This window comes from Nicotiana tomentosiformis, chromosome 3 (assembly GCF_000390325.3).
Source record: "Nicotiana tomentosiformis chromosome 3, ASM39032v3, whole genome shotgun sequence".
NCBI lineage: Eukaryota > Viridiplantae > Streptophyta > Magnoliopsida > Solanales > Solanaceae > Nicotiana > Nicotiana tomentosiformis.
Genome location: NC_090814.1, coordinates 42,198,434 through 42,270,522, shown reverse-complemented (window position 1 = coordinate 42,270,522; position 72,089 = coordinate 42,198,434). Strand labels below are relative to the sequence as shown.

The 72,089-nt window shown below is 40.1% G+C and overlaps 3 protein-coding genes and 1 long non-coding RNA gene across 4 annotated transcripts; 3 read left to right on the top strand and 1 right to left on the bottom strand.

The window, feature by feature from the left end:
- Nucleotides 1-2,771: 2,771 nt before the first annotated feature.
- Nucleotides 2,772-9,790, top strand: LOC138907701 (uncharacterized). Its single transcript, XM_070198306.1, has 7 exons — nt 2,772-2,822; nt 5,289-5,969; nt 6,515-7,156; nt 7,798-7,914; nt 8,332-8,445; nt 8,678-9,073; nt 9,668-9,790. The coding sequence occupies exons 1-7, from the start codon at nt 2,772-2,774 to the stop codon at nt 9,788-9,790; spliced, it is 2,124 nt and encodes a 707-aa protein (XP_070054407.1).
- A 16,167-nt stretch (nt 9,791-25,957) lies between these two features.
- LOC138907700 (uncharacterized) lies at nt 25,958-26,485 on the top strand. Its single transcript, XM_070198305.1, has 2 exons — nt 25,958-26,193; nt 26,296-26,485. Exons 1-2 carry the CDS (start codon nt 25,958-25,960, stop codon nt 26,483-26,485), a joined length of 426 nt encoding a protein of 141 aa, XP_070054406.1.
- Nucleotides 26,486-34,527: 8,042 nt separating this feature from the next.
- On the bottom strand, nt 34,528-37,014 carry LOC104085056 (uncharacterized). Its single transcript, XR_683756.3, has 2 exons — nt 36,291-37,014; nt 34,528-35,092 (listed from the first exon to the last, which is right to left on the bottom strand). It is a non-coding gene; the product is annotated as an uncharacterized lncRNA (long non-coding RNA).
- A 14,331-nt stretch (nt 37,015-51,345) lies between these two features.
- LOC104085057 (NAC domain-containing protein 87-like) lies at nt 51,346-53,666 on the top strand. The gene is made up of 3 exons (XM_009589012.4): nt 51,346-51,740; nt 51,940-52,220; nt 52,869-53,666. The coding sequence occupies exons 1-3, from the start codon at nt 51,533-51,535 to the stop codon at nt 53,460-53,462; spliced, it is 1,083 nt and encodes a 360-aa protein (XP_009587307.1). The 5' UTR covers nt 51,346-51,532; the 3' UTR covers nt 53,463-53,666.
- Nucleotides 53,667-72,089: the final 18,423 nt, after the last annotated feature.

Here is a 72,089-nt window from a genome sequence, read left to right as displayed (position 1 = left end):
TCCAAACTCTGTGATAGCTTTTTCCTGCTTCCAAGTGTGTTTGATAACCTAAAAGAGGCATTTTTGGCTTATATAATGCGTACATGGGTCGTGGGTTGAAGTTTTCCTTTTTCTAACCCGATTCAGCTTCAGGGATTGATGCTGGAGTGGATGCTTCGCATCCACCTCAGCTTAAATTTCTCAGCATCGCATGCTGGGGTAGATGCTTCGCATCCACCCTTTGTTCCTTCATTTCTGTTGTGCCCAGGTTCGGATGCTAAGGCAAATGCCTTGGCACGACTTCACTGCTAAGGGTACAACAAATACAACTTTTCCTAGGTTGGATGCGACGCATCCAACCTCTTCTCCTATAGCTGGAACACCCTTTTCTTCATATTTTTGCACTCCAAACACCCTACTTCATCACACACAACTCAATTAATCATAAAACCAATAATTAACACATGTTGGGCATTTTTAACACCAAATAGCACCAAAAAGCATTTAAGACACGGGTAAACTAATATTAAAACATATAGAAATATGCCCAATATCACAACCCCACACTTAAACCTTTGTTCGTCTTCGAGCAAAGTAAAATCAACCCATAATGGATCGAACACAATTAAGTTTATCGCTATCATGCCACACATTTCAATTAAGCTCAAGCACCCATGACGTTGGTTGATACCAACAATTAGCTCTTTGCACATGTATTATTGGACTTTTCTCCCCATATTAAAATCATGCCTAGCACGCTATTGAATAGTTCAAACCAATCAAATAGCAAATTCGGGACATCTCAACCTCAGAAACTGACCCCCTAGAATAACTACTTTCAGGCCAACTTACTCACTATGACTGAAGAGCTTAATAAAGTCACCTATCCATCATGAAACATGTGCGCTCACCACAAATTAAAGAGATATAGTCCACACACTCAAATAAAATTCGAACATATTTTAAGGACTTCAAACAATAGAGAAAATCACTCACTCTCTCAGAGAAGTTCACATGCGCACAAAAGGTACCATAGGCTTGCCCGTTATGTAAATCTCTACTAATGTAGGCCTGCTCAGTCTAAAATCAATTAGGACTTTATCTTGGTTATAACGTGGGCTAAGGGACGGGTAGGATATATTTAAGAATAGTGGTTCATCCTCCTAAGCACTTTAACACATCATATAATAAACTCTAAGCGCACTTCTTCAATCCACTTCAATTTCACAAACAAGACCACTCCTAAAAATTATTCCCTCTTTCATTCTTTAAGCACTACTTTAATTTATACCACACTAGCAAATTGAAGTGGTGGTATATTATTTTACAAAACAAGTGCACCTTTCTCCCTTTCATTGGTTCCACTCGAAAGCAACACAAATCCCCTTCTTACTTCTTTTAGCGCCAATTTCACAATTAAAGTGCTTTAAGAGGTACAAGGATCAAAAGTTTCAATTAAAAACAAAAGGGTATAGGCTCGTAATGTGGGTTCCAAATAAAAGGTTTACATGCTCAAAATGGTTAACTAAGGATGATTTTATTCGTGGCATTATAATTCAATAAAGGATCAAAGAAGGCCTAAAATCATATTTCAAACCTAGCAAAACCCAGAATTTTGCTTCAACTCATATGCATGACAAGTTCTAGACACAAATGTACTACATGGAACTATACAAAAATCTCACCACACAATGGCACATGATTCAATTAGGATGGCTACATTCCAACTTTCAATCAAAGCAAGTACAGAGTTAATCCACAATTTTAATGCATAAGGCACATCAGTTAGCATCAGAGTCAAGAGAATGAGCCTAAGTGTTACAAAACAAGATATTTCATTTTTCAAGGCACAAATAGTTCTCAAAAACTTATGGAGAAAGCTATAATTCACATACACAGGTCTAACTCTGCTGGTATCAGACAAGTCATTATGTATGCCGAATTCAATCTGAGTCTCTATATCCTACACTACTCTAAAAAATAAAAAGTACCCAGTTCAACAATTAATCCCTTGGAAAAGAACTGATGGCCAAAGAAACACCAAGGAGGATTATTGCAAAACAAGTTAAACTTACTAACTACTCAGGGCAACTAAAATTGTTTCTTGTGCTTTTCTTTATTTTTCTATCAATTTCCTAATACAAACATTAATTCCTAGAATCAAAAGAAAATCTTGTAGTTTTTTTTTATATATATATATATATATATATATATATATATATATATATATATATATATATATATATATATATATATATATATATATATATATATATATATATATACCAATAGTCACACCAAAAGACTGGAAGTTATTACTTATAGACGAATTTACTAACTAATACATGCTATTAATTCAGTGGATAATCTATTCAGTGGATAATCTATCCCCAAAAGTATCAAAAACAACAAACATTATAATATTTAAGTACATTCATCCACATCATCAAAAATAAAGCTGAATAACCACACCACACACTTAGAACTATGCGTTGTCCCCAATGCATATAATTTAAATAGAATAGGGTGTTAAGAAACTCCCTCAAGTTTAGGTGGAAGGCTCCTCCGTGGTATGTGGATTAGCATCAGAGACAGTGGCGATGACCGATTGAGTAGTCGAAGCATCCACAACATCTATCATTGCCCCCTCTGGCATAGCAACAACATCCTCATGACTAGGGGGCTCGGTCATAGTCTTATCATCACCAGATGGGGTTGAGTCTGCAGCAGGGGGTAGCGCAGTCTCAGTGGGCATGGTGGATGGAGACCCCAGGACGATAAGAGGAGCAAACATGGATGGTCTAGCAGCAGATGATGCAAGCAACTATGAGATATCTATATCTGTACGTTGGACAAAAGCACGTAGGAGTAATGATACCTCCCGCATCATCGTAGCCTGCTCAGCCTAGACTCAGCTTAGATCCGCCCGAGTCTGAATCAACTCACCTCTAGTGGCACTCAACTCTGCACGAGTCTCTATCAACTCAGCCATGTTCTCTTGCATATCAGCTCTCATCTGCTCAAACAACTATTGAATAGTGGACTTAGAGGCCCTCCCCCTGTTTGGCTCTGGTACATGAGTAACATCATATGGTCCTGGAGCTTTTGCCTCGATGTCATAAATTCGCCTTGTCCCATAGCACTCCCATCTTTGTCAAGTACGCCGATAGGGTATTCGTGAAGAACAACCTCCACTTGTAGTTCATTCTAGTGTACTGCATCTGATCGTGTATAATGACACCCAAGTTGATCGGGATCCCCTCCAATAAATCATACAACACTAGTGCTCGGTATCGAGGGACATTAGTTTTGTGTTGGGTGTGGGGGTTGTTGTCTTGCATGCATGCATCCTTGAAGTATGTGGGAAGGTTGTGAGATAAATGTGGTAGAGAGTGGGTTGGGAAATGATGTAATTTTCCACAAAAGAACCTTAGATCCTTAATGCACACCTAGTGTTTGATAAAATGCTTAAATGAGCTAAACCCATGACCATCTTCCTAATATTTGGTTCAACTTGTTATATTTCTAAAATAGATTGAAGTTGCTAAGAATTCTGGATCATTTTAGAGTTTGAGAAGCTCAATTGAGGTATATTGGCTAAACCCCCTTCTTCTTAGAATCGAATCCCATGGTGTTCAAGTAATTGGAGTAAGTCCTTGATCATTATTGAATTGGCTTTTCCTAGTGTGGTTGTGTTGAAGGATGTTTGTTCAATGTTTATTCTAAATGCTTCATCATGTCATCTTGCCATTTGAGAATATGTTCAAAAATGTGGAATATGTGTTAGGAATGTTAAAATTTCATGTCAAGACCGAAATAAAGGTTGTTATGCAAAATTGTGTGAAAGGCCTCTATGTGTCTAAGATTTCCTAAATTGCTCATATGTGAATTAATGTCTTGAATGGGAAGCCCTATTGATGTTGATAGTAATAATGATATTTAAACGTGGAAAAGGGAATTGGAATTATGAAATATGGCCAAGTGCCAAGAATGACTTTGTAATTGTTAAGAAGTACGATGTGAAATGATTGACTGAAGAAGGTAATATCTCAAATGAGATGGCCTAGCCAATCGGGCCGAGATCGGACTCCGTGTAAGAACACGGTGGTATTGTGAATGAAATTGTGGTAATGTCTCAAATGAGATGGCCTAGCCGATCGGGTCGAGATCGGACTTCGTGTAAGAACACGGTGGTATTGTGAATGAAATTATAGTAATATCTCAAATGAGATGGCCTAGCCGATCGGGCCGTGATCGGACACCATGCTGCACACATGGTAGTACTGTGCTGGAAATTATAATGAAATTGTGGTAACGTCTCAAATGAGATGGCCTAGCCGATCGGGCCGAGATCGAACTTCGTGTAAGAATACGGAGGTATTGTGAATTGTGGAATATTGGTGCTAAAGATCACCCAACCTAATAATATGGAAATTGACTTTAAAACGTATATGATCCTTAACTTGTTGTCTTAATATTATTTGAAGCCTTATTGAATTCTCGACTATTCCTCTTGTATTATTATTCATCCTATTGAGTTGGTGTTTAGCTTTACATACTAGTGCTATTCGACGGTACTAACATCCCTTTTGTCGGGGGCGCTGCATCTTTAAATTGATGCAGGTGGTTACATAACAGACAATGTTGATCACAGGTAGTGCTGCATCCTCTTCTCAGCGGACTCGGTGAGCCCCATTTCATTTCGGGGTCATGCATTGTGCCTCTTGTTTATATTGTGGTCACTTTTGAGGTATAGATGGGGCCTTGTTGCCGGGACCATCTTTACTCTCTTTTGTATCTTTAGAGGCTCCGTAGACACTATGTGGGTTGTATATGGGTGTTGGGAATGCTAAGTAAGTTATGTTGTGTTTGATCACTTATTCCATTCGAACTATAAGAAATGTGTGTTTTGAGACCTAAAAGCGCAATAGTTAATGAAATGGTTTAATGTTGTATGTATGAAATTCCTTCCATCTAATTAATGAAATCACGTCTTATCTTGATCATGGGTGAATTCGGTAGAAAGTATCTAACAGTCTTGCTCGGCCGGGTTCACTCGGTTGAACGCCGGTCGCGCTTCCTGAGGTTGGGGCATGACGAACTTGGTATCAGAGCCTAAGGTTTTAAAGTGTCCTAGGATATCTCGGAGCCGTGTCTAGTAGAGTCCTTCTTATCGGTGTGTTTTTGACCACATCTATAAGTTGGAGGCTACTCGGACATTTAGGAACAATACCCTTCTTTTATATTCTGGATCGTGCGATGAAACTAATTGTGCAACTGTTCCTCTTCTACATTCCTTTAACTTTCAGTATATGGCACTTAAGAAGAGAGCAAGAACTGGCCAAGGAGCCAATGCCGCCTTGGGAGTGGCAGTCGACCCTTTACTTGGTGAGGCGGGTGAATACCCGAGGGGTGAGGATAATTCCCCGAGTGCTACACTACCTGATTCCACTACACCTGTTCAGGCCACACCAGTTCCTACACCTACTGAGGGTGCATCGGTTCCTCCAACAGATATTCCGATTCCACCTCCAGCCCCAGCTTCTGGCTATGGTATTTCTGATGGGGATCTTAGGGGAGCTATTCAGATGCTAACACAGATAGTGGATTCTCAAGCCCAGAGATCAAATGTTGCACCCACTTCGTTTAGCCAACAAGGGGATTCTAGTGGTTCCAGGGTGAACAGGTTTCTTAAGTTGGATCCTCCGGTGTTCACGGGTTCTAATCCTGAGGAGGACCCACATGACTTCATTTATGAGATGCATAAGACTCTCCGGGTTATGCACGCTACTGAGACGAAGGGATTGGAGTTGGCCGCCTACCGCCTGAAAGGGGTGGCATATTCTTGGTTTGAGCTGTGGGAGGACTCTCGGGAGGAGGGGAGCCCTCCAGCGAGATGGAGTGAGTTTGCTGATGCCTTTATAGACCATTTCTTGCCTGTCGAGACTAGGCAGCCCGTGCCACAGAGTTTGAGAATCTTAAGCAAGGGGGTAGGAGTGTGTGGGAGTATCACATGGAGTTTGCGCGCCTATCAAAATATGCTATTCATATGTTGCCTACTATGGAGGCTAGAGTGCGTCGGTTTGTGCAGGGCCTTAGTCCCTTGGTTATCAATGAGGCCACTACATCTGCCTTGAATTCAGATATGAACTATGGAAAAATGGTAGCATTTGCTCAAGCTACAGAGGACCGTAAGTTGAAGAACATAAGGGAGCGAGAGGGTACCAGAAAGGCCCGGTCCATGGGCAACTTTGGGGAGTCATTTGGTGGGGGAAGATCAGGTTTCAGGAGAGGGTCATCATGGCCAACCCAATCTCATGCTCAGTCTTCAGCCAGTGCACCACCAACCAGTGGCGGACCCGGGATTTTGTGCAAGTGGGTTCAATCTTAGAAGTACATAACTTTAGTCGTAAAATAGTAGTTGTCAAGTGGGTTCAAATAAAATATTTATACAAAATTTACACAGCTTTAATCCTAATTTATACATGTACACGATATTATTTTTTGGTGAAGCGGGTTCAGTTTAACCTGCTAGCCACCACGTGGGTCCGCCACTGCCGCCAGCGGGGCACAGTCAATAGCAGGGGAGGTCCCCCACCATCAGGCTCGATCAGGGCAGCAGGGGACCCCACCATCAGGGCCGATCAGGAGGGAGATTCCCGCAGCAGCGGAGGTCCCCATGCCCCAGGTATGGGCAGATGCACTCGGGGATCTGCTATATGGACTTACCTATATGTTACGGTGTGGATTGAGGGGTCACATTCAGAGGGAGTGTCGCTCATCCCGCCAGGGTGCGGGCAGGGGCACAACACAGCCATCCATTTCTACAGCTGCTACATCTTCAGCACCCCCTCCAAATCGAGGCCTTCCAGCACCAGCAGGGCGTGGTGCAGCTAGGGGTGGTGCGCAGAGTTCAGGAGGACCCAGTCGATTCTATACTATGAGTGGTCACCAGAATGCAGAGGCTTCTCTAGATGTTGTCACAGGTATATTGACTGTCCAAACTCATGATGTATATGCTCTTATTGACCTCGGTTCCACTTTATCCTATGTTACCCCTTGTGTTGCTATGGAATTTGGGATAGAACCAGAACAGCTTCCTGAGCCTTTCTTTGTATCTACTCCGGTTGGCGAGTCTATTGTGGTCGTACTGGTTTATAGGGGTTGTGCTGTCACGGTGCATGGTCGGGACACCGTGGCCGATCTCATTGAATTGGGGATGATTTATTTTGATGTAATTATGGGAATGGATTGGCTTTATTCATGTTTTGCTAAGCTCGACTGCCGAACTAGAACTGTGAGGTTTGAATTTCCTAATGAGCCAGTCGTTGAGTGGAAGGGGGATAATGTGGTGCCGAAGGTTAGGTTTATTTCTTACCTTAAGGCCACGAAGATGATTACCAAGGGGTGTATCTATCATTTGGTCCGAGTTACGGACACCGCTGCTGAGGCACCTACACTCGAATCTGTGCCAGTTGTGAATGAATTTTTAGAGATCTTTCCTGATGAACTCACTGGGATTCTGCCAGATAGGGAGATTGATTTTGGGGTTGATGTGATGTCAGGCACGTAGCCTATATCTATTCCGCCATACAGGATGGCACCAGTAGAAGTAAAGGAGCTAAATGAGCAATTGAAGGATTCGTTAGAGAAGGATTTCATCCAACCGAGTGTGTCACCATGGGGCGCACCGGTTCTCTTTGTAAGGAAGAAAGATGGATCGCTGAGGATGTGTATTGACTACCGGCAGCTCAAAAAGGTCACAATAAAAAACAAATACCAGTACCAAGAATTGATGATTTGTTTGATCTGTTACAGGGTGCTAGATACTTCTCCAAAATTGATTTACGATCCGGATACCACCAACATAAGATCAAGGAGCAGGATATTCCAAAAACAGCTTTCAGAACCCGGTATGGGCACTTTGAATTTTTGGTAATGTCCTTTGGGCTAACAAATACCCCAGCAGCCTTCATGAACCTTATGAATCGGGTTTTCAAGCCTTTCCTCGGCTCCTTTGTGATAGTGTTCATTGACGATATTCTTGTGTATTCATGAGGTCGGGAGGACCATGCTGATCATCTCAGGGCATTTTTGCAGACTCTTCATCAGCACCAATTCTATGCGAAGTTTTCAAAGTGTGAATTTTGGCTCGAAACTGTCACATTCTTGGGCCATGTTGTCTCTAGAGAAGTAATTAAGGTTGATCCTCAAAATATTTCAGCAGTAAAGAATTGGCCTAGACCTACAACGACCATCGAGATTCGTAGTTTCTTGGACTTAGCAGGGTTTTACAGGAAGTTTGTGGAGGGGTTCTCTACTCTTGCCTCTCCGTTTTCTAAATTGACTCAGAAAGCGGTTAAGTTCCAATGGTCCGATGCTTGTGAAAGGAGCTTCCTGGAGTCGAAATCAAGATTAACTACAGTGCCGGTGTTGACCCTGCCAGAAGGTACATATGGATTTGTGGTATATTGTGATGCTTCAAGAATTGGGCTTCGGTGTGTATTAATGCAACACGGCAAGGTTATAGCCTATGCTTCTAGGCAACTCAAAAATCATGAAAAGAATTATCCAACTCATGACTTAGAACTTGCGGCGGTGGTTTTTGCATTGAAAATTTGGCATCACTATTTGTATGGGGGTCCTTGTGGAGGAATTCACGGACCAAAAGAGTCTTCAATATATTTTCAAACAAAAGGAGCTGAATCTGAGGCAAAGAAGATGGCTTGAGTTACTCAAGGATTACGACATCGATATTCTATATCACCCGGGGAAAGCCAATGTTGTGGCGGATGTGCTTAGCCGGAAATATATGGGTAGTTTATCACACTTGGAGTCATATCAAAGGCCATTGGCCAAGGAATTCCATCAATTGGCTAGTTTGGGAGTTCGTCTTACGGACTCTAATGAAGGAGGGGAAATTGTGCAAAATAGAGCCGAATCATCGCTGGTTGTGGAGGTCAAAGAGAAGCAATACAACGATCCATTGTTGGTACAACTGAAGGAGGAGATTCATAAACATAAGAATATGGCTTTTACTCTTGGCATGGATGATGGTACACTAAGGTACCAAGGGCGACTATGTGTTCCGAATGTAAATGGTTTTCGAGAAAGAATCACGACCGAGGCTCACGCTTTTAGGTATTTCGTGCATCCAGGTTATACAAAGATGTATCACGACCTCAAGGAAGTCTATTGGTGGAATGACATGAAAAGGAATGTGGAGGACTTTGTGGCAAGGTGTCCGAATTGTCAGCAAGTGAAGGCCGAACATCAACGGCCTGGTGGGTTGGCACAGAACATAGAAATTCCAATGTGGAAGTGGGAGATGATTAACATGGATTTCGTGGTAGGATTACCATGCACCCAGCGCAAGTTTGACTCAATTTGGGTGATCGTGGACTGACTCATGAAATCAACTCATTTCTTGCCAGTTAAATCTACCGATACAGCGGAACAGTACGCTCAGTTGTATATCAAGGAAATAGTCAGGCTTCAAGGGTCTTCAGTTTCTATCATTTCCGATCGAGGGGCTCAATTCATGGCTAATTTTTGGAAGAATTTTCAGCAAGGTTTGGGTACTCAGGTAAATATTAGTACAACCTTTCATCCACAGACCGACGGGCAAGCGGAGCGGACTATTCAGATGCTTGAGGACATGTTGCGTGCTTGTGTTCTTGATTTCAAGCTTAGCTGGGATGATCATTTGCCACTCATAGAGTTTGCTTATAATAACAGCTTTCATGCTAGTATTCAAATGGCACTATTTGGGGAATTATATGGTAGGAGATGTAGATCTCCCATTGGGTAGTGCGAGATTGGGGAAGCAGAGTTGATAGGGCCAGACCTTATACATCAGGCTATGGAAAAAGATAAGATCATAAAGGAGCGGTTGAAAACTGCCCAGAGTCATCAAAAATCCTATTCGGATGTCCATCGCAGAGACTTAGAGTTCAAAGAAGATGATTGGGTATTCTTGAAGGTTTCCCCCATGAAGGGTATTCTGTGGTTTGGGAAAAGGGGGAAATTGAGTCCAAGGTATGTCGGGCCATACAAAATCATCCAAAGGATCAGTGTGGTGGCGTACAAGCTTGAGCTACCACCCGAGATGTCATTAGTGCACCCAGTATTCCATGTGTTTTTGTTGAAGAAGGTAGTTGGAGATCCGTCAGCTATTATGCCAGTTGAGACCATTGAGGTTAATGAAGAATTGTCATATGAAGAAATTCTAGTTGCCATTCTTGATAGGCAAGCCCGAAAGTTGAGAAATAAAGAAATTGCCTCCGTGAAAGTGTTATGGCGAAACCAGCAGGTTGAAGAGGCCATTTGGGAAGCCGAGGAAGAGATGAAGAAGAAGTATCCTTACTTATTTGAATAGCTGTGTAATCCTTTTTATGAACTTGTCGCCTATGAATTCGGTATCCCTTATTCAGTTAATGTAAAGGTGTTCCTTTTAATTATATGTTGTTTACATGAGGTCACGGTTGGTGTTGTTATGAGTTATGTTACATCGTTGGTTTCTGTGCATGTCGTTAGGATGTGATTCTGGGGCTCTCTGACAGGTGGATAGGCCTAGATACAAAGGAAACTCTGGTGAAATATTTGGAAATTTAGGGAGTTAGTTAAATTTAGGGTTGCTGGTGTAGGGTATGAAAAAAAAAAAACTGAGTTGCATAAGGTGCTAATAGCAGACCCTGATCCTCATTCAAGTATGAATGATCTTAAGTGGGGGAGGATGTAAGGCCCTGTAAAAGTTTTCCTAAAAACCCGGCTTCCGTGAAGCCAAAGTAGGCGTAGAGGTTAATAATAATAGAAATTCTTCGCGGCAAGCTTGCTCGCCACAGTTCAGACTTTTTGAATTGAATAGTGTGTTGGAGAGTTGGAGGAAAACGTTGGGCAGAAGTACGCATTTATGCGGCCCAATCTGCGACCGCAGAACCACTCTGCGGACCGCAAACTGGTCGCAAAGTGTGGCAGATTTATGGGGCATTTTTGATGCCCAATTTCGCGGCCATTATACGACCGCATAACCTTTTCGCGGGCCGCATTCTTGTCGCATATCCCGCCTTGGGATTTTTCGGAGGGAGGTTCTGCGGTGCACTATGCGACCGCAGAACCGTTCTGCGGTGCATTATGCGACCGCAGAACAGGTCTGCGGGCCGCATAGTGACCGCAGACCAGGTCAGTTTCTTTCCAGTTCTGTCACCCATTTTCGCGGTCATTTTGCGGACCGCATAACCACTATGCGGTCGCATATGCGACCACAGAACCCATTCCGGAGCTTTAATTTTGGGATTTTTAAACCCGACCATAGCACATTTCTTATATTTTAGAGTATAAGGGAGAGTTCTTAAAGTGGGGGAGCAATCTTTAACCATTATCCATCAACTCTTCCTCAATCATTGAGGATTAACAAAGGGAGTCTTCACCCTAAAGGTAAGAATCTATGTCCTAGCTCTCAATTTTGAAATTTTACAAAAAATGGGATAATTAGAGAAGCAATTATTTTGTGTGTGTGGGGGGGGGGGGGGGGGGTTGTTGTCTTGCATGCATGCATCCTTGAAGTATGTGGGAAGGTTGTGAGCTAAAAATGGTAGAGAGTGGTTTGGGAAATGATGTAATCTTCCACAAAAGAGCCTTAGAACCTTAATGCACACCTAGTGTTTGATAAAATGCTCAAATGAGCTAAAACCATGATCATCTTCCTAATTTTTGGTTCAACTTGTTATATTTCTAAAATAGATTGAAGTTGCTTAGAATTTCGAATCATTTTAGAGTTTGAGAAGCTCAATCGAGTTATGTTGACTAAACCCCCTTCTTCTTAGAATCGAATCCCACGATGTTCATATAATTGGAGTAAGTCCTTGATCATTTTTGAATTGGCTTTTCCTAGTGTGGTTGTGTTGAAGGATGTTTGTTCAATGTTTATTCTAAATGCTTTATCATGCCATCTTGCCATTTGTGAATATGTTCAAAAATGTGGAATATGTGTTAGGAATGTTAAAACTTCATGTCAAGACCGAAATAAAGGTTGTTATGTCAAATTGTGTGAAAGGCCTCTTTGTGCCTAAGATTTACTAAATTGCCCATATGTGAATTAATGTATTGAATGGTAAGCCCTATTGATGTTTATAATGATAATGATATTTAAACGTGGAAAAGGGAACTAGAATTATGAAATACGGCCAAGTGCCAAGAATGACTTTGTAATTGTTAAGAAGTACAATATGAAATGATTAACTGAAGAAGGTAATGTCTCAAATGAGATGGCCTAGCTGATCGGACCGAGAAAGGACTCCGTGTAAGAACACAGTGGTATTATGAATGAAATTGTGGTAATGTCTCAAATGAGATGGCCTAGCCGATCGTGCCGAAATCGGACTCCGTCTAGGAACACAGTGGTATAGTGAATGAAATTATGATAATGTCTCAAATGAGATGGCCTAGCCGATCGGGCCGTGATCGGACGCCATACCGCACACATGGTGGTGCTGTGCTGGAAATTATAATGAAATTGTGGTAACGTTCAAATGAGATGGCGTAAGCAATCGGGCCGAGATCGGACTCCGTGTAAGAATACGGAGGTATTGTGAATTGTGGAATATTAGTGCTAAAGATCACCCAAGCTAATAATATGGAAATTGACTTTAAAACGTATATGATCCTTAACATGTTGTCTTAAAAGTTTTTGAATCCTTATTGAATTCTTGACTATTCCTCCTGTATTATTATTCATCCTATTGAGTTGGTGTTTAGCTTTACACACTAGTGCTATTCGACGGTAATAACGTTCCTTTTGCCGGGGGCGTTGCATCTTTAAATAGATGATGTTGGTTACATAGAAGACAGTGTTGATCACAGGTAGTGTTACATCCTCTTCTCAGCGGACTCGGTGAGCCCCATTTCATTTAAGGGTCATGTATTGTGCCTCTTGTTTATATTGTGATCACTTTTGAGGTATAACCGGGGCCTTGTTGCCGGCACCATCTTTACTCTCTTTTGTATCTTTTGAGGCTCCTAGACACTATGTGGGTTGTATATGGGAGTTGGGAATTCTAAGTAAGTTATGTTGTGATTGATCACTTGTTCCATTCGAATTATAAGAAATGTGTATTTTGAGACCTAAAGGCGCAATAGCTAATGAAACAGTTTAATGTTGTATGTATGAACTTCTTTTTGTCTAATTAATGAAATCACGTCTTGTCTTGATCATGGATGAATTGGGTAGAAAGTATCTAACAGGCTTGCTCGGTCGGGTTTACTAGATTGAGCGTCGGTCGCGCTTCTCGAGGTTGGGGTGTGAGACTTTATCTTTTGGATCAACATGCGTTTTGGATTTGGTCTGGTGCGGCACCGGTTCTCTAAACTCTATCCCCTTGCTTGGCGGATTTGTTGATGTTTTTGTGGCACCCCTTTTTACGGTCCTCCTCATTAATGGCACCTCTTCTTCTTGCTTAGACTCATCAATTAATTGCCTAGGTGGCAGTGCCTTTGCTTTCTCAGTCCGTTTCCTTTTGTTCTGTGGGTTTTGAGAACCTGTTGCTTTTTCGGTAGGCTTTTTGGGAGGTTGATTGTCATTATCTCTGTCTTGTTGCTTGGAAGTTTTGCTCGTTGCTTCCATTAGGAACCTATGTACCTGCAAAGTAGAGTCCACAATTAGTTGCAGAATCAGTGAAGTTTCCAGATGTGAATCAGTTGTGCAAGAGTGTGCACTTCCAAACGTCCGCACACTTATGCCATTTAGTACTTCCTACAAACATAGCCTATGGCTTTTGGCACAAATCAACTAACTGGGAGTATATGAGTGAACAATTCACGTGTAGACATCATTGTGCACAATGATAGATAGCTGCAAGTATTGCTCAGAGCATGTTCCATTGCCTACTATAACTCACTTTGAATTTACTCCACTATGTCATCATATACTTCTTGCAACCCCACACTAAATCTTTAAGACATACCAACATGCAGAGAGACCATAGAATTCAGTTCAAGAAATGTGTCGTATGGTCATCTTATTAGGATAGTTTATCACAGACTCAAAACATTCCCTACTTTACCAATTTTTCAGCAGCTTAAGTTTATTTAATTCAGCCACAAACGTTGTCACTCCGACGTTTAACTACCATCAGATGCCTCAAAACTAGAGGTGAAATAGCGGTAAGCATCCGTAGTTTCTACGCTCTAATACAGTTGTATAAAGTCACTCAAATGACCCCACACTTATTCACTAGCATGTACTAATGTCGCTCGGTTACTCAGACTTCGCCGGCACCTAAATTTACCTCACAAGCATTTAGTCGAACATGTGCCATGCAACATTTTTGCCTAGTATTTTCTAACAGCTGGGCAATTTGAATGCCCTCCCAAAATTAACGAGATGAAGGGAATTGTAGTTTATCATCTCACAAACATCACAACCGACAGAAATGACATCCATAAGCCTCAAATGTTTGTCAGTTTCCCTTTTAGTTTCATGGGGAAAGATCAATCTAAATAAACCTAATTTTGTGGACTGGGGATAGGGGTGCTGCTGCTACCAGTGAGAGAGGGCAAAGATGAGAATTGAGAGAGAGAGTAGAAGATTAAGTACTTACCTGCGCGTCTTGATCGAATTGAGCAGTAGCAGGGAGTGGAAGTGTTCTTGGAAGTGTGTTTGGAGTTGAGAAGAAATGAGTAAGTGAGGGAATTTGGGGTTTTAGGAATTGTGAAGTGTAATAACAAAATAATACTTACCTGTTGCGTGAGAGCTTGGACGCGACACATCCCAACTAATTTCTTTGAAATTTTATGGATGCGGCAGTGGATGCTATGGGCAGACTTCACTGCCTTGAGCAGTTGGCCCGTTATTTTTGGGCGCTAAGGGGGATGTGATGCATCCGCCCTATTTTTCCTTACCTGTTCCTTTTTTTTAAAATTACATACATGAATTAATTCATAAATACATACATGAATTAATTCCCACAAAAGAAAAATAAAAGAAAATCAAAATACAAAACAAAAGGAAAAAAATGAACAACCTACGAAAAACAAAAGAAAATGCTTGTGTTGCCTCCCATAAGCTTCTGATTTAACGTCGCAGTACGACGTAATACGTTTTTCGTGCATCGGCCAAGTCTATCAAGGTCTTGTGACGTGCAATATCACCACCCCAATAGTGCTTGATTCTTTGACCATTGACCAAGAACCTTTTCTCGAAATTTGGCGCTCTTAACTCTATTGCCCCGTATTGTGTCACACACACTATTTCAAAAGGTCCAGACCAACTCGACTTTAATTTTCCAGGAAACAACTTCAACCTGGAATTGAATAGTAATATCAACTGTCCCAGCTCGAAATGGCGATGCTTGATGTGCTTATCATGCCACCTTTTGGTCTTTTCTTTATATAGCTTGGCGTTCTCATATGCATTCAGTCTGAATTCATCTAGCTCATTGAGTTGGAGAAATCTTTTCTCACTCGCCAACTCCATATCCATATTATGCTTTTTGACGGCCCAAAAAGCTTTGTGTTCTAGCTCAACTGGAAGGTGACATGCTTTGCCATAGATCAACTTGTACGGCAACGTACCAATAGGTGTCTTATATGCGATTCTGTGCGCCCATAGAGTGTCATCCAACCTTGCAACCCAGTCCTTCCTATTTGCACTGACCATTTTCTCCAAAATTTGCTTTATATCTCTATTCGATACCTCTGCTTATCCACTCTTTTGAGGGTGATATGCGTGGCAACTTTGTGCTTGACTCCATATTTTGCTAGAAGGTTGTTCAAAAGCTTGTTGCAAAAATGTGTACCTTCATCACTTATCAGAGCTCAAGGAGTCCCAAAATGTGTAAAAATGTTCTTCTTGACAAATTATAGCTTACCAAGTTTATTCAGGGAATTAGCCTCTTCGTAATCTCAAACATGGCTCAAATAGTTCACCACAATGATAAAAATATAGAAACATTATAGCTTAATGCTTAACAATCAACTCTAGGCATATCATAGCCTAAGCACTACCCCAAGCATGGATAAATACCCCAGTGCTCGCACATGGGCTCAACCCCACATATATGTGCACCCATAACACGTAGATATCACAAATAATTCAGGCTACTAGTGCCTCAATCAAGTTTAGATAAGATACTTACCTTAAACAAGCCAAACCAATTACTGAGCAAGCCAAACAACTCTCTAGAAATGCCATCCCACGTGTATTATCCTCTGAACAGCTCGAAACTAATCAAAAGCAACTCAAAAATATCAAATAATGCCAAGGAAACAATCCCAAATGATAAATGTCGAATCTTTACTCATATACTCAAAGTCAACCAAAAAGTCAAACCCGGCCCCGCACCTTGGAACTCGATAAATCTCACAAATTTCGACAACCCATTAAAATACGAGTTCAAGCATAATATAACATGATTATATTGTGGCTGATTTTGTTTAAATTATCCAGGTATCAATTATGTGAAATGAATAAACAATATGTAAAAACTATGAATTGGAAGTAAATGTGGAAGTGTAAGCAAGTGGACTGTTTTGGAAGGGTTTTGAGCTATGTTTCGGTTGGTTCTTGATTTAGTATTTTGGTTGTGTTATTGTTGATGTTGTTCTTATCGTTTTGATTCTGGTTTGAGTTGGATGGAAGTCAAATTTTATAGAGAAAATGTTGTCTGAGTTTCTATAAGTGACCCACTAGCTAAAAAACATGTTTGTAAGTCCTTCTATGGCATTAACTACAAGTTTTACTGTCTTAATGTAGATTGAAGTCTTCGGGAAGATATACTTTGAGTCGTAAAGTAAATGACAAAGGTATGTTAAGGCTCACTCTTTCTTTCTTTTTGCATGATCTACAAAGAATGTAACTGTAACGTTGTTGCTTCAAAAAGAATTCTATTCTCAAGATTACAACTTGTGAACCTTATTGTTTCATATTGTTATAGTTCATGACTCTTATTGTTCTTTGTCGGGATCACTTTCCGCCTTTATAGCCTTTGAATCTTATGTCTTCTTATGATTCTTGTTGATTCTCGGACATTCGATACAATAACAGTTATATATAAATAACGGACGATAACAACATTGAGTCACTACGATCAGATCCATATGGCCCTTTAGAGTCATTGCTTGCATTGCACTTATATATATGCATATATTTTCTTATCGAGTCATGCTATAGTCGGCCTGGTATGACACTTATTTGTGCACACCGCTGAAGCTGGTTTTGACATTACCGAGTCCTATTAAGGTCGGGTACAACCGAGTTCTCTTTGAGGCCGAGTACGTTATGATATAACATGATTTTCCCTAAAGAGTGGCTTGATACTATATTATATTGCCCAATTGAGTAGCTAGATTTTTATAGACATGCATATATATACTATATTATATATATATATATATATACTATATTATATATATATATATACATATATATATATATATATATATATATATATATACTATATATATATATATATATATATATATATATATATATATATATATATATATATATATATATATATATATATATATATATCCATGATTATGATAGTGTATGCCCTCAGAGGCTTGTTTATTAGTTTTAGGTTGACTTCTGTACTCTTCCTTCACATTCCATATTTTATTTATGTGCATTACCTGCCTTACATATCCAGTAAACCTTTCATAATGACGACCCCCTTTGTGGGGCGCTGTGTTTCATGCCCGCAGGTACAGATAGAGATTCAGGCGATACCTCGCAGTAGGTGACTTGACTCAGCTGAAGGTTGTCATGCTCCCTTCTTTTGGAGTTGTTTAGTGAGCTGATAGGCATGTTGGTTGTATGTATATACCTAGTTGGGTATGTCGGGTTCCTGTCCCGACCAGATATTGTTGATGTACTCTCTAGAGGCTTGTAGATAGTCATCTTGTATATAGTAGTCTTATGTGGCTTTGTCGACCTTTTTAGTCGACTCGTTGTGTTTATATTGGCCTTATCGGCCTTGTTGTATATATACGTATGTTGGGACTTTTCTGCATGCAGGTGGTTGTATCTTTTGATCAGGTAATCACTCGTCAGAGTCCTTGTCGGTGATGATACCCAATTTTGCCTTCATATTTTTATAAATGTCATGTATACTTTCAAAATATTATTTCTTGCATTAGAACCTAATTTACTAGATTCATATAAGAATTTGCTATAATTTTTAAAGCTTAAAATTGATTTTCTCGCATTTAATTATTTAAATATTTATTAAATATCCCTTCAAATTTTTTTGGGATGGGTTAATCATCCAAATTTATTATTTATACCCACATGCATGTTTTATAACATTTTACGTCATTTCATATAATTACATTTTTCCATTTTTGAGCTATTTACACATGTTTTGCAAAAATAGCCTATACTTTACAATTAATTGCTTTTTGTCATTTTATTCAAGGTCAAAATAATTTTTTATATTTTTATAACCTTTATCTATTATTTTAACATATTAAGTTGCATAAATAATATTTTTATATTTATTTAGCTATTTTATTAATTATCTTTAAAATTTATTGTATTTAAAATCCAGCCCAATACAAGGCTAATTTCAGACCAAAGTTTAGCCCAATTCCCCCTGGCCCAAAACCAAACGACTCTTTAATAAACCCGATCGGTACCCGCTTTAAAAGTCCCGCCCCATTCATCTTTTAAATTGTGGATGTTGATCTCTCAAGATCAACGACCCTCGCTCACCCAAGCCCTATTAATTAACCAAACCCGGAAACCCTACCTCATCTCCCACCTAACAGCCGCCCCAAATCCCCTCAACTTTCATCTTCTCTCTTCTGAAGAACCCTCGCCGCCTCTCCCTTAATCCCCTCTCCTAATCCCGTTGATAATGGGATTCCACCATTATTTTGCTTACTATATCTATGTTTCTCCGATACTGGTCACACGTTTATGGTATTACTTTGGTATTTGCCCAATTTTAGCAAATACCATCTTTATATCGGACTGGAATCAACCTCAATCTCCATATACATGAAGAAAGGCTTGATTCTTCATACCAATTGGCTGATTTTTGAGCATTAAACCCTAACTAGGTTTTGGAGTTTGATTTCTTTCCTTTTCGGTTATTTTACTAATTGCATGCGATATTTTACTCTTTTTATTCTTGTTTACTTGATGTTTTTCCTTGTTTACTTGCTTGATTCAACACTATATAAACCCCCTTCACAATTTCCCCTAGACACAGACTTTGAATCACTGAGAAACATTACTACTACTCTCTTATTCTTATTCATCTTATACTACTCTGCGGCTCAATTTCTTGGCCGGCTGAAAGCCAAGGCCACCGGAATTCAATTATTGAACTTTTCTCAGTGTGAGCACTGCCCGAGTTTCATTCGAAACCCTTGGAAACTCTGACGCGCTGAGATTACTATGTTCTACTATTCATTTCGCTATTTAACATTGGAGTATTCCTGAAATTATTCTTCATATTTACTTGTTCCTTAATATGTAACTGGTAAGTACCTATGGCCTTTGCAATTCCGTTCCTTTTCGTTTGAGTTCATGTTCTGCATATCTATGTCTCTGAGAGTTTTTGAATCAACACGCTATTGTATACTCTGAAGTTCTTCTTGAGGCTCTATGCTTTCTAGTAATCAAATTTACCCATTTGTTGTCCTGATTCTGTTTTTCTTTAGTCTGTTTGCTCAAATGTGTAATGCCTATTATTGTTGCTTACTTTGAGTTTAGCTTCTTACTTTGTTCTGTACTCTTGTGATGAGATGAGTCATGTTCTAATTCTTGTTGAGTCATTCATGTATAACTTAATGTTTCACTAGAGTCAACTCCTGATCATGTTACTAGCCTAAACCTGCTTTCCCTACTACTTGTAAACTAATGCATGTTCCTTGCTCTGTCATATATCTTTGTAATAATCAATACATATGTGCCAAACCTTGTTAAGTCATTCCTGCCCAACCTGCTGAGTTCCTGATGTTGTACTGGTTAGCTAAGGCCTGTTTTCATACTATTTAAGTTCTAATGTATGCTTGGACTTATGCAATCCTGTGCTCTTCAACACTATTTGAGACCTTACGAAACCTCATAACTAGTCTCTCCTCTCATATTGGCCGACAAGTATCAGGTTCAATACTAGCCTATCTTGCCTCTAAGAATCAACATGTTTCTTATATTATGATTAATGTTCAGCATGCTAGGGTCTTTCCCATGTTCCATTAAGCAATTGCTTGAACGTGAGCTGGTTCTATTACTTTGTTCCTTGGGGTTTTCATGATGAACATTTTCATGTGTTGATTGTGCTTTATTTGCCTCTGGCTTGAATATGTTAGACCTTCATCTAAGGTTCCCTAGGTTGACTCTGAATCATGTTTCATTATTGAAACTCTTTGGAATGGTTTACTATCATACGTAGTCAATTAGGTCACTCTTAAACTTTGTCGCTAGAACTACGAGCACAAACTTGCCTTGTTTGCTTCCCAATCTAGCCCGATCATGTTTATATGTCTTGGCTAGAGTTGTTGTCAGCCACAACTCTAAGAACTAAGTGTTTAAGCTGTTTATTTAATTTTATGAATATTTTGTCACATGTATGGCAGATTTGAGTAAGTAAGGTTATTCGTTAGGCCTATTGTTGGGCCATACATGTTGGGTTTGAGTATGAAACTCAGGTTGTTATGGTAAGCATTGTATGGGATTGCTGTTGTGTGAAGATTAAGACCATTGAAGGTCTGGGGACTTCTCTGGGTTGTTCTACATTGGGCCTGTGTTTGTTCTATTGGGTTTTTGGTTGTTTCATTCGGTAACCAGTCATATTTAGGTTTATACTATGTCATTTGGGCCTGTAATAATTTGCAATAATGAATAATGGGGAGATTAATGATAGGGGGCTGGGGTATTCTAATATTCGCATGAAAGGGAAGAAAACATGTCTATATGGTTTACATGCTTTATCTGCTACTTTGTTTAAACATGATTTATTTATGCATATGAGTAGAAATCATGGCTATAGGAATCACGCACATCTCACTTGCACACTGTCCAAACACGTTAGTTCAAGTATTTACATACTCGATTCTATGTTACTATTGTGCATTCAGACATCATGCCTATATGATGTATGCCATATGCTTTTTGTCAACCTAGATACCATGCATATAGGACTTCAAATAATCAATTGGTCGATTGCTTCTATTACTTTTAGTGTACTGCCCATCTAGATGCCATGACTATAGGACACCAATCTTTTAATCAACTACTCCTGTTTGTTTTCATTACAGTGTCTCGCCTAGATGACATGCCTATAAGATTACAGCGTTATAAAATCAAGTCTGATTATCAGTGGTTAGAAATCCTGCCTATAGGATGTTGTCACTCGCTTAAAAAATTGTTTATGAGATCAACATTGTTAATACTAGACTTTCGAGGCTGTTTCATTGCCTAAGTTATCAACTATTAGAAATCCTGCTTATAGGATATTGTCACCTTCTTGAGACACACGTCTGTAAAATCAGCACTGGTAATTCATAATTCTGGGATCGTTTCATTGTAAAAACAATTAGAAATTATGCCTATAGGATTTACAATGCCTGTACTCTGCCTAAGCATTAGTCTAAAAATTGCATTACTGCCTGCATGATACCAGAAATCAGAATCATATAGAAATCATGCCCATAGGAGTTAATGACTCAAATACGTCTTAAGCTTTAAATTGTCTACTGTGTAGCCTGGAACTTGGTTGTGTGCTTTGTTGTTACATGTGGAGGCTAACATGAGCTACTCTTTGCTATTATGTGCAGTCCTACTTGTTTTGAATGCGCGAATAGTTTTATCATTTTGAGCAACCTAAGTAAAGTCTAGAACCACCCAAATAGAGGTCCAAAGTCTCCTGAACCGCAGGTATGGGACGGGTAGTGCACGCATAGGGTACAGTTTAGAATTGAATTAGAGCGCCTTTAAGTAACAACTTCAACATAGTAATTGGGTAGCAGGAGATGATAGTCTGTGCCCATTGAATAATACGAGCAACCCCTTACCTTAAGGAAGTTGTGATGTATTATTTATGCTGCACGGGGTAATCCTTTAGGCTAAAAAACTTAGGACCCCTTTCTTTATATACTTGTTATTTACACTTAGTAACCTGACATAGACCAATGTAGTTGTATCCTTGTAATCATTAAAGATTTGTACCGATTCTCACGTGTTATGATAAGACTCTCCGGCTTCTATATTTCCCTTTATTTATTCGATCACCTAGCCTAATCACATAATCCACATGTTTAAAATTTGGCTGGGACCCATAATTGTGGACCTCGAAGAGTGCCTAACACCTTCTCTTTGAGGTAATTTGATCCCTTACCCGATCTTTGGTGACACGGACTAGTCAAACAGAGTTATTTGTAAATATGTTCCCTAACGCACCTTAAAAATTGTTAGGTGGCGACTTTTCTCTTTTAATACCTCCCTTTAAAAGAGTTGTCACATGTCGAAGACCGCTTTCGCGAGAAAACGGGGGGCGATAACATGGCGACTCTGCTGGGGATATACTTAGGCTTTTACCATAATGAATTTGACTTATGTGGATTATTTCCCTTATTTTCCTATATTTGATTAAATTGCTATGACATGTACATCCCTCCCCTTATTCTCCTTTATTTGTTTAAATTGCTATGACATGCACATCCCCCCCTTATTCTCTTTTATATGCTATGACATGTATGACGTCTCTCCATTTCCTCCATCGTGTCTAAGATTACTGTATCACGATTCTCCTGTCCCTATTTCCCTACTTGCTTCATTACGTCATCGCACATTTTCATGAGCTAAACTGATTTCTCTTTTTGTCTTTCTTTTCTTTTCTATTCTTTTCATGTTCACCTTTACTATGTTATTTACTGCTTTTATGTATTCTTATCATGAAAATACATGGCAACGGGTTACTATTTGTGCATAAAGCATGCTCCACATCATACTACACTCGTGTCTATTATCAACATAGCGGCGCTTGATGAGTGTCACCCTTTTAAATCGTAAAGGTTTATTTGCGGTAGACTAGTAGATCAGCGGTGCAGTCGACGGTCCCGTGCCTTTACCTCTCTAGTTGTCCACTTGAGAGTACCAGTCTATACCCTTCTAGAAACCACACTCCGATTTGAAATCTACATGCATCATGCTAAACCTAGTATGGATTGAGACATCATTGATGTAACAACCCACTTAGATAAAACCTTGTCCAAAGTCCGACGGGATTTTCACAATCCCAATGGACACTATCATATTATGTGTATCACTTGGAGAAAATATGCCAACATGTTGATCATTACTGCGTAAGTAGTCGAATATGGAGGGGGAAAGGGCTAACTTTTGTTTGTTTGCAGAAAATGAAGCATGAAATCCCCAGGTTCGGTATGGTCCAGAACATCCCACCTTTACTACTTGACTGTAGGAAAGATCTTACACCTTGCGATAAAAATCATGTGAGGAGAGTACTTAGTGACATGCCATCTTTGATGAACATTCGACCAAATAGGGAACTGATCGAGGCCTTTACTATGTTCTAGGATGAGAAAAGAGCTATTTTCTGATTCAAAAATATAGAAATGACTCCTCTCCTAGAAGAAATAGGGGGTTCCGCCAAGTTTCCATGGGATAGTCCAGGATTACTGGTGCCAGAAAATTGCACTCCCCGCAGTTTTATGAAAATGTTGGGTTTGAAGAAGAATGATGAACTGATCTGTCCAAAGAAGTCATACATCCCTTTTGAGTTTCTCTACAAGCGTTATGGGCATAGAAAATCATATCGCCTTCATCATGACGAACTAGCCATTACTTCCTTAGGACGGGTGCATCGCCGGGTTTATGTGTTCATTGTCTGCTTCTTGGGGTTGTTGATATTTCCGATGTAAGGAGGAAGGATTCATACTCGCTTAGCCATGGTCGCTAAGACCTTAATGGATAGCATCGAAGGACAAACTTACACTATTATCCCCATGATCATAGCTGAGATGTACCGTGCTCTGGATCAGTGCAAGCAGGGATTCAGGCACTTTGAGGGTTGTAATATATTGCTACAAGTTTGGCTGCTAGGACACTTTCAGAGGGGAGAGTACCGTCAAGAGCTTTTGCGGAGGCCACTGAATGACTACATAGCATAACCCAAAGAAAATAACGTTTATTCCAGACAGGTTTGCAAAGCCTGGAAATATTGTAGGTTGGGTGCGTTTCTTCAGCAATCTGTCAGACGAGCAGGTGCATTGGATGTTTGAATGGTTTCCTAGTAGTGAGTTCATCATTAGATCAAAAGGGACTACTCACTTGGTCCTGATCGGGCTGTGAGGCATCTGCCCTTACGCTTCTATAAGGGTAATGAGGCAAGCGGGAAGAAAACAAGTCATACCTCAGGTTTCCAACATGGTCCAGTACACGGCAAATTTCAAGGGAGATGTCATCCCATTTAAGTTCGAAGCATAACACATGTGGAACCAAAAGATCATCGTGGAAGGAGAAACCATTGAGCCAGACAGGTATCACACCGGCCATATGTACTACTATCTATCATTGTTAGAAGACAACTTAGCTAGGGATGTCAAACAAGGAGTCAATCTAAAGGATAGGATGATAGATGAAGTGGCTGAGGCACAGGTGAAGTACAAGAGGCTACGCAAAAGGGTGTTCGAATCTTAAGCTAAGCATCTGGAGCGACATAAGGCAAACATGGAGGCGATAAGGGAATGGAAAGAGATTGCCACTAAGTCGATGGAGAGATTAGAATACTTGGAGCAAGGACTGATGGAGCTAGAAGGGAAGATGAGGAATAGACTTTGGGATTGTTAGGGCATGGACTACGATGAAGGAGGAAAGCTGGCAAAAGCTTACTTATTGCTGGACATGCGCGATCTGGGGAACATGATTGATGGGGTCAAGAGAGCCAAGCATGGAGAAGGTCCTTTAGGGACTAAGTATATTAGGAGATGATGTTCTTTACTACTTTCTAGCTTAGATTAGATTTTGATGTAATAAGGCCTAATACCATTAGTGACTTCATTACTATTGTTGATTTAGTGAAAGTTTATTTTGGCTTATTTTCGCATTAATGAAATGAAGCAAAGTTGGCATCAATTTTCTCCAAGTCTATGTGTCGCTTAGTCTTACCTCAAGCACAATGAGGTCCCCCAAATTAGGACTCGAATTATTGCATGACTTTGTAAAACATGTATAAATATTGCGAACACTCTTTTATTTAACCTTACTGACTTGGTTACCTTTTGCTTTTTTCTTTCTTTTTGATTATTCCCATTCCCAAAGGTTGGTTCGTGCATACTGGCATCATCAACATACCACATTAGATCTAGAGGTCCTCCACCACCTCCTCCACCTAGCGACCCGAAAAGCAAAAGAAAGGGCAAAGGGAAAATGGATGATTTAAGTGGTATCCAAAAAGATAATGCTGTTGTGGCGGAAACTGTTGAAACTTTAGATGGTAGAGGCACTCCGGGGCAGAATGAGTTGGTCTTACGTTTGGAGCAGAAAATTATGGAACTACAGGGTGAGCTTGAGCAGGTCCAAAATCTGGCAAACCTTTCCCTTACTCTCAATATTCCCGACATCAACCTGCAAAACCCGACTACACATAACCAAACACCGCCACAAAACACACAAAACCAGAATCAACCACCCATAGCTCCAAATCATCTCGTACCACACCAATATCAGAATCCCACACCTCCCCATAACCTTAACCCACCACCAGTGCAAACCCCTCAACAACATCACCATCATCAAACTCAATACCCGCAAACCACTACTTATCACACTCACCAAAATGCACCGCAACCTACTCCCGATCCACAAAACTCAACCAACGACCACCCATATATCCAAGTTCTAGGAACTCATCAAAGTAATCCGATATATGTGAAAACCTTATCCCATACCCTGTATCAAACCCTATACATACCCAAACCGACTGAGAAGGACCTACTTATTAGAAACATGGCAGAGGAACTCAAGAAACTTATTGGGAGAGTCCAGAGTGTTAAAGGTGGGAAAGGAGTTGAAGGTCTGAATTATGAAGATCTGTGTATCCAGCCAGATGTTGAACTGCCAGAGGGTTACAAACCTCCAATGATCGAAATGTTCGATGGAACTGGTGATCCGAAGGTGCATCTAAGAACATACTGCAACAAGCTTGTAGGAGTAGGTAAGAATGAACAAATACGCATGAAGCTGTTCATGCGAAGTCTTACAGGAGACGCCTTGTCTTGGTATATCAGTCAAAACCCAAAGAAGTGGGTAAATTGGGTAAGTATGGCATCAAACTTCATGGACAGATTCAGGTTCAACACAGAAAATGCGCCACACATTTTCTATATTCAAAACCTCAAGAAGAAGCAGACAAAAACCTTTCGCGAGTATGCTACTCGTTGGAGATCAGAGGCCGCAAAGGTAAGGCCAACACTCGAAGAAGAACAAATGAACAAGTTCTTTGTTAGAGCTCAATATCTACAGTATTATGAATGATTGATGGTCATCGAGAATCACAAGTTCTCAGACATCATCAAGTTGGGAGAGAGAATAGAAGACCAACTATATGAGAGACTGAAGGCCACTGGTTACGTCACCCCTATTCCTGCTGTTGTTGTGGAAAATCCTTCCCAATGGATAAACCCCAACAAAACATGTGCTTATCATTCAGGCATGAAGGGTCATACAATTGAGGAATGCCGCACGTTGAAAGACAAGATTCAGATGTTGATCGACACTAAGGTTATACCAGCAAAGGAAGTTGCACCGAATGTCTACAATAACCCTCTCTCGGATCATAGAGGTGAGGGAGTGAACATGATAGAAACTGACAAGGAATGGGATCAGGAAGCGTCCATCGGACTCATTAAAGAGGGGGACACCCCTAAAACATCTCCGGTCACCCTCACGCCAGTTGTGGTACAAACCCAGGCGCCATTTGAAGTTGAGGTAGCTACACCCTTTACTGTAATGGTAGCTCCCATACCATCGTACAAGTCTGATGCCATCCCATGGGATTATGTTGCGGAAGCAAGAAGAAAGGGAAAAGCCAAAATGGAAGAAACAGGTGTCGCGCAAGGTATGCCTAGAACTGAAAGAGTTTACACACCTGAGAATCTGGGAGGAACAAACAAAGAAGCTGCACCTAAACCGCCTGTTGTTGAGACTGGCACTGATGACCTGTGGAGGAAGATACAAGCAAGGGAATACTCCATTGTTGACCACTTTAATAAGACTCCTACTCAGATATCCTTTTTTATCATTGTTTCAAAATTCAGACGCACACAAGAATGCCTTGATGAAAGTGTTGAGTGAAGCTTATGTACCCACCGACATCATTAGTGAAGAGATGGCTAACATGGTCGGGCAGGTACTGGAGAGTCACAAAATCACTTTCCATGAAGATGAATTATCTCCAGAAGGATTGAGTCACAACAAGGCGTTGCACATCACAGTGCAATTTGAGGACAAGTTCATTGCCAGGGTCCTAATAGATGGAGGTTCGAGTATGAACATATGTCCATTGACCACTCTGAAAAGATTAGGTAAGGGCCTGCACAGATACAAATGGGAAGCATGAATGTGAAGGCATTTGACGGATCTCAGAGAACCACTATTGGGGAAATCAACCTTGATCTACAGATGGATCCGACTTGGTTTGACGTTGAGTTCCAAGTGCTAGATATATCTGCTACTTATAACCTATTGTTGGAACGACCATGAATACATGCAGCTAGGGCAATGGCTTCTACTCTGCACCAAGCTATGAAGTTCGAATGGAATCATCAGGAGGTGATCATTCATGGAGACGGAAACAACCCTATCTACCCCAACCAGACCGTTCCAGTCATCGAAAACAGGAGGAAGTTGGGTGGAGAAACATATCACCGCATTGAGAGGGTAAACGCAATTGAAAAAGATTGATGGTGGAGCAAGAAGATAGAAAGCATATTGCTGTGGACAGGTTCCTAAAGGAATATGAGGACATTTTTGCATGGTCCTACGATGATATGACTGGGTTAAGCACATCCATAGTAGCTCACAAGCTACCCACCAGTCCTATGTGTTAACCGATAAAACAAAAGCTCAGGAAATTCAAGCCAGATATGAGTTTAAAGATAAAAGAGGAGGTCACCAAACAAATTAATGCCAAGGTTCTCTGAGTGGTCGAATACCCAACCCGGTTAGCCAATATTGTGCCGGTTCCAAAGAAAGATGGGAAAGTTAGAGTATGTGTCGATTACCGAGATCTGAATAGAGTAAGTCCTAACGATGATTTCCCATTGCTTAACATACACATACTAATCGACAACTGCGCTAAGCATGAACTCCAATCAACATCCTTTGTGGATTGCTTCGCAAGATATCATCAGATATGGATGGACGAAGAGGATGCTGGAAAGACCGCCTTTATCACACCATGGGGGTATATTGTTACAAAATAATATCGTTTGGTTTGAAGAATGCTGGGGCCACCTACATGAGATCCATGATGACTATCTTCCACGACATGATACACAGGGAAATAGAAGTGTACGTGGATGATGTTATCATCAAATCTAAAAGGAGTTCGGATCACATAGCAGACCTGAAGAAATTTTTCGATCGACTTCAAAAATACAATTTGAAGTTGAACCCTGAAAATGTGGCTTCAGAGTCCCTACTGGAAAGTTGTTAGGTTTCATTGTCAGCAGCCAAGGTATTGAGTTAGACCCGTCAAAAATCAAAGCTATCCAGGACTTGCTCACTTAGCAAGAACCCTCGACGCCTCTCCCTTAATCCCCTCTCCTGTTCCGTTGATAATGGGATTCCACCATTATTTTGCTTACCATATCTATGTTTCTCCGATACTGGTCATACGTTTATGGTATTACTTTGGTATTTGCCCAATTTTAGCAAATACCATCTTTATATCGGACTGGAATCAACCTCAATCTTGGAGATTTGGATAATATTCTGTCCATATACATGAAGAAAGGTTTGATTCTTCATACCAATTGGCTGATTTTTGAGCATTAAACCCTAACTAGTGTTTGGAGTTTGATTTCTTTCCTTTTCGGTTATTTTACTAATTGCATGCGATATTTTACTCTTTTTATTCGTGTTTACTTGATGTTTTTCCTTGTTTATTTGCTTGATTCAACACTATATAAACCCCCTTCCCAATTTCCCCTAGACACAGACTTTGAATCATAGAAAAATTACCACTACTCTCTTATTCTTATTCATCTTATACTACTTTGAGGCTCAATTTCTTGGCCGGCTGAAAGCCAAGGCCACCAGAATTCAATTATCGAACCTTTCTCAGTGTGAGCACTACCCAGGGGTCATTCAAAACCCTTGGGAACTCTGACGTACTAAAATTCCTAAGTTCTACTGTTCGTTTTGCTATTTGACATTGGAGTATTGCTGAAATTATTCTTCTTATTTACTTGTTCCTTAATCGGTAACTGGTAAGTACCTACGACCATTGCAATTCTATTCCTTTTCGTTTGAGTTCCTATTCTGCATATCTATATCTCTGAGATTTTTTGAATCAACACGCTATTGTATACTCTGAAGTTCTTCTTGAGGCTCTATGCTTTCTAGTAATCGAATTTGCCCATTTGTTGTCCTGATTCTGTTTTTCTTAAGTCTGTTTGCTCTAATGTGTAATGCCTATTATTGTTGCTTACTCTGAGTTTAGCTTCTTACTTTGTTCTGTACTTTTGTGATGAGACGAGTCATGTTCTAATTTTTGTTGAGTCATTCATGTATAACTTAATGTTTCACTAGAGTCAACTCCTGATCATGTTACTAGCCTAAACCTGCTTTCCCTACTACTTATAAACTAATGCATGTTCCCTGCTCTATCTTATATCTTTGTAATAATCTATACATATGTGCCAGACCTTGTTAAGTCATTCCTGCCCAACCTGCTGAGTTCCTGATGTTGTACTGGTTAGCTAAGGCCTGTTTCCATGCTATTTAAGTTCTAATGTATGCTTGGAATTATGCAATCATGTGCTCTTCAACACTATTTGAGACCTAAGGAATCCTCATAACTAGTCTCTCCTCCCAAATTGGCCGACTAGTATCATGTTCAATACTATCCTATCTTGCTTCTGAGAATCGACATGTTTATTATATTATGATTAATGTTCAGCATGCTAGGGTCTTTCCCATGTTCCATTAAGCAATTGCTTGAATGTGAGTTGGTTCTGTTACTTTGTTCCTTGGGGGTTTCATGATGAGCATTTTCATGTGTTGACTGTGCTTTGTTTGCCTCTAGCTTGAATCTTTTAGACCTTCATCTTAGGTTCCCTAGGTTGACTATGAGTCATGCTTCGTTATTGAAACTCTTAGAAATGGTTTACTATCCTACGTAGTCAATTGGGTCACTCTTAAACTTTGTCGCTAGAACTACGATCACAAACTTTCCTTGTGTGCTTCCCAATCTAGCCCGATCATGTTTATATGTCTTAGCTAGAGCTGTTGTTAGCCACAACTCTAAGAACTAAGTGTTTAAGTTGTTTATTTAATTCTATGAATATTTTGTCGCCTGTATGGCTGATTTGAGTAAGTAAGGTTATTCGTTAGGCCTATTGTTGGGCCATACATGTTGGGTTTGAGTATGAAACTCAAGTTGCTTTGGTAAGCGGTGTATGGGTTTGCTGTTGTGCAATGATTAAGACCATTGAAGGACAGGGGACATCCCTGGGTTGTTCTGCATTGGGCCTGTGTTTGGTCTATTGGGTTTTTGGTTGTTTCATTCTTTAACCAGTCATATTTAGGTTTATAATATGTCATTTGGGCCTGTAATAATTTGTAATAACGAATAATGGGGAGATTAATGAAAGGGGGGGTATTCTAATATTCGCATGAAAAGATAGAAAACATGTCTATAGCATTTACATGCTTTATGTGCTACTTTGTTTAAACTTGCTTTGTTTCTGCATATCAGTAGAAATCATGGATATAGGAATCACGCACATCGCACTTGCACACTGTCCAAACACGTTAGTTCAAGTATTTACCATACTCGATTCTATGTTACTAGTGTGCATTCAGACAGCATGCCTATAGGATGTATGACATATGCTTTTTGTCAACCTAGATACCATGCATATAGGACTTCAAATAATCAATTGGTCGATTGCTTCTATTACTTTTAGTGTACTACCCATCTAGATGCCATGACTATAGGACACCACTCTTTTAATCAACTACTCCTATTTGTTTTCATTACACTGCCTCGCCTAGATGACATGCCTATAAGAGTAAAACGTTATAAAATCAAGTCTGATTGTCAATGGTTAGAAATCCTACCTATAGGATGTTGTCACTCGCTTAAAATTTTTTTTATGAGATCAACGTTGTTAATACCAGACTTTCAAGGTTGTTTCATTGCCTAAGTTATCAACTATTAGAAATCCTGCCTATAGGATACTATCACCTTCTTGAGACACACATCTGTAAAATCAGCACTGGTAATTCATAATTCTGGGATCGTTTCATTGCGCAAACAATTAGAAATTATGCTTATAGGATTTACAATGCCTGTAGTCTGCCTAAGCATTAGTCTAAAAATTGCAGTACTGCCTGCATGATACCAGAAATCAGAATCATATAGAAATCATGCCCATAGGACTTAACGACTCAAATGCGTCTTAATCTTTACATTGTCTACTGTGTAGCCTGGAACTTGTTTGCATGCTTTGTTGTTACATATGGAGGCTAACATGAGACACTCTTTGCTATTATGTGCAGTCCTACTTGTTTTGAATGCATGAGTAGTTTCATTATTTTGAGCAACCTAGGTAAAGTGTATAACCACCCAAATAGAGGTCCAAAGTATCCTGGACCGCATGTATGGGACATGTAGTGCACGCATATGGTACGATTTAGAATTGAATTAGAGCGCCTTTAAGTAACAACTTCAACATAGTAATTGGGTAGCAGGAGATGATAGTTTGTGCCCGCTGAATAATATGAGCAGCCCCCTACCTTAAGGGAGTTGCGAAGTATTATTTATATTGCACGGGGTGATCCTTTAGGCTAAAAAACTCAGGAACCCCCTTTCTTTATATACTTATTATTTACACTTAGTCACCTAACATAGACCAATGTAGTTGTATCCTTGTAATCATTAAAGATTTGTACCAATTCTCATATGTTATGATAAGACTCTTCGGCTTCTATATTTCCCTTTGTTTATTCGATCACCTAGCCTAATCACATAATCCACATAGTTTAAAATTCGGCCGGGACCCACAGTTGTGGACCTCGAAGAGTGCCTAACACCTTCTCTTTGAGATAATTTGAGACCTTACCCGATCTTTGGTGACACAGACTAGTCAAATAGAGTTATTTGCAAATAGGTGCCCTAACACACCTTAAAAATTATTAGGTGGCGACTCTTCTCTTTTAATACCTCCCTTTAAAAGAGTTGTCACATGTCGAAGACCGCTTTCACGAGAAAACGGTACACGACAGTCGGACCACATATGGTTGAGTATATTATAGGTATCAGGATTGGTATGCTCAGGCCTTAGGGCGCCAGATGCCTGCCACACCCCCAAGGTTGGGATGTGACAAACTTGGTATATGAGAAGGTCTATCCTAGGGATGTCTACAAGACGTGTCTAGTAGAGTTTTTTATGGGTGTGTTGTGCGCCACACTTATAAACAGGAGGCTGCATGGCATTTAGGATGGTTACTTTTCCTTCATTTTCTAGATCATGCGATAGAAGCGAGTCATAAGGAATGAAAATTTTAACCTTAATCATTGTTTGTCTTATAGATGAGAGATGACATCCACTGGAAGGACTATCGGTGATCCAAGGGTTGTGACAGAGATGGAGGTGGGAGTAAGTTTCTCCATTGAGACAGACTTGTCTGAGGTTATGTCCTTTATTGAGACGGATAGACCCATCAGATAATATGCCCTCTATCGAGACAGATGCGTCTGAGATATGAGATGAGTCACGACTACGGGAGTCTCCAACCCCGATGGTATTAGATGAGCCAGGAAGATCTCTAGTATCACCAATTTTCCCTGTGGCCCCAATTGAGCGAGAAGTAAGGAGGGCAGCACAAGTGTTAACTAGATCAGTTGATCCCCAAACCCCATACTATGATTGCTCACCCGAGGACGTGGGGTGTTATGAGGAATAGAGAAGTCCATGGTCTTGGCAGTCAGTTAACCATGCCTTGCCAGCATCCAAAAAATAAGATCCAGATGAGGGTATTGGTCGGACCATGAGGGTCAAAATAGTGGGTACTTTCATAGGATTCCCAAGATGCGACAAACAGCAAGTAGAAGGACAACAAGTTGGAGGACTTTCCCCGTTTATGTAATGACTCGGCCGGTCATTTTGAGCGTACTAGCCTCGATCCCCTATTTACTGCTTCCTCCATATCTTTTTCTGCTTATGTGACTTGCCGCGAGGTTTTGTTGTGGTTTCTAAGTGATTTGGGATACTTAGTCCCTAAAATGGAAGCTTAAGTCTTAGGATTTTGACCGTAGTTGTAACTATGTGAAGACGACTCTGGAATGGTGTTTCGTCAGTTTCGTTAGCTCCATTGGGTGATTTTGGACTTAGGAGCATGTCCGGAATGTGAATTGGAGGTATGTAGCTGATTTAGGCTTGAAATGGCGAAAGTCGAATTTTTGGGAAGTTTGACCGGAAGTGGACTTTTTGATATCGGAGTCGGATTCCGATTCCGGAAGTTGGAGTAGGTCCATAATGTCGAATATGACTTGTGTGGAAAATTTGAGGTCAATCGGATGTGGTTTGATAGGTTTCGACATCAGTTGTGGAAGTTTGAAACTTTGAAGTTCATTAGGCTTGAATCGATGTATAATACGTGTTTTTAGCGTTGTTTGATTTGATTTAAAGGATCGACTAAGTTCGTATGGTATTTTAGGACTTGTTGGTATGTTTGGTTGAGGTCCCGGGGGCCTCGGGTTGATTTTGGGTGATTAACGGATCAAATCGGGAGTTGGAGGGATTGCTAAAGTTTTCCTGGTTCCTGGTGTTTTCACACCTACGGTGGGGAGACCGCAGGTGCAGAATCGTACGTGCGTAGAGGCAAGCACAGAAGCGGATTGGAATGTTTGGGCAGGGGTCGCGGGCACAAAGCTAGCATTGAAGACGTACCTGCGTTCCAGTTACAACTACCCCTTGTTCATGATAGCCCTAGACTTATGAAAAATCTGTTTATGTATATTCAGACAGATGATGTATTTATTTCATACTAGCTTTGTAAACTCTAAATCTTAGAAGCTCATGATTTATACTGCCAGTCCTTGGGGAGTTGTATAAAATTCAGTCATCTCATCTTTGATTCACTTCAGTGTTATTATATTATGTTATTTTGTTAATTGACTTATCTAGCGGGTTGGGTTAGGTGTCATCACGACAGTTTGAATTTTGGATCGTGACATTACACCAATGACCACGGTTGATAGTAACAGTTAAACTGTAGCATATGCAATCACTTACACTTCCCTATGCCATTCTTCAAAAATATTCACAAACAAGGAAAGCAATAGGAAACAAAAGTAGACTCGCATTAGAAAGAAAACAGGAACCAAAAGTAGATTCGCACAACAAAGAAAAGAAGAGAGAAACCAAATGTGGGGTTGAAAGAAGAAAGAAACCAAACGCGCGTCATTATCTTTGTGAGGTAAAACTTTAAAAAGTGTGACAGAGGTTCTAGTGGTGGATCTGTATTTTTTTTCTTCCTTCCAACTACAGGCACATCCTTCTCATCCATGTCAGTCTACCTTATGCACACTATTTCTGCACTAAAATCCCCCCCTGCTCTCACCATATCTATTGCCTTATTCAATATATTACCACCACTGTAAACATTGCTAGAATATCATTCATGACATTCATAGAGAGATAGCTATATCTATTTAAACTTATGGCCAAATATTAGTGCAGTTCCCTTTTGCTTTTCGGGGCATGTACTATCCTCCTTTTTCCCTGTTTCAGGAATGACTAAAATACACATCTAACAATATAATGGATAGATGCCAAATTTAACAGGCTCAATGAGGCCAAGAAATTTTGTCACACGTGTTGCCCTCATAGTGTGTATTTAATGCAGACCCTGCATTACAAAAACAAAGAAAAGCAAAGGTCTGAAATTGAGTAACCATTATCAATCTTCCTAGAGTTCAGCCTTGTCTAAAATGTCAATGTTAGGTAATTTTCAAACTAAGCCACAAATTTGACCTTGACCAAAGCCAAGATTCCATGTCCAAAGGATTCTGGAGGCAGGACTTTGGCATCATCGATCATGTTCTAAAATTGCATCAAGAGTAAAATTCATATTATGTTATAACTAACAGCTAGCACATCTAAAATTTGCCAGCTTTATTTATCACCTGAAATGCAATTTTTAGTTAATAATTCCACGTATCCTTTTTAAATAACCTTCTAGGATTCTCAAAGCAATTCTGAAAGTACATTTATACTTGTTCGGGAATATTTTGCTTACTCCTTGAAAGTTTCTCAACTTCATGGTAGATCGACTTCTTGCGATCATTATGTCAGTACAGAAACTCAGTTGAAACTTCAACATGAGGGCACACACTTGGCAATTTTAGATATTTACTGTACTACAAGTGAACGAAATATTGCAGCGGATACAAAAAGGATACTATATTAACTCTTGAGATGTCATTCAAGTAATTCCTGAAAACGTTTTACAGAAAACTTTCTTGACATATATTAATGGCTATGAGTATACCCATTTGTAAACTCTTCTGCTTGAAATCTTTGTCGATTAAGCTAAAATTCGATACACACAGTATTTAGAGATTAAGCAGTTATTTTTTGTCAGCAAACCTTGTATGCTACAGCTTTCTGCTGGATAAATAGACTCGTAGAGACTATCAGGTAATGCTACATAGTCAAATCATCAAAGTATAGTTTCGTGCTTCAAATACTACTTACTTTGAGGTATCAGGTCTAGTGCAAACTTGATCTCTGAATGGATGCCCCAAAAAAAAAAAGTTAACTCCTAATTACTACTTCCTGGTAGAGGAAAGCCCAACATTTTGACATCACTCTACTAATCGAAAGGGGAAAAAACTCAATACTTTAACAAAGGCAAAATCAACTCCTGGAGTTTGATCAGCAAAGATTTAAAAAATTTTCCATTATACTCAAGCACATAAGACTCTACAAATTGCAGTAATCATAGAAGAAGTAACCACACAGACATCGGCGGAAACATAGTTAACCCAACAAAGGACCCAAATAATTGTCAATTTGAACAGTGTATAAAATTTTTTAGCACTCACCTGGCAAGAGAAGCAACTGAGAAAATTGAGTAGATCGGAAAATGACACAGAAAAAATAGAGACCACGGTGGAGAGAAGATGACCAGATGATTATGACTTCTTATACGACCCAATTGACCATATGAATTCACAGGTGTTGGGCTTTTGTATAAGATGGGGGTGCTAATAGAAAATATGGACAAAAATGAAATAAAGTAAACTTCTATGGGTGTTTTCGGAAATTCACTTGAACCGGAAGCTCCTCTCGGTTCTCGCTATTAATAGTAGTAAAATTCCTAAGGATTCACCCCTAAATCTAGGATGTTATGTGTAGAAATAGAGTTTCTGGAAAGTAACTTAAGATAACTAATTTTGGAGATTTAGACCTCGATTTGAGTTAGATATCGAAACTAATTATATATATGAACTCGTTGAAGTATGGGTAAGTGGGATTTCGTCTTGATTTCGGATTTTGACCAAGTAGGCACGAGTTGACTTTTTGTTGACCTTTTCAAATATGATAATGATAGAACTTTTTAGTATTATGAGGGTTGCTTAAGATTGTTTTCACTTATTTGAGTATTATTTGACTAGATCCGAGTTGTTTGGAGGCTTGTCTTAAAGGAAAAGTGGCATTGGATTGTTGAACATGTTCCGGAAAGAGGTCAGTATCGTATTTAACCTTGACTTGAGGGAATTAGGTTATAAATTTTTACTTGCTATATGCTAAATGTGTTGGGGATGATGTATTCATACACAGCAACATCAACGTCCAAAATCTGCACGCAAGGTGCAGAAGTGTAGTATGAGTACAACCGACCCCATGTACTCAATAAGTAACAAACCTAACCTTAGGTTGAAAGTAGTGACGAGTTGGAATAAAGGTCAGAGTCCAACTCCAATAACCAGCAACAGTTCATAACAATATAAAAAAGATGATACAAGAAATAACTCAATAAATAAATGCTCAGCTCGTATACAATTCTGGAAAATAAATATTTTCTTTTCAAGTATAACAGTAAAACTCAAATCTTTTGCTGAAATCACCAAAAATATGAGTAAGTCTGAAATCTGTGATTTTTCTCAAAAACTTTAACGACAAATAAGAAATTCCATTATCATATGGCATGAGGAAAAATACTTTTCTATGCCTACATATCAAGTATGTGTGTCTAATGCAATGCAACACACTGATGAACTCATGTACTCACACTCTCAGAGTACTCAATCTCATCGTCTCGCATTTCCACTTATCACGCTCAATATTCAGCACACTCAGCCACTCGGCACTGTACAGGGCAGATCCAACCCCAAATATAAATGACAACTCGCGCGCAGTCACTAAGTACTGTATATTATCAATCCAGCACAGGGAAGATCTATCCCAACTATATTTATATATGATAACTGACATGCAGTCACTCACTACTGTATATGGCCAATCCAGCCGAGGGAAGATCCATCCCTCAAAATAAATAATTAGGCAAGATCCATCCCTCAATATAAATAATTAGGCAAGATCCATGCCTAGGGAAGATCCATCCCTCAATATAATATCAACTGTGCACACTGTGGGTGTGCAGACTCTGGATGGGCTTATTCAGCCCAAGCGCTATAATAAGCCAAATTCAAGCATAAATCTATACATGATACGACGTGCAGCCCGATCGCCTAAATATCACTCACAATCAGGCCCTCAGCCTCACTCAGTCATCAATATCTCCAGCCTATCGGGCATACAATGTCATAAAACTGGCCTAAAATGATGATATGATGTATCAATAAATAGCAACAGAGATTGAGATATGATACGCAATGAATGAACATGACTGAGTACGAAATTATAATTTAAACATATAATTCGACTGCAGAAATGACCTCAGTGGGTCCCAATAATACCAGCATTTACCTAAGCATGATTTCTAATATGAGTCCCAACTCAGTTTCTCTAACACATGAAAAATACATGAAAAATATAAGTCAATTGGCTACACAGCTCTACAGAATCGATCGAGTCTCAATTTCTACGGTGCATGCCCACACGCCCGTCACCTAGCATGTGCGTCCCCTCCAAATAAATCACATAATATGTATAATCAGGGTTCATTCCCTCAACTCCAAGTTTAGAAGTGTTACTTACCTCGAACAAGCCAAATCCAATACCGAGCAAGTCAAGCGATTCTCCAAAAATACCATCCCGCGCGCACCGACCTCTGAACGACTCGAAACTAGCCAAAAGCAACTCAAATACGTTAATTACTGCCTAAGAAAACAATTCCACATGATAAAGGTCGAATCCTTAATCAAAATCCCAAAATCGGCCCTAAAGTCAAACCCGGGCCCAAAATCGGTCCTAAAGTCAAACCTGGGCCCGCATCTCTGAACTCGATGAAACTTATAAAATCCTACAACTCATTCAATTACGAGTCCAACCATACTAGTTTCACTCAAATCCGACTCCGAATCGATGTACAAAACTCGAAAATTCACTTTATGAAGTTTTAGACAAAACTCTCAATTTCCTCTTTAAAATTCATCAACCAATTGCCAAAAATGAAGATAGATTCACAAAATATAATCTAAACCGAGTGTAGAATACATACCCCAATTTATATGGTGAATATTGCCTAAAGAATTGCCCAAATCCGAGCTCCCCAACTCAAAATATGACCAAATGAACAAACCCTCGATATTAAATATTTTTGCCCAGTTATTCTGCCTCGTTTCATGTGCCAAACTATCCTGAAACTCGCTTTTGGTGCCTCCAATGGATTTCTTGTTATATTTCAGTCAAGTTAGGAATTTGAATCACTTCATTTGACTTTATAATGAAGGAGATATGTTGGTTTCAATATTTGGAAATAGTGCATATTTTTAAATACGAATTTATTGGCAATTTCGTAGTTACTTTAGAAAAATCTGGCAGCCCAATTCTTAGTAAAATGACCATAAATTTCTCATACGATGTCGAAAGTTGATGATTCCAGTTGTTATATTTCCAAAATTACGATACGGATCTAATACTTCAATCAAAATAGAAATTGGAGTGCATTTGCTTAATGTGGTACCATTTATGCTTGAAGAAACAACGTCGAAACATCAAAAACGAGTGCAAACACAACCCAAACCTATCCGAAACACACCTGAGCCCCTCGGGGCCCCGTCCGAACATACCAACAAGTCCCATAATATAACATAAAATTGCTCGAGGCCTCAAATCACGCAAAACAATATCAAAATGAATCGCACCTCAAATCAAACTTAATGAACTTTTGAACTTTCAACTTCCAAAACTCATGCCGAAATATATCAAATCAACTCGGAATGAACTCAACTTTTGCACACAAGTCCCAAATGACACAACGAAGCTATTCCAATCTCTAAAACCATAATTCGAATCCGATATCTTCAAAGTCAACTCTCGGTCAAACTTATGAACTTTCCAAACCTTCAAATTTTCAACTTTCGCCAATTAGCGCCGAAACCTTTTTGAAATATCCAAATACAAACCCGGGTATACACCCAAGTCCAAAATTACCATCCGGACCTAACGGAACCATCAAAACTCCAATCTGAGGTCAAATACTAAAAAATCAAACTTGGTCAACTCTTCCAACTCTAAAGCTTCAATCATGAAATTCATTCTTCCAAATCAATTCCGAGTAACCTGAAAACCAAAATCGATAATTTACACAAGTCATAGTACATCATACGATACTGCTCAAGACTTCAAATAGCTGAACGAAATGCATATGCTCAAAACGACCGGTCAGGTCGTTACATGTAGTGTGCTTCAAATGTGTAAATATAAAGTGCTCAAGAATAGTGTTAATTGTTGGTTGTTCGAGGACGAGCAAGAGCTTAAGTCTCGGGTGGTGATGTTTGGCTAAAGTTTTATGTTTTTGCATGTAATTTTTCTTGCATTATGCCTTGATCTTGTTAACTTTGGTGTGAATATTTGTGATTCGAGCTTAATAATGGTATTTTTATGTGTAGGAATTAATTGGAAGTGATTTGGGGAGTTCGTATGCAAATTGACGTAAAAAAAGTGAAGAATTTGGAGAAAGTATAAGTTGGTGCCCAGGTTGGTGCCAGACACCAATCAAAACGCCGTTGACAGCATGATAAAATATTCACTGTCCAGGTTGGCGCTAGGCACCAACCAAAATGCCATTGGCAGAAGACCAAAATGTTTGATGTCCAGGTTGGCGCCAGGCACCAAGCATGACGCCAAAGGGTTGATTTTATCCTAATTCAGCTAGGACTTGGGGATTTCAACCCTACACGTCCCCAACATATATAAAAAGGGTTCTAAACCTATTTTGAGGGATTGGACATTATTTGGAGGCACGAACATCAAACAAGCTTTGGAGGAGAAAATCATCGAGTTCTTCATTCCTTCATCTTTTCTTTGTAATTTGTTTATGCAAAATACTTGGAAAAATATTACTACGAATATGAGTGGCTAAGCACTCTAGTTTCTAGGGTTGTGGTTGACATGATTATTAATGTTTACTAACTACATCTTCGTTAATGCGGATTATCATCTTGTGGTTGTTTCTTTAACTCTAGTTTTAACTTGTGACTTGTTGTAGCTACCATTTCACCCTACTATCTATGCTATGTATGGAAAAGCCATGTTTAGATTAGAGTAGAATTAAAGAGAGCTTGTTTCTGAACCCGTGGCTCGGAAAATGATTTCGCGGTTAGGATAGGAATATACCTAACAGTTTTGCTTAGTTGAATACCGTATTATATTTGTTCATGATAGACTCAATGCCATAGGAATATAGGATTGATATATTGTGGATAGGCGAATAGTATTATGGGACCATGCTATTTATATTAAAGATCTGGTCAATTAGCAACCATAGATAATCTGGATTAACGAGTGTGATTATTGAACTTAATAGGATTGATAAATGAACCACAACACTGAAATCTTCATTTTCTCTGATTAAAATCTCATCATACACATTTGCATTCTTGATAAATTAGCCGTTACTTGTTTAATTTCCGCAATAGTAGATTAATAGAAAAATAACACTCTTGATTATCTTGGACTTTAAATTGATTTTAGTTTGATTAGTTAACAATTACTCTAAGTCTCTGTGGGTTCGACATCTACCTTTCGAGTCACTTTAATATTTGACGGCCACGTATACTTGCGTGCACTTGGGAACCAACAATTTTCGTATGAAATGAGTGCCCATTAATTTAGATAAACTTCATTAAAATAATTATTTTTCTAGAAGGTAATAAATTTAACGGTTCACTTTTGAAAAAATAAATACGAAAAATGTATCTCTCAATAGGCAGTTCTTCTTTACTTGAGAATGAGTAATAATTCATTAGTAGAACTGTAAATTCTTTTGTGTATATGTTATGAGTGTAACGTTCGGTATATACCAATATTCTTCCTTTACCTCCTTTACATTTATCTGTCTCCTAGAAATTATTTTAAAAATCGAATCCCGATTCCTATTTAAACAACTTAGTCCAGTTAGGAAAAAGGACTTTTCATTTGGGTTTGTATTGAGAAAAAAGTTTCTAAAAGCAGAACTACAGTGTGGAATCAACCAAGTAATACCAACTAAAGAATTATAGGATGCATTGCAACACCTTCTTGAACACAAATGGATCATACACAATAACTGAACAAGGTCGTCTTAGCCTCCATTTCATTTTATATAACAGTGTTTGATTTCACGTAATTCAAAAATAAAAATAAAAGACTTGACAAAACTTGTGATATTAAGAGTGATGTGAGATTTTTCTGATTGTAAGAGGATTTCACGATTAAAAGTAAAATAAAAAGTTAAAAATTAAAAAGAAAATCTAAAATAAAGATATCATACTATTTTGAAATAAAATATAAACAAAATTGTCAAAGGAGGTAAATATTAGAAAAGTGCTACTCCCTTTGTCCCTACTGCTACTTGTAGTCCGTTTTCAAAAAGAATATCATACTTTCTTATTAGAAATAATTTAACTTTAAGAATATTTACCCTAAAAACGGATAACAATTAAATTTGTAAGTGGTTTTAAGGATATGTGAATTTATTCAATATAAATGGTAAAGATTGCTAGACTAAACAGGCAAGAGATGTAATAAATTATCAAACCGCTTGAAAATAAGGGAGGATGATTTTGGACTCGAGGGCAGCCTCAACGAGGTATCCATCTTCGATCATGGGCTTATAATAACCAAACACTGATCAACAATGTAAGAGCTATGAATAATAGAAAAATAATAGTATATTGCTTTGGGATGTGTGTTACTATGTGTTCAATGAATAATGAGACTCTCCTTTATATAGTAGATGAGTTTTACTCTAAGTACAATTCTATAAAAGATAAAAAATCTTCTGCTTAACTGATCACCAGTTCTCCATCGATACTTGACGAGATCCACGCCGTGATATCTGGTCGGTCGCGGATATTACGACCTTCCGTTGGTCGTGCTGGGTTGCCTGACAACGTTCTCCGAAGTCCTTTGGGATTTGGATCGATCCCGGATCATGGCCCTGATATTCTCGAGGGTGGGCGTCATACCCTCGGATTCTAACTTGATGATACCCTTGCCTCGACTCTGGTCCCTTGCCATCATATCTCTAGCTTGGTTTATCTTATCGGAAGCCGGGGTGTACCATGAGCTCGATTTTACCCGTATACAGATAGTTCCCTCGTTTCTCGGAGAGTAAGTTGACGAGAAACGACATGAGCTCCCCGATTCCTTCTTCAATACGCCAAGATAGAAATGACAAAAAATTTGAAACGTCTCGTTAGTGATGTCATTATGACCTCAAATGCGTATCAGTCGTCGGTTGGCTGTCCCTGGACGCGAAACGTCGTGGAGCCCATATAAATATCCCCTCCTTCATTCATTTTTTACTTTACGTCCAAACTTCTACCCTCGTGCCTTCAGGATTTCATTACCTTTTTTTATACTCTAGTATCTTTACCTCCGTTACTCAAGATTTCTCAGTAGGTTATAAAAATTTTACTCATTCTCTACTCAAGCCAACACATCTGAGCTTTCAACTTTCAACCTTTCTCTATCTTTTTCAAGATTTTATAGATAACAATGCCAAAACCTAAAAATCTGTTCCCCAAAAGTCCGCTTCTACCTCCCAACCGACTGCCAAATTAACGAAACCACTCTCGATGTGGTCGACCTTGAGAGGTCCGCCACTAACGTGGCTACCGATGAACCGGCTGTTGAACCTCCCTTGAAGATGTTCATTCCCGGGGGTTGTTCGGTTGCTGACGACTTCAAGGTTGAGAATCCCTCTTCGGTGTAGGGTCGGCGTGAGGAGGCATCGAGATATATTTGCTCAATCACCGAAGATGACCTCCTCACGGTCCGAAAGGACTACAACTGGGCCGACAAGGACATAGTGGTCCCCGAGTTCGAGGAGGCCATTACTTCCCATGTTGAGGGGATACCTAAGTGTTCACACTTATCCCTTTACACTGAGCCTGGTGGACCTGGTCATTATAGATTTCTGTAGGAGGTACGAGGTATGCCTCGATCAGATCCACCCATCATTGTAGAGGATCGTAATCCTCCTTCGATATTTTGTGAACAATATCGACTCATGTCGGCTCACCGTGGATCATCTACTCCATCTTTACAGTCCCTGAATCTTCTGAGGGGGACTGAAAAAGCTCGTACGCCGAGCTACTAAAGCTCCATTCTCAAGCATCGATGAAGACCGAGATCGAGGCTGGCAAGGAAGCTTTGTCCAGGTGAGGCCTCCTACTTGATTCCGACCGAATTTAGGCCATTATCTGAGAAGTGGAATGCATCACATAAGTACAACTTTCCTTTGAATGTTGATTTCATGTTCATCTCCCTTTTCCTCATTGGTATTCGTGGCAGTGCAGCTGTTGCTCAACTCCCAAATGCTATCCCTCGGTTCAAGGAGTGGATCAAATGCATTATCTCACAAATGCCCTACTCTGAGCGCTCGTGGAGCAAATTCTCAAAGGGCTGTTGGGAGGCCCATTCCCATGGTAAGATTTATTTCTCGAAAGTTACGTTAGGCTTCTTCTTCTAGCATCACGTTCTTATTTCTTTTATTTCCTTTTTGCAGTTTGCCTAAGACCGTCGAGCTTAGACCTCCGGTCGGGGACGAGGGCTTGCCCACTGATTCTTCTTCTTCGGGGCAGTCCAGAGCCACAACAGGAGAGAAGTAAAGGAGGAGGGCCCCGAGTTCTCCGAGCTCAGAGAAAAAGAAACCAAGGAGAAGGTTGGTTCGTAAACCAAAGGAAAGCTCCATCTCCCGAGTGCCTGACTCGGACTCACTCTTACGGATCAGGGACGAACCTGAGAAGGATGAGCTCTTTGTGGCCCACGAGTCGTCAGTCCCCGAGGAACGGATGGAAGCCGAGGGGGAAACGACGGAGGCTAATCCCCTTCAAGATCATGAGGCAGGTGCCGAAGTGAGGGCCGAGCTCTCTCGAGATGCCGGCTCCGCCCTGCCCGGTGTTATAGATATTTTGGGATCTCCCTCGTTCACAGAGTCCATGTTCGATGAAGCCCGGGCGACGAAGGAGCAATCCAATGAAGGGATTGATGGAGCGGACGATCCCCTCCGATGCTTCTTTGATGGTATAGACTCAACCGCCCTGAATGACTTTACCGTGTTGGGTGACTTATAGGTGCCGAGGAAAAGTCCATCCTCGGAGGTCGGTGGGCCGAACTCGAGTCCTAGGTTGACCAATCGGTTCCCCGCTCTGAGCACGGATCCCGGAGGATGCCCGTGTTCTTTCCGCCCCTATTGGGGTAGCTAGCTACCTCAAGTGCCTGGTAATGGAAGAAGACCGGACAAAAATGAAAGAGCTGGATGCACCATGCTTGTTCAACGAAACACAATAGGTGTTGAACCGGGTAAGGTGTTATCACACCTTTTTATCTTCGAATTTGGGTTTTGATGACTCTAATGCCTTCTCTTTTTTACATTTTGCAGCCCTCGATGCTCCATCATGAAAACTTTCTCCGGTACCGGGATGAGCTTAGCCAACCCGAGGCCGAGGTCACAGAGATTGTTGAGAAGAGGGACATGTATAAGCTTCTCAGCAAGAACCGTGAATGGGGGAGAACCATGAAGGTGCCTTGTAGATATTTCTTTGTTTTTGTATTTTTGTATATTTTGTTGAGTCCGTTTGGCCTTTGTAAAGATCTTTATATATATACAAGGCTTTTCTTTTTTCCTTTTGGCAATTTTCAAGTTTGTTTCTTTCGGCTTTTTCTTTACGATTGCAAAGATTTCAAATTCCTTAGCACGTAGAAATAAGGTTTTGTTCGGAGGTTCGAACAAGGCTTGTTCTCGATGTGATTTTGTTTAGAACTCATAGGGATTGGTATGACCAGAATATTTCTCCAAAGTGCTTACTTAGATGTTTTTACATTATAATTTTGCCGAGGGTAGCCTTTGAACCGGTTTGGAAATTTTGAAGGCATTATGTTTTGGTTACGGGTTTCGGATATTTTCGAGCCATTTCTAGGATGGTCGTAGCCTTTTAAGTTCGGTATTACCCAATAGGCTTATTACCCCGGGATTCGATACCCGAGCCATCCGGGCTTGCCCAGGACGAGAGTCCCCAAATGAGGTTGGACGTAGCCTTTCAAGTTTGGGCACTGCCTAATAGGTTTTTGTGCCCCCGGGCTTCATCAGCCCGAGCCGTCCAAGTTTGCCTTGGATGATAATCCCCGAGTGGGGTGATCTCTTGGATCCGAATAGAGGTGGCCCTTGGGCCGGATGTCCTTAAAGAACAAAATGTTATAGTTTTTAAGTGACAAAATATGCATCTACAAGGTAGAAACTTTCTTTTATTTCTGTGCACAACATACAAGAATGCAAATGTGTACAAGCTTCGTGTTATGTCTTAAGTGGTCTATGTGGGAAGAGTACATTTGACCGTTTGGCCCTTACAATAAATCCTATCCACCAAGCCCTTACTATTCGAGCACAAAGTTTCCTTCTTTGCTAAAATCATTATAAGGGGTGATGGCCCCCAGTATTCGAGGCCGATCGTAGAGAGGGCTCGGATACTGTTTATGTGACCCTTAACTCAGGTTCATAGCCGGTCTTCAATTCTAAGTTAGCACGATCTACTGTTGCCTCATTAAAAACATTGTCGAAAAACCCATTTGGGACAAAACCGGTTCAAGAGAAAAAGAGTGCAACGCGTTCTTGCAGGCCTAATAACTACATTATTCTTTGGCCGATGCCTGCAAGTGTTAGTTCAATTTATAATATATGTAAAGAAAAGAATGAATGGGCTCGTACCATAGCAGTAGTGCCGTTTTAACTGGGTCACATTCTAGTTGTTTGGTAGTCGCTCATCGTTCCCTGCTTCGAGTTTGTATGATCCTTTGCCGATGATCTCGATAATTCGATATGGAGCTTCCCATTTCGGTCACAGCTTGCCTTCATTCGGGTTTCGAGTGTTTAGTGTCACTTTTCTTAACACCAAGTCCCCGATATTGAAGTGTCGGAGGTTGGCTCTCCGGTTGTAATACCTTTCGATCCGTTATTTTTGGGCGGCCAGTCGGATGAGGGTGGCCTCGCGCCTCTCGTCCAACAGTTCCAAGCTCGTGCTCATGGCCTCATTATTTGACTCTTCGGTTGCGTATCGGAACCTGAGACTCGGTTCCCCTACTTTAACCGGTATTAGCGCTTCGGCACCATAGACCAACAAGAATGGGGTAGCCCCGGTACTAGATTTTGATGTTGTTCGATATGCCCACAAGACTTCAGGTACAATTTCTTTCCATTTCCCTTTGGCGTCGGCCAACCTCTTCTTAATATTTTGGAGTATGGTTTTGTTCATAGACTCTGTCTGCCCGTTCCCACTAGGGTGGTAGGGTGTTAATAGGATCCTTTTGATCTTATGGTCCTCGAAATATTTACTCACTTTACTACCGATGAACTGCTTCCCATTGTCGCACACGATCTTGGCCGACATTCTGAACCGGCATATTATGTGGTCCTAAATGAAGTCAATAACTTCTTTCTCCTTGACTTTCTCAACTGCCTGGCTTTCCACCCATTTATTTATAGTCAGTCATAAATAATATAAATTAAGCCTTACTAGGTGCCCATGACAGGGGGCCAACGATGTCCATTTCCCATATCATGAATGACCAGGGTGACAAGACCGAATGTAGCAGTTCCCCGGGCTGATGAATCATCGGTGCATGTCTCTTACATCCGTCGCATTTTCACACGAATTCCTTTGCGTCGTTTTCCATATCGATCTAGTAGTATCCGACTCTGATTATCTTACGAACCAACGATTTGGCACCCGAATGATTCCTGCAGGTGCCTTCGTGAACTTCCCTGAAGACATACTCGGTGTCTCCCGGTCCCAGACATATGGCGAGTGGGCCAACAAACATTCTCCTGAATAAGGTGTTGTCTTCGGACAAGCTGAACTTGGCCGCCTTTGTGCGCAAAGCTCTCGATTATTTAGGATTCAAGGGCAGTTTTCCGATCTTCAAGTAATCTATATACTTGTTTTTCTAGTCCCAGGTTAAGCTTGTCGAGTTTATCTCGGTGTGACCTTCTTCCACTGCTGATTTCATGAGTTTTACGACCATACCTGAGTTTAATTCATCATCATCAATCGACGATCCTAAGTTGGCAAGAGCATCAGCTTCGTTGTTTTGATCTCGAGGTAGATGTTGCAAAGTCCATTCCTTGAACCGATGTAATGTCACCTGTAGTTTATCCAGGTACCTTTGCATTCGTTCCTCTTTGACTTCGAACGTTCCATTGATTTAGTTCACCACAAATAGGGAATCACACTTAACTTCAATCACCTCGGCCCCCAGGCTTTTAGCCAGTTCGAGACCTGCAATCATGGCCTCATACTCGGCCTCGTTGTTAGTCAATTTTACAGTTCTAATAGATTGACTAACTATATTACCCGTCGTTGGCTTCAACACGAAGCCAAGTCTGGACCTCTTTGCGTTTGAGGCACCATCCATAAAAAGGGTCCTGATTCTGGAGGAGGTCCCCGATTTCAACAACGACTCCTTCTCGACCTCGAGTCCGTTTTTCTCTAGTGATAGACACTTTGGTGCTCTTTAACATCGGCCCCTAGGGGACGTCGACCCAACCGATGATCATGTAAATGAAGTGCTGAGGTTCCTCCTGCTCGATCTGCTGATTAGAGTCCCTGTTCCTAAAATTGTTTTTGACTCGATCGCTCAAGAACTCCCGGAGATGTCCGTTGTTGACTAACCGGGAAACTTCCTCTCTTAATTGTAGGCAATCTTCAGTTCTGTGGCCGTGAGTGCCATGACATTTACACATTAGATTGGGGTCCCTTTGGGCTAGATCAGACTGTAGAGGTCGAGGCCACTTGGTGTCTTTGATGCATCCGATGTCAGATACGATGGCAGCATCATCGACGTTGAAGTTGAACTCCGATGACTTTGGTGCTTCCTTAGGTCCGATGGGCCTATCGAAACCGCTTTTGCTCATGAGTCCCCAGTTATTTTAACCTCGATCGCTCCTCTTTTCTCCTCTTACAGGGTTTCGCCCAGACCCATTACCTCTTCGGTCTCCATTGTATGGTTGATACCGATCCCTGTTTGATCTTGGTTCACGATCAATGTCTCTCTTGGATATGCCAATAGCTCTGACGGGATAAACGGACCCGAAAGAGGCCCCAAGCTGATCATATTCGACCCTAAATTTTGATTGATACCAGTTATGTACGTCGGTCCAAGTCACAGCCGGATATTCTATTAGATTTTATTTCAACTATTGTGAAGCCAATGAGCTTCGAGTATTGATTCCTTGGGTGAAGGTCTGAACGGCCCAATCGTCCGCGACCGGAGGCAGGTCCATTCGTTCTATTTGAAATTGAGACACGAATTCCCTAAGTATCTCATTATCTCTCTATTTTACTTTGAAAAGGTCTGACTTCCTGGTCTCGATCTTGATGGCCCCGGCGTGGGCTTCCACGAAGGAGTCAACAAGCATGGCAAACGAGTCAATTGAATTAGGGGTAAGTTGTGATACCATATCATAGCTCCCTTTGACAAAGTTTCCCCGAATATTTTCAGCAGAACGAACTCGATCTCATCATCCTCTAAGTCGTTCCCTTTGATGGCGCACGTGTAGGAGATCACATGCTCATTTGGGTAGGTTTTTCCATTATACTTATGAATCTCGGGCATGTGGAACTTCTTCAGGATTGGCTTCGGAGCTGCGCTTGGAGGAAAAGGTTTTTGATCAAACTTCTTGGAATCCAAGCCCTTCAATATCAGTGGTGCTCCTTGAATTTGGTCGACCTTGGAATTGTAGGTTTCCGTTTTGTTGTCATTGGCTTTGATTTTATTTTCTCCCGATTAAACCCATTTTGTCAGTCCCTCGAGCATTTTTATGATCTCAGGGTTAGTGCCGGGTTCGGCATTACTCGGCCTCTCCGTGACTGGTTCGTTTCTGCGAGCGATTTCCTGAGGCAGCTCGGGCTCAACCTTGCTAGGGGCGCGGCTCTGGTTTTGCAGCTGGGCTATCGCTACCTGTTGAGCCCTGTAGCATTTCGAAGATCACTCGCAAGTTGATCCCATATCCTTCACCGTCGTGTGTATTTTGGGCTACCGATCAGACTACCCCAGAGAAGTTGTTCTCATGATCGGTACGCAAATTCGCATTGATGGCCACATGTGAGTTAGTGTCGATTGGGTCCGCGGCCGGAACAATATTGGGATTGACAGGGGGTACCTCGTTACTGGGTACCATATCGTTGTTCTCGCCATGATGACCGGACTCAGCATCCATGTTTAGAGGGGCAGATTGGGAGTTCGACATTTAAACTTTGACCTGAAATTAAATACACTTCAAAGAACAAGTGTAAAATAGGTTGTGTTATGGAAATTTGTATCAAATTGCCACTATTATTCTTAGTCCCACGGTGGGCGCCAAACTGTTTACCCTAAAAACGGATAACAATTAAATTTGTAAGTGGATTTAAGGAGACGTGGATTTAATCAATACAAACGGTAAAGATTGCTAGAATAAACAGGCAAGAGATGTAATAAATTATCAAACCGCTTGAAAATAGGGGGGTAATTCTGTACTCGACGGCAGCCTCAACGAGGTATCCGTCTTCGATCCTGGGCTTATAATAACGAAACACTGATCAACAACGTAAGAGCTATGAATAACAGAAAAATAATAGTATATTGCTTTGGGATGCGTGTTACAATGTGTTCAATGAATAATTAGACTCCCCTTTATATAGTAGGGGAGTTTTGCCCTAAGTACAATTCTATAAAAGGTAAAAAGTCTTCTTTTAACTGATCAGCGGTTCTCCATCAATACGTGCCGAGATCCATGCCGTGATATCCGGCCGGTCGCGAATATTACGGCCTTCTGTTGGTCGTGCTGGGTTGCCTTACAGCGTTCTCCGAAATCCTTTGGGATTTGGACCGATCCCGGATCATGACCCCGATATTCTCGAGGGTGGGGGTCATGCCCCTAGACTCTGACTCGATGAGACCCTTGCCTAGATTCCGGTCCCTTGTCATCATGTCTCTAGCTCGATTTATCTTATCGGAAGTCGGGGTATACCATGAGCTCGATTTTACCCGTATACAAAGAATTCTAATTTACTTTAATAAAATAATTTACAGTTACACAAATATTTATAGTTTATATTACAAATTTTAAATTTATTTTTTTCTTAATTTCATGTGGAATCAAACAGCTCTACATAAATTGGGACAGAGGAAATACGAGTAAATCATCAACTTTAATAAAGGTGAAAAGTATATGAAAAAGGAACAATATGTGGGGTCCATTGTGCTTGGCTCCCTACTCCCTCCTTCCAACTTAGAAACAACAGACTCTTGACTCTTTCTGCCTCAACTGGCCTCTAGTAGAATTTTTATGTTAATTTCCTCTTTTTCACATCCATTTTCAAATAGGTAGAGATAATAGGTCCAATGAAAGCTTCCCATCATATCATTTTTCTTATTATTCTAATAATTTAATCATATAATATATGCAACTCAAGAGGCTTCCATTCTAAGTGACTTGCAGCCGACGGATCTTAATAACAAAGAAGAGTAACCCTCTTTTCTTCCTTTCTTCCTTCTCATGACCATTTCTCTATATAAGACCCTTTCTACTTGCAAAGCAATTCTTTCTCTAATAAGCTAGCTAGTAAAGAAAAGTCTGATATATTTGCAACTCCTGACTGGTAATTTATAAAGTAATTCCATATATTTGTTGGTTATGGGTACTTGTATGCAGGTTATTAATGAAGAAGCTGATCTGCATCGTGATGACATATTAGACCAGCTTCCTCCTGGTTTTAGGTTTCATCCGACTGATGAAGAAATTATCACTTGCTACCTTAGAGAGAAAGTTATGGACAAGAGATTTACAGCTATAGCTGTTGCAGAAGTTGATTTGAATAAGTCCGAACCTTGGGATTTACCTGGTAATTATTACTTCAAATTTATAATTCAATTTTTATATTTGCGCTGTTATTCCTAAAGATTCTTCTTTATTGCTGATGATTGGTCATGGGGGGTGTGTGTATATATATAGCCCGACCTTTTTAGGTGCTTATTTGATATTATTCCCTCTTTATTTGTTTACTTTTTTTGGTTTGATTTGAAAATTGATGGACGTTGCAGCTAAGGCAAAAATGGGAGAAAAAGAATGGTATTTCTTTTGGCAAAGAGATAGGAAGTATCCAACAGGAATGAGAACAAATCGTGCAACAGAATCAGGTTATTGGAAAGCTACTGGGAAAGATAAGGAAATTTACAAGAGCAAAGGTTGTCTTGTTGGAATGAAAAAAACTCTTGTCTTCTACAAAGGAAGAGCTCCTAAAGGAGAGAAGACCAATTGGGTCATGCATGAATATAGACTTCAAGGAAATCTTTCTTACAACTGTCTTCACAAGGCAGCTATGGTACATACTTCCTTAATTTGTGAATATGTCCAAGTCCATTGCATGTTCAATTTTACCCAGCATGATTAACTGTTTGCAGTTTGTTGATCCATTTTTATCTCTTTCCTCCTTTGCTTAGACATTTATTCTTTAACCCTTGTGTTTTACTTTAATTTGTCCTAAATGATTATTTACTTTAAACTTCCAAATTAAGTTCAACAAATTTTCTCTGTGAAAATAGGCGTGATGTTAATAGATTAATTAGAAACTATACTCATATTGAAATGTATTCTGTTTCAAAATATTAGTAAAATATTTTGTAAACTAGGCCAATGTTAGATAGTTATTAAAGTCAGAGTAATTTTCACTCAAAAAAACATGTACAGAACTTTTACTCGAGATTTTTCAACAAAAAAAAAATACTCTTAGAAATTAGACCAAAGGTGTTGATAAAAGGATTTTAACTTATATACACGAATAGTTTAAAGAAATTTTACATTATTAATGTTATCGGACATGTTATAGTTGATTGCACACTTTATCTTCAGATGACTAATTTTACTAATATATGATTGATTATCTGTAATTATCATTTTGATGACTTATTGTTTTGCACTGGCAGTTAATCAAAGTGTCGATACTAATTTTGCTATAATTAAATGATGGCAGGACGAATGGGTTATTTGTAGAGTTTTCCACAAGAAGATAGGAGTAGGAAGAGGTCCACTATTTGTGGAAGATCTCTTAGATAGTCCCTCTTCACTGCCTTGTTTAATAGAAATCCCAAAAGATGAACTCAACATAAGAGCCGCTACTACTACATCGACATTTGATGAAATTCACTCTTTAGCCTACTTTTCCACTGGCAATTATGCCTACAAGCAGCAGCAGCTATTACGAGAGGATGAGAAGAGCTACGGATTATTTGTACCCACACATTATATCTTCACTGGCATTGATGATTATCAGCACAACAATCAGCTTGCCAGTTCCAGTAACTCATCGTACTCCAGTTTCAACCATGATCAATCACTTCCTCCGAATTCAAAAATTTCTGAATATTCCAAGAATGGTACAAGGCAGCAGCTCTCGTTGAACAATAAATCTATGATTAGTCTTTCACAGGATACTGGACTTTCTTCAGTGATTCCAAAGCAAGGATTTGATAGTGGCAATCACTTTGAAGATGCTGAGGATCAGGATCTTTCTGTTAACCGGTGTAGCACTATACCTGCAGATCTTGATTCCATATGGAATTATTAGCTTGATTTTAATCTGTTAGAGGAAATTATTAGGACATTATATTGTACAGCTTACTCATTTGTCTTATCTTTAGGTAATTCTTTTCACTGAGATAGAATATATTAAATGGTAGGTACATACTAATTTGAAGGGGTTGATGATTACTACTACCTTTTATGTAATGTTAACATTCTTTTCTTTTATGTTAATTTATTTTTAAGTTAACTCTCTGTGAAATATTAATATAGCTTTACTTGATGGTGTAACTAAGTCTTAGAAATAAAACATCTCTTATTTGAGTTGTCGCAAAAATTTATTGAAGGATTTACAAGAGTTTTAACCATCATTCACATAAAACTTTTTAGTAATTCTAGATGTAATATATTGACATAATTTTTACTTTGACAGAAGGAATTTTTCAAATACCAGTAGTAATATTTTAAGAAAGATGACCATTGGCATCCAAACGATATTTTATTAAGTAATTCAGTTATTAGATATATAGCATTAATTTAGTTTAGAGGTAATCAAATTAATCCCTTTAATTTATTTTTTGCTTTTAGGGTAGGGGGAGGGGAGGGTGTAGACGGAGGGAGAGACATCCCATTCAAACTGATAATATGCATGTTCTACTTATGGGGTGAGCAAAAGGCATAGGTTTTCCAGACAATTGATTCCTTGACCACATTCATTGGAATTAATAATTGTAGCTAGTTCTACTGCTCCTCTCATCATTAGACAATTAACAAGGCAAAGATTTCTTAAATGAAGCTTCAACTTCTGTCCAACGTAACTTCATCCTTAAATCTGGGGTTGTGGATCATATATATCCTTAGCTGTTGGAATATTCCCTTTCTCTCCTTTAATGAATCTGTAGCTCACACGTTTTCTCCTCCTTTTCATGTCCATCTACTCTACTATGCCTACGCTTATCCATCTTTACTAAAACCAAAAAAAAAAAAAAAAAAAGGAACATATAACACCATATTTAACTTTTGTTGTTGCATATTATGAAACACCGGAGTTTGAGGTCGGATAATACACGTATCAACTCGTATAGATGCGGTCATCTGTGATAAAACTTCTCCCACAATCATCAAATTAAATAATGTTTACCCTAAAATCGGATAACAATTGAATTTATATGCGGTTGTAAGGATACGTGATATAACTTGATACAAATTAGAAAAACAGATTAATATTGAAATTAATGAGAAGAAAATAAATGCAAACTACACAAATTGGACAACCTCCCTTTATATAGTAGGGGAGCTCTACTCTTGACACAATTCTATAAAAGGTAAAAAATCTCGTGATTTGCTAATTAATCGACCTCTCCTCGATACATGCCGAGATTACCGCTGTGATCTCCAACTGATTGCGGATATTTCGGCCTTCCGTTATTTGGCTCGATAAAGTTCCCTCGATCTTGTTCGATCCCGGAGTCACGAGCTCAACGTTTTAACTTGGTGCCTTGCTTCGATATAACTCGGGGTCAAACTTCGACCCGTCACATTTCAGTCTCGACTAGTCATATAATAGATGAACCCGGTTTTGACCGTATACAGATAGTCCCCTCATTTTTTGGAGAGAAGACGACGAGAAATGATATGAACTTCCAAGCCTTGCTTCGATAAATCATGACGTAAGCGGCAAAGGTAACCGAAACGTCCCGTCGGTCCAGTCCTCAAGGCATTAAATGTGTGTCAGTTGTTGGTCGGCCACTAAGGGTTTTGAACCGCCGTTTGAAAACTATAAATACTTCATCCTTCCATCCATTAGAACTTTTATATTCACACGTCTGTTCTTGTGCGTTTAAGAAACTTTCATCACCTTCTTCCTCTGGTTTTCTGGTTCAAGTTTCCTTTATAATTTTCTGAGAATTTTCACAACTATCCGCCAATTACGCCCTCTCTTTCATCAGTACCATCTCTTTACCCTTACTCAGAAGCAATGGCAAAGACTTCTAAATCTGTTCCTCAAAAGGAAACTCCCTCTTCGTCGAGACCGTCTGAAGAGGAAAAGGCTATGTCTACTGTTGTCGAGGAAAAGACACCAGAACCCCCCTCAACTCTGTTCATTCTTGCGGGGTGTCCGACTGGGGCCGACTTCAGGATCGAGAAAACCCCTTCCATACCAGGTCGATGCGAGCCGGTCTTGAGGTATATAGTCTCTATTACTGACGATCTCCTCCCCAAAGTCAAGGAAGTTTGTAATTGGGCTGGTAAACACGTGGTAGTGCCTACGCCCAAGGAATCAATCACTGCACATGTGGAGGGTTTTCTAAATGTTTACACTTATCCCTTCACGTTGGGCCCTCTAGATCCAGTTATCATAGCCTTTTGCAAAAGGTATGAAGTGACGCTCGGGCAGATTCATCCTTTATTTTGGAGGATTGTTATTCTGCTTCGTTTCTTCATGAACAAGCTCGACAAGTGCCCCTTTACCATCGACCATCTCATGTGTCTGTACAGTTCCCGACTCTACCGAGGGGGATTGATAAAGCTTGCCCGTCGGGCTACTAAGGCCCCATTCGCGAGCATAGATGACGATTGAGACCGAGGCTGGTTGGGCCGGTTTGTTCGAATGAAGACCTCAGATATAATCCCGGCCGAGAAAATGCCATTTCTCGAGAAATGGAACATGAAACGTAAGTATAACTTCACTTTTAAGATATTGCTTATTGCTTTTCCCTTTCCTCTCACCTAATCAATGTTTCGTGGTGCAGCTGTCGCTCGAATGCCGGATGTAGTTCCCCGACTCAAGGAGTGGGTCGAGGGCATCATAACACAGAAGCCCTATTCCGAGTGCACGTGGCCCGAACTTTCAAAGGGCCCATGCGAGGTTTGTTCTCACTGTAAGATTCTTTCATAGAACTGACATCACTTGGGTTTCTTTCCAAGCTTACTCATCTCTTTTTCTTTGTAGTTCTTGGGAAGGATATTGCGATGAGGCCCCCACCCGCAGATGAAATCGTCCTCTCCAAATCTCCTGCTCTGAAGCAGGAGAAAGAGAAGAAAAGAAAAGGGGTTCTGAATTCCCCAAACTCGGAGAAGCAGAAACTGAATAAGAGGCAGGTGCGCAAACCCAAAGAAAGCATTGGCACCCTCCCATTGGACTTCGTCCACCGACTGAGGGATGAGTCCGAAGAAGAAAAAGATTCCGAGCTGGTGGCTCGGGTGCGAGCCCACACCTTATTGCCCCAAGCCAGCGAGGCTGCTGAGAGGGTAGTGACTGAGGTCCCTGAATCGGAGAAGGGCAAAACCGCTATGCCCCAAGCTAGGGAGGTCGAAGAGGAAGCCGGGGGCGATATTCCTCGAGCAGGGCAGAGTGCCTCAAAAGATGCGCCTAGGGCGTTTGATCTCACCGGGTCTCCTCTATTCTCCGACTCCATGATCAACGAGTCCGGTATGCTAAAGGATCATTTGCATGAGCTGCCTCAAGGGGCGGCAGATCTCAATAACTTCTTCGATGGCTTAGGATCTACCGCCTCAAAGGATGTTACCGAGTTTGGTGATTTGCCGGTGCCAAAGAAAGCACCGTATTTTGGGGGCCAATGGGCTTTCTTCGAGCCCGAGGTTAGTGGATCGATTCCCGGCTCTGAGCGTTGATCCTAACCGAAAATGGTCAATAGTTATCTCTATCCCGGAGGATGCCCGGGTTCTCTCCGCCCCAGTGGGGGTTGCTAGCTATCTTCGGTGCTTGGTGACCGAAGAATACCAGGCCAAGATGGACGAGGTGGAAGCATCCTACATGACCAATGAAGCTAATTAGGCGTTGAATCGGGTAACTTCGAGTGCCTCTTTATTAAGTACTTTGGATTTTAAGTTATAAATAATTGTAACACTTTTCTTTATACTCGCAGGACAAGGTACTTCACCATGAAACTTTCCTCCGATATCGGGAGGAGTTATCCCAACACGAGGTCGAGGTTCGGGAGCTAACTGATAAGAGGGACACCTATAAGCTTCTCTGTGACAAACTTCAGGCCGAGCTAGAGGCAGCTCCGAATGAAAACACCAATCTGGTCGGGAAGGTAAGATAAATATTCGAACTTAGTGATGATGATTCAGACACAATGGCTAACGACCCAAACTTGCAGGTCCAGATGAGACTTGACCAGATCAAGCAACTCCAGGTGGAGGTGGACACGGTGAAGGCTGAGGTTGCGTAGTGGAAGAAGAATATGGATCGCCTGACGTCAAAAAAGGAAACCGCCCGAGAAAAACTGGCTTCGACTGAGGTCCAGCTTCGGGCTGCAAAAGTAAAAATCTTGGTGTAGGCCAAGAAGATCGAGGAGCTCCAGTCACAACTGAGCCCAGCGGTTTCTGGCCAAGAAAATATGGCCAAGGAACTTGAGGTGTCCAAGTCGGAGGTTGTTGCGGTTAAGGATGAGACTGATGAGCGGGTGGACCAGTATAAGGCCGATGCTGAGGCAGTTTAGGTCCAAACAAAAATCTTGGTGGAACACATGAGGTGGTAATCACAAAGGGAGGCCGTCCCTCGACCTGCTGGTTAAGATCGAGAATGCCAAGGTATCCGAGGCCAAGGCCAAGAAGCTGGCTTATCCCTAGGAGTAGGATTCCGAGGGATCTGAAGACTCGAAGGTGCCCGAAAGCGGTGAAGGACCCGAAGGTGACGACGCAACTCCCGTTGAAGATTTGGCCACTTAGGATCTTTTTAGACGTTTTGTCTTTGCCATTTTGGCTATTGTAAATTTCTGTATTAGGGCCATTTGGCCCTTGTAAAAAGAATTTTTGGTAAATATATACAAGACTTTCTTTCCCTTTCAGCTTTCGGATTTTTCCTTTGTTTTATCATTTGTGTTTGTAAAAACGTCGGAATGCCTTAACATGAAATAGGTTATGTTCGAAGGTTCGAACAAACCTTGCCTTTAATGTTACTTTGTGTTAAGGCATTGTAGGGATTCGGTGTTACTGAAGTCTTTTCCCAAAATATTTTAGGTTTATAGCTTGCTGAGGGTAGCCTTTAGAACCGGTTATGAAAAATTTCTTTTTTGAAGGCCTAGTTTTTGTTACGGGTCTCAGACGTCTCTGAGCCGTATTAATGTGGTCGTAGCCTTTTAGTTCGAGAGCCACCCATTGGAATTTCTTTCCCGAGTTATCCGGTCTTGCCCAAGATAACAGTCCCCGAGCAGGGGTGGTCGTGGCCTTTAAAATTCGGGGGTTACCTAATAGGTCTTATGCCCCCGATTTCTAGTAGCTTGGGCCGTCCGAGCTTGTTTTCGGACGGTAGTCCCCGTGTGAGACAGTGATCATTCGAACTCTGGTTCTAAATAGCCCTTGGGCCAGTTACCTTTAGGGGATCGGAAGTAGGAAATTCTTTAAGGAATGTAAAGAAGAAATTAAAATATAAGATGATTATATGGAAGAGACTTCTCTTTATTCTTATGCATAATCAGGATATATGTGCACATGCTTTGCGACAGGGTTCAAGCAGTCTACGTGGGCATGGTTCATTTGACCGTTTGGCCCTTACATTGAATCCTATCGATCGAGACCCTTCAATTCCGAAATCTCTTTCCATGCTAAAGTCGATATCGGAGGGTGATGCCCCCTAGTGTTCGAGGTTAATCGAAATAAGGCCTCGAATATTGTTTTCGTTGCTGTTACCGGTTCGTTGCCGGCCTTTGATTTTAAGTTAGCACGATTTACTTTTTTCCTCGTTAAAAACCTTGCCGAAAAACCCATTTGGGACAAAAGCCGGTTCAAGGGAAAAAGAGTGCAACTCGTGCTTTCAGACCTAAAATTTATTACTTTTCCTCTTCGATTACCTGTAAGAGTTAGTCCGAATTATAAAAAAAAGAAAACGAAAGGGGTCATACCTTAGCAATAATATCATTTTAGGTGAATTACATTCCAATTGCTCGGTAGCTGTTCACCATTCATCGTCCCGAGCTTGTAGGATCCTTTTCCGGTGATTTCGATGATATGATATGGCCCTTCCCTGTTCGGCCCCAACTTTCCCTCGTTTGGGTTTCGGGTGTTCAAATTAAAGTAAAGTGTCACTGAGTAAGCCTCGACTGGTAGTATTAAAACAACTCTGATCAACATTTCAAAAGTAAATAACTAAGCCACAAAGCCGAGTCCACATTCCGAATGTCAAAGTAAAGAGCAATGAAATCAACAAAATGGCATGGCATCACCCTTCGTGCTTTTACTCTCATCCTCACATCATAATATAATAGCAAGCATGCCCTTCGTACATAACCTTACTTTCCCTCAAGCGCGGAAACACCATTTTTGCAATGATATCAATGTATGAATATGTCACGACCTAAATCCACTAGTCGTGATGGCACCTAACCCAACCCGCTAGATAAGCCAACTAACAACAAACATGTCATGACTCTAAAATCTCACCTTTAGGGTCCTGATGGCACCTAGTCTCTAAGACTAGGTAAGCCTAGCACATGCTGGGAATTAACAGAAATAAACAACTTATCTATTAAAGTAAACTGATAAATGACATAATGTAACGACCCGACCAGTCGTTTTGGGCTCTAGTGTGTCGTTCGGCGATTTAAGGCCTAGAGTAACTTCACTTCATGTTTTATGACTTGTACGTGTGGTCAGAATTTAATTTCGGGAAGTTCGGAGTGGTTTCAGAAAGGATAAATCTTAATTCGGAAGCTTTAAGTTTGAAGAATTGACCAAGATTTGACTTTTGAATAAATCACCTCAAAATCGGGATTTGAAGGCTCCAATAGGTTCGTATGATGATTTCGGGTTGAGTATCGGGTCGCCTGGGAGCATTTCGACGCTTATTGTGGAAAGTTGGCATTTTGAATGTTTTAAAATTTCCTAAGTTTTGTTTGAGGTGGACTTTGGTGATATCGATGTCCGTTTGGGGTTCCAATTCTGGGAATAGGTTCGTATCGTGATTTGTGACTTGTGCGTAAAGTTTGACGTCATTCCAAAATATTTTGATATGATTCGGTCGCGTTCGTCGAAGTTTGGAAGTTTGAAAGTTGAAAGAAAGATTTTTAGCATCGATTCATGATTCTTATGTTATTTGTGGCGTTTCGAGCCTTTGGATAAGTTTGTATAAGGTATTAGGACTTGTTGGTATTTCGGACGGGGTCCCGAGGGGCTCGGGTGAGTTTTGGGGTAGTTTTGGACCATTTCTAGGCAATTTTTAATTGCTGGTGTTTGGCTACAGTAGTGTGCATCTTGATCCAGGACATTGTATCACGTTCGCTAAGAGCAAAATTGGAGAAAGGGGTCTGTGAATCGCGTTTGCGGAGACAGATTCGCATTCGCGAAGAAGAAATTTCTGCTGCACTAGACAGACTTTGGAAGCTCATATCTTGCAATCTATATGGAATTTGGAGATGATCCAAAATGAAAGTTGTAGCCCTTGGTGTCTAAATTTCAAAAAGTCGATCCATTTTTCATTTGGAATTTTGTACAAAATGTTTTGACCATTATACTAAGGACTGTCTAGAGGAGTTGGGCAGTTTGTTCTTGGCAATCGCGATTGGTTTTTCGCAATCGCGAAGGGCAATTTTGAGCTGAGAAAAGTTGTGCTTTTGCGATCGCGAATGGTAAATACCTGTGCATAAGCTATATTTCGGGGGTTTTGGCCATTTTATATTATTTGGAGCTATATAGATCGTATTGAAGCGATTTTTGAAGCACGTTTTGCCATATGGATTGGGGTAAGTGTTCTCTACTCGGTTTTGGTTATATTTTATGAATCTATCCTCATTTTTTGCATTTGATTGATGATTTAAAAAGAGAAATTGGGGGTTTTTGTTTAAAGTTTCATAGAGTGAGTTTTTGAGTTTTGAATGTCGATTCAGAGTCAGATTTGAGTGAAATTAGTATGGTTAGACTCGTAATATAATGTGATGTCAAACTTTGTGGCTTTTGTGAGGTTTCGGACACGTGGGCCTGAGGGTTGACTTTATTGAAATTTCGAGCGGAGTTGAGAATCATTATAAATTGTTAAATTGTAAGCATCAGAGTACATTATTATGGAAGTTTGAAAGTTGAAATAAAGATTTTTATTATCGATTCATGATTCTTATGTTATTTATGGCGTTTCGAGCCTTTGGATAAGTTTGTATAAGGTATTAGGACTTGTTGGTATGTTCGGACGGGGTCCCGAGGGGCTCGGATGAGTTTTGGGGTTGTTTCGGACCATTTCTAGGCAAAATTTAATTGCTGGTGTTTGGCTACAACATTGTGCATCGCGATCGCGTACATTGGATCGCATTCGCGAAGAGAAAAATGGGAGAAAAGGGGTCTGTGAATCGCGTTTGCAGAGAAAGATTTGCGTTCGCGAAAAAGAAATTTCTGCTGCACTTGACTGACTTTGGAAGCTCATATCTTGCAATCTATAAGGAATTTGGAGATGATCCAAAATGAAAGTTGTAGCCCTTGGTGTCTAGTTTTAGAAAGCAAACCTTTTTGCATTTGGAGTTTTGTACAAAACGTTATGATCATTATACTAGAGGCTATCTGGAGTTGTTGGGCAGCTTGTTCTTTGCGATCGCTATTAGTTTTCCGCGATCGCGAAGGGTAATTTTGAGCTGAGAAAAGTGAAACTCGGATTGATATAAATTTTGAAGCAATTTTTGCCATATGGATTGGGTTAAGTGTTCTCTACTCGGTTTTGGTAATATTTCATGAATCTATCCTCATTTTTGGCATTTGATTGATGATGTAAAAAGAGAAATTGGGGGATTTGTGTCTAAAGTTTCATAGAGTGAGTTTTTGAGTTTTGAACGTCGATTCAGAGTCAAATTTGAGTGAACTAGTATGGTTGGACTCATAATAGAATGGGTTGTCAGACTTTGTGACTTATGTCGAGTTCCGGGCACGTGGGCCTAAGGGTTAACTTTATTTAAATTTCGAGTGGATTTGAGAATCATTATAAATCGTTAAATTGTAAGCATTGGAGTATATTATTATGGATGTTTGAAAGTTGAAAGAAATTTTTTTAGCATCGATTCATGATTCTTATGTTATTTTTGGCGTTTCGAGCCTTTGGATAAGTTGGTATAAGGTATTAGGACTTGTTGGTATGTTCAGACGGGGTCCCGAGGGGCTCGGGTGAGTTTTGGGATAGTTTCAGACTATTTCTACGCAAATTTTAATTGCTGGTGTTTGGCTACAACAGTGTGCATCGCGATTGCGGACATTAGATCGCATTCACGAAGAGCAAAATGGTAGAAAGGGGTCTGTGAATCGAGTTCGCGGAGACAGATTCGCGTTCGCGAAGAAGAAATTTCTGCTCTTGCAATCTATAAGGAATTTGGAGATGATCCAAAATGAAATTGTAGCCCTTGGTGTCTAGTTTTCAGAAAGTAAAACCATTTTGCATTTGTAGTTTTGTACAAAACGTTATGACCATTATACTAGAGGCTGTCTGGAGGAGTTAGGCAGCTTGTTATTTGCGATCGCAATTGGTAAATACCTGTTCAGAAGCTATATTTTGGGGGTTTCGGCCATTTTATAATATTTGGAGATGTGGAGCTCGGATTGAAATGATTTTTGGAGCAATTGTTTCCATATGGATTGGGGTAAGTGTTATCTACTCGGTTTTGGTTATATTTCAGGAATCTATCCTCATTTTTGCCATTTGATTGATGATGTAAAAAGAGAAATTGGGGGTTTTTTGTCTAAAGTTTCATAGAGTGAGTTTTTGAGTTTTGAACGTCGATTCAGAGTCAGATTTGAGTGAAACTAGTATGGTTGGACTCGTAATAGAATGGGTTGTCGGACTTTGTGACTTTTGTCGGGTTCCGAGAACGTGGGCCTGAGGATTGATTTTATTGAAATTTTGAGCGGAGGTTGGAATCATTATAAATTGTTAAATTGTAAGCATCAGAGTATATTATAATGGAAGTTTGAAAGTTGAAAGAAAGATTTTTAGCATCGATTCATGATTCTTATGTTATTTTTGGCGTTTTGAGCCTTTGGATAAGTCTGTATAAGGTATTGGGACTTGTTGGTATGTTCGGACGGGGTCCCGAGGGGCTCGGGTGAGTTTCTGGATAGTTTCGGACCATATCTAGGAAATTTTTAATTGCTGGTGTTTGGCTACAACATTGTGCATCGCGATCGCGGACATTGGATTGCATTGGCGAAGAGAAAAATGGGAGAAAAGGTATGTGAATCGCGTTCGCGGAGACAGATTTGCGTTCGCGAAGAAGAAATTTCTGCAGCACTTGACTGTCTTTGGAAGCTCATAACTTGAAATCTATAAGGAATTTGGAGATGATCCAAAATAAAAGTAGTAGCCCTTGGTGTCTAGTTTTCAGAAAGTCAAACCATTTTTCTTTTGGAGTTTTGTACAAAACGTTATGACCATTATACTAGAGGCTATCTGGAGGAGTTGGGTAGCTTTTTCTTTGTGATCGCGATCGCGAAGGACAATTTTAAGATGAGAAAAGTTGTGCTTTGCAATCGCGAAGGGTAAACCTGTGCAGAAGCTATATTTCGGGGGTTTCGGCCATTTTTTAATATTTGGAGCTATGGAGCTCGGATTGAAATAATTTTTGAAGCAGTTTTCGCCATATGGATTGGGGTAATTGTTCTCTACTCGATTGTTGTTATATTTCATGAATCTATCCTTGTTTTTGGCATTTGATTGATGATTTAAAAAGAGAAATTGGGGGTTTTTGTCTAACGTTTCATAGAGTGAGTTTTTGAGTTTTGAACGTCGATTCAGAGTCAGATTTAAGTGAAACTAGTATAGTTGGACTCGTAATAGAATGGGTTGTCGAACTTTGTTACTTTTGTTGGATTTCGGGCACGTGGGCCTAAGGGTTGACTTTATTGAAATTTCGGGCGGAGTTGGGAATCATTATAAATTGTTAAATTGTAAGCAACGAAGTATATTATTATGGAAGTTTGAAAGTTGAAAGAAAGATTTTTAGCATCGATTCATGATTCTTATGTTATTTGTGGCGTTTCGAGCCTTTGGATAAGTTTGTATAAGGTATTGGAACTTGATGGTATGTTCGGACGGGGTCCCGAGGGGCTCGGGTGAATTTCGGGGTTGTTTCGGATCATTTCTAGGTAGTTTTTAATTCCTGGTGTTTGGCTGCAGTAGTCTGCATCGCGATCGCGGACATTGGATTGCGTTCGCGAAGAGCAAAATGGGAAAAAGGGTCGGTGAATCGCGTTCGCGAAGAAGAAATTTCTGTAGCACTTGACTGACTTTGGAAGCTCATATCTTGCAATCTATAAAGAATTTGGAGATTATCCAAAATGAAAGTTGTAGCCCTTGGTGTCTAGTTTTCATAAAGTCAAACCATTTTTCATTTGGAGTTTTGTACAAAACATTATGACCATTATACTAGAGGCTGTGTGGAGGAGTTGGGAAGCTTGTTCTGTGCGATCACGATTAGTTTTCCGCGATCGCGAAGGGCAATTTTGAGCTGAGAAAAGTTGTGCTTTGCAATCGAGAAGGGTAAATACCTGTGTAGAAGCTATATTTTGGGGGTTTTGGTCATTTTATAATATTTGGAGCTATGGAGCTGGGATTGATGACATATTTGAGCAATTTTCGCCATAAGGATTGTGGTAAGTGTTCTCTACCGGTTTTGGTTATATTTCATGAATCTATCCTCATTTTTGGAATTTGATTGATGATTTAAAAAGAGAAATGGGGGGGGGGGGGGGGGGGTTGTCTAAAGTTTCATAGTGTGAGTTTTTGAGTTTTGAACGTCGATTTAGAGTCAGATTTGAGTGAAATTAGTATAGTTGGACTCGTAATAGAATGGGTTGTCGAACTTTGTGACTTTTGTCGAGTTCCATGCACGTGGGCCTAAGGGTTGACTTTATTGAAATTTCGAGCGGAGATGGGAATCATTATAAATTGTTAAATTGTAAGCAACGAAGTATATTATTATGGAAGTTTGAAAGTTGAAAGAAAGATATTTTGCATCGATTCATGATTCTTATGTTAATTGTGGCGTTTTGAGCCTTTGAATAAGTTTGTATAAGGTATTGGAACTTGATGGTATGTTCGGACGGGGTCCCGAGGGGATCGAGTGCGTTTCGGGGTTGTTTCGGATCATTTTAAGGTAGTTTTTAATTCCTGGTGTTTGGCTACAATAGTCTGCATCGTGATCGCGGACATTGGATCGCGTTCGCGAAGAGCAAAATAGAAGAAAAGGGTTTGTGAATCGTGTTCGCGGAGATAGATTCGCGTTCGCGAAGAAGAAATTTCTGTAGCACTTGACTGACTTTGGAAGCTCATATCTTGCAATCTATAAAGAATTTGGAGATATTCCAAAATGAAAGTTGTAGCTCTTGGTGTCTAGTTTTCATAAAGTCCAACCATTTTTCATTTGGCATTTTGTACAAAACATTATGACCATTATACTAGAGGCTGTGTGGAGGAGTTGGGAAGCTTGTTCTTTGCGATCGCGATTAGTTTTTCGCGATCGCCAAAGGCAATTTTGAGTTGAGAAAAATTGTGCTTTGCGATCGCGAAGGGTAAATACCTGTGCAGAAGCTATATATTGGGGGTTTCGGTCATTTTATAATATTTGGAGCTATGGAGCTGGGATTGAACACATATTTGAAGCAACTTTCGCCATATGGATTGTGGTAAGTGTTCTCTACTCAGTTTTGGTTATATTTCGTGAATCTATCCTTATTTTTGGAATTTGATTAATGATTTAAAAAGAGAAATTGGGGGGGGGGGGGGGGTTGTCTAAAGTTTCATAGAGTGCGTTTTTGAGTTTTGAACATCGATTCAGAGTCAGATTTGAGTGAAACTAGTATGGTTGGACTCGTAATAGAATGGGTTGTCAGACTTTGTGACTTTTGTCGGGTTCTGGGAACGTGGGCCTGAGGATTGACTTTATTGAAATTTCGAGCGGAGGTTGGAATCATTATAAATTTTTAAATTGTAAGAATCAGAGTATATTATTATGGAAGTTTGAATGTTGAAAGAAATATTTTTAGCATCGATTCATGATTTTTATGTTATTTGTGGTGTTTTGAGCCTTTGGATAAGTTTGTATAAGGTATTGGGAAATGTCGGTATGTTCGGACGGGGTCCCGAGGGGCTCGGGTGAGTTTCGGGGTAGTTTCGGACCATTTCTAGGCAATTTTTAATTCCTGGTGTTTGGCTACAGCAGTGTGCATCGCGATCGCGGACATTAGATCGCATTCACGAAGAGCAAAATGGTAGAAAGGGGTCTGTCAATCGCATTCGCGGAGACAGATTCGCGTTCGTGAAGAAGAAATTTCTATTGCACTTGACTGACTTTGGAAGCTCATATCTTGCAATCTATAAGGAATATGGAGATGATCCAAAAGGAAATTGTAGCCCTTTGTGTCTAGTTTTCAAAAAGTAAAACCATTTTGCATTTGACGTTTTGTACAAAACGTCATGACCATTATACTAGAGGCTGTCTGGAGGAGAAAAGTTTTGCTTTGCGGTCGCGAAGGGTAAATACCTGTGCATAAGCTATATTTCGGGGGTTTCGGCCATATTTTAATATTTGGAGCTATGGAGCTCGGATTGAAGCGATTTTTGAAGTAATTTTCAGCCTATGGATTGGGGTAATTGTTCTCTACTACATTGTTGTTATATTTCATGAATCTATCCTCATTTTTGGCATTTGATTGATGATTTAAAAAGAGAAATTGGGGTTTTTTTGTCTAAAGTGTCATAGTGTGAGTTTTAGAGTTTTGAACGTCGATTCAGAGTCAGATTTGGGTGAAACTAGTATGGTTGGACTCGTAATAGAATGGGTTGTCGGACTTTGTGACTTTTGTCGAGTTCCGGGCACGTGGGCCTAAGGGTTAACTTTATTTAAATTTCGAGTGGATTTGAGAATCATTATAAATCGTTAAATTGTAAGCATTGGAGTATATTATTATGGATGTTTGAAAGTTGAAAGAAATTTTTTTAGCATCGATTCATGATTCTTATGTTATTTTTGGCGTTTCGAGCCTTTGGATAAGTTGGTATAAGGTATTAGGACTTGTTGGTATGTTCAGACGGGGTCCCAAGGGGCTCGGGTGAGTTTTGGGATAGTTTCAGACCATTTCTACGCAAATTTTAATTGCTGGTGTTTGGCTACAACAGTGTGCATCGCGATTGCGGACATTAGATCGCATTCACGAAGAGCAAAATGGTAGAAAGGGGTCTGTGAATCTAGTTCGCGGAGACAGATTCGCGTTCGCGAAGAAGAAATTTCTGCTCTTGCAATCTATAAGGAATTTGGAGATGATCCAAAATGAAATTGTAGCCTTTGGTGTCTAGTTTTCAGAAAGTAAAACCATTTTGCATTTGTAGTTTTGTACAAAACGTTATGACCATTATACTAGAGGCTGTCGGAAGGAGTTAGGCAGCTTGTTATTTGCGATCGCAATTGGTAAATACCTGTTCAGAAGCTATATTTTGGGGGTTTCGGCCATTTTATAATATTTGGAGATGTGGAGCTCGGATTGAAATGATTTTTGAAGCAATTGTTTCCATATGGATTGGGGTAAGTGTTATCTACTCGGTTTTGGCTATATTTCAGGAATCTATCCTCATTTTTGCCATTTGATTGATGATGTAAAAAGAGAAATTGGGGGTTTTTTGTCTAAAGTTTCATAGAGTGAGTTTTTGAGTTTTGAACGTCGATTCAGAGTCAGATTTGAGTGAAACTAGTATGGTTGGACTCGTAATAGAATGGGTTGTCGGACTTTGTGACTTTTGACGGGTTCCGAGAACGTGGGCCTGAGGATTGATTTTATTGAAATTTTGAGCGGAGGTTGGAATCATTATAAATTGTTAAATTGTAAGCATCAGAGTATATTATAATGGAAGTTTGAAAGTTGAAAGAAAGATTTTTAGCATCGATTCATGATTCTTATGTTATTTTTGGCGGTTTGAGCCTTTGGATAAGTCTGTATAAGGTATTGGGACTTGTTGGTATGTTCGGACGGGGTCCCGAGGGGCTCGGGTGAGTTTCTGGATAGTTTCGGACCATATCTAGGAAATTTATAATTGCTGGTGTTTGGCTACAACATTGTGCATCGCGATCGCGGACATTGGATTGCATTGGCGAAGAGAAAAATGGGAGAAAGGGTATGTGAATCGCGTTCGCGGAGACAGATTTGCGTTCGCGAAGAAGAAATTTCTGCAGCACTTGACTGTCTTTGGAAGCTCATAACTTGAAATCTATAAGGAATTTGGAGATGATCCAAAATAAAAGTTGTAGCCCTTGGTGTCTAGTTTTCAGAAAGTCAAACCATTTTTCTTTTGGAGTTTTGTACAAAACGTTATGACCATTATACTAGAGGCTATCTGGAGGAGTTGGGTAGCTTTTTCTTTGTGATCGCGATCGCGAAGGACAATTTTAAGATGAGAAAAGTTGTGCTTTGCAATCGCGAAGGGTAAACCTGTGCAGAAGCTATATTTCGGGGGTTTCGGCCATTTTTTAATATTTGGAGCTATGGAGCTCGGATTGAAACAATTTTTGAAGCAATTTTTGCCATATGGATTGGGGTAATTGTTCTCTACTCGATTGTTGTTATATTTCATGAATCTATCCTTGTTTTTGGCATTTGATTGATGATTTAAAAAGAGAAATTGGGGGTTTTTGTCTAACGTTTCATAGAGTGAGTTTTTGAGTTTTGAACGTCGATTCAGAGTCAGATTTAAGTGAAACTAGTATAGTTGGACTCGTAATAGAATGGGTTGTTGAACTTTGTTACTTTTGTTGGATTTCGGGCACGTGGGCCTAAGGGTTGACTTTATTGAAATTTCGGGCGGAGTTGGGAATCATTATAAATTGTTAAATTGTAAGCAACGAAGTATATTATTATGGAAGTTTGAAAGTTGAAAGAAAGATTTTTAGCATCGATTCATGATTCTTATGTTATTTGTGGCGTTTCGAGCCTTTGGATAAGTTTGTATAAGGTATTGGAACTTGATGGTATGTTCGGATGGGGTCCCGAGGGGCTCGGGTGAATTTCGGGGTTGTTTCGGATCATTTCTAGGTAGTTTTTAATTCCTGGTGTTTGGCTGCAGTAGTCTGCATCGCGATTGCAGACATTGGATTGCGTTCGCGAAGAGCAAAATGGGAAAAAGGGTCGGTGAATCGCGTTCGCGAAGACAGATTCGCGTTCGCGAAGAAGAAATTTCCGTAGCACTTGACTGACTTTGGAAGCTCATATCTTGCAATCTATAAAGAATTTGGAGATTATCCAAAATGAAAGTTGTAGCCCTTGGTGTCTAGTTTTCATAAAGTCAAACCATTTTTCATTTGGAGTTTTGTACAAAACATTATGACCATTATACTAGAGGCTGTGTGGAGGAGTTGGGAAGCTTGTTCTGTGCGATCACGATTAGTTTTCCGTGATCGCGAAGGGCAATTTTGAGCTGAGAAAAGTTGTGCTTTGCAATCGAGAAGGGTAAATACCTGTGCAGAAGCTATATTTTGGGGGTTTTGGTCATTTTATAATATTTGGAGCTATGGAGCTGGGATTGATGACATATTTGAGCAATTTTCGCCATAAGGATTGTGGTAAGTGTTCTCTACCGGTTTTTGTTATATTTCGTGAATCTATCCTCATTTTTGGAATTTGATTGATGATTTAAAAAGAGAAATTGGGAATTTTTGGGGGGGAGGGGTTGTCTAAAGTTTCATAGTGTGAGTTTTTGAGTTTTGAACGTCGATTTAGAGTCAGATTTGAGTGAAACTAGTATAGTTGGACTCGTAATAGAATGGGTTGTCGAACTTTGTGACTTTTGTCGAGTTCCATGCATGTGGGCCTAAGGGTTGACTTTATTGAAATTTCGAGCGGAGTTGGGAATCATTATAAATTGTTAAATTGTAAGCAACGAAGTATATTATTATGGAAGTTTGAAAGTTGAAAGAAAGATATTTTGCATCGATTCATGATTCTTATGTTATTTTTGGCGTTTTGAGCCTTTGGATAAGTCTGTATAAGGTATTGGGACTTGTTGGTATGTTCGGACGGGGTCCCGAGGGGCTCGGGTGAGTTTCTGGATAGTTTCGGACCATATCTAGGAAATTTTTAATTGCTGGTGTTTGGCTACAACATTGTGCATCGCGATCGCGGACATTGGATTGCATTGGCGAAGAGAAAAATGGGAGAAAGGGTATGTGAATCGCGTTCGCGGAGACAGATTTGCGTTCGCGAAGAAGAAATTTCTGCAGCACTTGACTGTCTTTGGAAGCTCATAACTTGAAATCTATAAGGAATTTGGAGATGATCCAAAATAAAAGTTGTAGCCCTTGGTGTCTAGTTTTCAGAAAGTCAAACCATTTTTCTTTTGGAGTTTTGTACAAAACGTTATGACCATTATACTAGAGGCTATCTGGAGGAGTTGGGTAGCTTTTTCTTTGTGATCGCGATCGCGAAGGACAATTTTAAGATGAGAAAAGTTGTGCTTTGAAATCGCGAAGGGTAAACCTGTGCAGAAGCTATATTTCGGGGGTTTCGGCCATTTTTTAATATTTGGAGCTATGGAGCTCGGATTGAAACAATTTTTGAAGCAATTTTCGCCATATGGATTGGGGTAATTGTTCTCTACTTGATTGTTGTTATATTTCATGAATCTATCCTTGTTTTTGGCATTTGATTGATGATTTAAAAAGAGAAATTGGGGGTTTTTGTCTAACGTTTCATAGAGTGAGTTTTTGAGTTTTGAACGTCGATTCAGAGTCAGATTTAAGTGAAACTAGTATAGTTGGACTCGTAATAGAATGGGTTGTCGAACTTTGTTACTTTTGTTGGATTTCGGGCACGTGGGCCTAAGGGTTGACTTTATTGAAATTTCGGGCGGAGTTGGGAATCATTATAAATTGTTAAATTGTAAGCAACGAAGTATATTATTATGGAAGTTTAAAAGTTGAAAGAAAGATTTTTAGCATCGATTCATGATTCTTATGTTATTTGTGGCGTTTCGAGCCTTTGGATAAGTTTGTATAAGGTATTGGAACTTGATGGTATGTTCGGACGGGGTCCCGAGGGGCTCGGGTGAATTTCGGGGTTGTTTCGGATCATTTCTAGGTAGTTTTTAATTCCTGGTGTTTGGCTGCAGTAGTCTGCATCGCGATCGCGGACATTGGATTGCGTTCGCGAAGAGCAAAATGGGAAAAAGGGTCGGTGAATCGCGTTCGCGAAGAAGAAATTTCTGTAGCACTTGACTGACTTTGGAAGCTCATATCTTGCAATCTATAAAGAATTTGGAGATTATCCAAAATGAAAGTTGTAGCCCTTGGTGTCTAGTTTTCATAAAGTCAAACCATTTTTCATTTGGAGTTTTGTACAAAACATTATGACCATTATACTAGAGGCTGTGTGGAGGAGTTGGGAAGCTTGTTCTGTGCGATCACGATTAGTTTTCCGCGATCGCGAAGGGAAATTTTGAGCTGAGAAAAGTTGTGCTTTGCAATCGAGAAGGGTAAATACCTGTGCAGAAGCTATATTTTGGGGGTTTTGGTCATTTTATAATATTTGGAGCTATGGAGCTGGGATTGATGACATATTTGAGCAATTTTCGCCATAAGGATTGTGGTAAGTGTTCTCTACCGGTTTTTGTTATATTTCGTGAATCTATCCTCATTTTTAGAATTTGATTGATGATTGAAAAAGAGAAATTGGGGGGGAGGGGGGGGGGTTGTCTAAAGTT

Coding starts and splice junctions, on each gene's coding strand:
- LOC138907701 (XM_070198306.1), top strand. CDS start 2,772: ATGGATGGTCTAGCAGCAGATGATGCAAGCAACTATGAGATATCTATA. Junction 5,970..6,514: donor TGAGAATCTTAAGCAAGGGG/GTAGGAGTGTGT, acceptor TTAACCTGCTAG/CCACCACGTGGGTCCGCCAC. Junction 7,157..7,797: donor ATAGGGGTTGTGCTGTCACG/GTGCATGGTCGG, acceptor GATCTGTTACAG/GGTGCTAGATACTTCTCCAA.
- LOC138907700 (XM_070198305.1), top strand. CDS start 25,958: ATGGCAGAGGAACTCAAGAAACTTATTGGGAGAGTCCAGAGTGTTAAA. Junction 26,194..26,295: donor GAACAAATACGCATGAAGCT/GTTCATGCGAAG, acceptor CTTCATGGACAG/ATTCAGGTTCAACACAGAAA.
- LOC104085057 (XM_009589012.4), top strand. CDS start 51,533: ATGGGTACTTGTATGCAGGTTATTAATGAAGAAGCTGATCTGCATCGT. Junction 51,741..51,939: donor CGAACCTTGGGATTTACCTG/GTAATTATTACT, acceptor TGGACGTTGCAG/CTAAGGCAAAAATGGGAGAA. Junction 52,221..52,868: donor GTCTTCACAAGGCAGCTATG/GTACATACTTCC, acceptor AAATGATGGCAG/GACGAATGGGTTATTTGTAG.